This window comes from Nesoenas mayeri (genome assembly GCF_963082525.1).
Source record: "Nesoenas mayeri genome assembly, contig: SCAFFOLD_102, whole genome shotgun sequence".
In the NCBI taxonomy this organism is placed as follows: Eukaryota; Metazoa; Chordata; class Aves; order Columbiformes; family Columbidae; genus Nesoenas; species Nesoenas mayeri.
In genome coordinates this window covers 1-67732 of record NW_027659954.1, presented here as the reverse complement: position 1 = coordinate 67732, position 67732 = coordinate 1, and the positions used below count along the sequence as shown (strand labels likewise).

The 67732-nt window shown below is 61.6% G+C and overlaps 7 protein-coding genes across 11 annotated transcripts in view; 4 read left to right on the top strand and 3 right to left on the bottom strand.

Annotated features, from left to right (window-relative positions):
- The window catches only part of RELA (RELA proto-oncogene, NF-kB subunit), a gene marked incomplete at both ends in the record, with an annotated part of 11311 nt that extends 6720 nt beyond the window's left edge, over positions 1 to 4591 (bottom strand). The window contains 5 exon segments of the mRNA XM_080364682.1: positions 117 to 208; positions 1173 to 1321; positions 2750 to 2910; positions 3378 to 3422; positions 4582 to 4591. Of these exon segments, the coding sequence (XP_080220808.1) occupies positions 117 to 208; positions 1173 to 1321; positions 2750 to 2910; positions 3378 to 3422; positions 4582 to 4591 (457 nt within the window).
- A 249-nt stretch (positions 4592 to 4840) lies between these two features.
- On the top strand, positions 4841 to 19753 carry KAT5 (lysine acetyltransferase 5). 2 transcript variants are annotated; one of them, XM_080364687.1, is made up of 14 exons: positions 4841 to 4876; positions 4965 to 5031; positions 5705 to 5773; positions 7169 to 7299; positions 8984 to 9139; positions 10653 to 10733; positions 10935 to 11009; positions 11712 to 11960; positions 13679 to 13768; positions 15040 to 15180; positions 16088 to 16181; positions 17401 to 17560; positions 18528 to 18609; positions 19507 to 19753. In XM_080364687.1, exons 1-14 carry the CDS (start codon positions 4865 to 4867, stop codon positions 19639 to 19641), a joined length of 1542 nt encoding a protein of 513 aa, XP_080220813.1. In that variant the 5' UTR covers positions 4841 to 4864; the 3' UTR covers positions 19642 to 19753. The 2 variants fall into 2 exon arrangements, with proteins under 2 accessions (XP_080220813.1, XP_080220814.1); XM_080364688.1 differs by lacking the exon at positions 8984 to 9139.
- A 561-nt stretch (positions 19754 to 20314) lies between these two features.
- On the bottom strand, positions 20315 to 22696 carry RNASEH2C (ribonuclease H2 subunit C). 4 transcript variants are annotated; one of them, XM_080364690.1, is made up of 5 exons: positions 22606 to 22696; positions 21810 to 21874; positions 21111 to 21211; positions 20819 to 20938; positions 20315 to 20456 (listed from the first exon to the last, which is right to left on the bottom strand). In XM_080364690.1, exons 1-5 carry the CDS (start codon positions 22677 to 22679, stop codon positions 20412 to 20414), a joined length of 405 nt encoding a protein of 134 aa, XP_080220816.1. In that variant the 5' UTR covers positions 22680 to 22696; the 3' UTR covers positions 20315 to 20411. The 4 variants fall into 4 exon arrangements, 2 of the variants coding, with proteins under 2 accessions (XP_080220816.1, XP_080220815.1); XM_080364689.1 differs by having other exon boundaries at positions 22495 to 22687; XR_013923567.1 differs by lacking the exons at positions 20819 to 20938; positions 21111 to 21211 and having other exon boundaries at positions 22495 to 22687.
- A 3163-nt stretch (positions 22697 to 25859) lies between these two features.
- OVOL1 (ovo like transcriptional repressor 1) lies at positions 25860 to 33832 on the top strand (the record flags this gene model as incomplete). The annotated part of the gene is made up of 3 exons (XM_080364681.1): positions 25860 to 26002; positions 30109 to 30285; positions 33555 to 33832. Exons 1-3 carry the CDS (start codon positions 25861 to 25863, stop codon positions 33830 to 33832), a joined length of 597 nt encoding a protein of 198 aa, XP_080220807.1. The 5' UTR covers position 25860.
- Positions 33833 to 41505: 7673 nt separating this feature from the next.
- On the bottom strand, positions 41506 to 45592 carry EIF1AD (eukaryotic translation initiation factor 1A domain containing). The gene is made up of 6 exons (XM_080364691.1): positions 45544 to 45592; positions 45342 to 45435; positions 44077 to 44185; positions 43351 to 43459; positions 43174 to 43218; positions 41506 to 41802 (listed from the first exon to the last, which is right to left on the bottom strand). The coding sequence occupies exons 2-6, from the start codon at positions 45426 to 45428 to the stop codon at positions 41586 to 41588; spliced, it is 567 nt and encodes a 188-aa protein (XP_080220817.1). The 5' UTR covers positions 45429 to 45435; positions 45544 to 45592; the 3' UTR covers positions 41506 to 41585.
- Positions 45593 to 46077: 485 nt separating this feature from the next.
- Positions 46078 to 61350, top strand: SF3B2 (splicing factor 3b subunit 2). The gene is made up of 20 exons (XM_080364680.1): positions 46078 to 46221; positions 46870 to 46916; positions 48058 to 48114; positions 48651 to 48704; positions 49409 to 49699; positions 50023 to 50128; positions 50387 to 50471; positions 50977 to 51172; positions 51698 to 51835; positions 52572 to 52652; positions 53231 to 53458; positions 54638 to 54787; positions 55358 to 55447; positions 55870 to 55977; positions 56502 to 56609; positions 57131 to 57273; positions 58436 to 58537; positions 59107 to 59206; positions 59916 to 60101; positions 61129 to 61350. Exons 1-20 carry the CDS (start codon positions 46080 to 46082, stop codon positions 61198 to 61200), a joined length of 2484 nt encoding a protein of 827 aa, XP_080220806.1. The 5' UTR covers positions 46078 to 46079; the 3' UTR covers positions 61201 to 61350.
- Positions 61351 to 62258: 908 nt separating this feature from the next.
- Positions 62259 to 66974, top strand: LOC308052620 (phosphofurin acidic cluster sorting protein 1-like; the record flags this gene model as incomplete). Its single annotated transcript, XM_080364678.1, has 4 exons — positions 62259 to 62443; positions 64427 to 64514; positions 66654 to 66743; positions 66836 to 66974. Coding segments are annotated over 4 exons (502 nt in total), but the record flags the coding sequence as incomplete, so codon positions are not given.
- Positions 66975 to 67732: the final 758 nt, after the last annotated feature.

The window sequence follows — 67732 nt, the reverse complement described above, 5'->3', positions numbered from 1 at the left end:
TGTCCCCCCAGTCCCTCTCAGTTCCACCCCAGTTCTCCCCAATGTCCCCCCCAGTGCTCCCAGTGTCCCCTCCAGTCCCCCCCAGTGCTCCCAGTGCCTCCCAGTGCTCCCAGTACCGTTGAAGGGGTTGTCACTGGTGCGCATCCGCTCCGCCACGGCCGCCTCCAGTTCCCGCTTCTTCACGCACTGGATCCCCAAATTCTGGAAACTGCACCCAAAACCGGGCTGGGGTCAGCTGGGGGGACCCCGGAGTTCGGGAGGGACCCAGGAGATCGGGAGGGGACCCAGGCGTCCGGGAGGGACCCAGGAGTTCAAGGTGGGACCCAGGAGTTCATTAGGGACTCAGGAGTTCATTAGGGACCCAGGCTTCCGGGAGGGACCCAGGAGATCGGGAGGGGACCCAGGAGTTCGGGAGGGGATCCAAATAAAGGAGCCAAATAAGGGACCCAGGCATCCGAGAGGGACCCAGGAGTTCAGGAGGGGACCCAGGAGTTCGGGAGGGGACCCAGGCGTCCGGGAGGGACCCAGGAGTTCAAGGTGGGACCCAGGAGTTCATTAGGGACTCAGGAGTTCATTAGGGACCCAGGCTTCCGGGAGGGACCCAGGAGATCGGGAGGGGACCCAGGAGTTCGGGAGGGGATCCAAATAAAGGAGCCAAATAAGGGACCCAGGCATCCGAGAGGGACCCAGGAGTTCAGGAGAGGACCCAGGAGTTCGGGAGGGACCCAGGCATCCGAGGGGGACCCAGGAGTTCAGGAGGGGACCCAGGAGTTCGGGAGGGACCCAGGAGTTCGGGAGGGACCCAGGAGTTCATGAGGGACCCAGGAGTTCAAGAAGGGACCCAGGAGTTCAAGAAGGGACCCAGGAGATCGGGAAGGGACCCAGGAGTCCGGGAGCGACCCAGGAGTCCGGGAAGGGACCCAGGAGTTCATTAGGATGTAGGCGTCCGGGGAGGACCCAGGCGTCCGGGGGGAGACCCAGGCGTCCGGGGGGGGACCCAGGAGTTCATTAGGGACCCAGGAGTTTGGGGAGGTCATAGGAGATTGGGACAGGACCCAGGAGTTCGGGGGGGGACCCAGGCGTCTGGGAAGGACCCAGGCGTCCGGGAGAGGACCCAGGCATCCAGGGGGGGACCCAGGCGTCCGGGGGGAGGGACCCAGGCGTCCGGGCACCTGTGCACGCTGCGCGCGGGGTCCAGGGGCCCCTCGAAGGCGCCGTCGCGGCAGCCGCGTCCCACCAGCTCGTGGGGGTGGGGCCGGTGGGGGGGGTCCTTGGTCACCAGCGACACCCGCACGCGCCCCGGGCCCCGGTAGTTGTGCACCTGCGGGGACACCCGGTTAGACTGGGTTATACTGGGTTATACTGGGTTATACTGGTTTGGACTGGTTTGGGTTGGTTTGGATTGGGAGGGGGGTGGGGAAGCCGGGGGGTGGGTTCCTGGAGCTGGGGGGGGGTCTACAAGGGCTATAAATGCCTCCCAGTTCATACTGGCTTATACTGGTTTATAATGCTCTATAATGGTTTGTAATGATTCATAATGGTTTATAACGGTCTATACTGGTTTGGACTGGTTTGGACTGGGAGGGGGGTGGAGAAGCCGGGGGGTGGGTTCCTGGAGCTGGGGGGGGTGGGGGTCTAGAAGGGCTATAAATGCCTCTCAGTTTGTACTGGTGTATACTGGTTTATAATGGTTTATACTGGTTTAAATTGGTTTATGATGGTTTATGATGGTTTGTAATGGTTTATAATGGTTTGGACTGGGAGCGGGGTGGGGAAGCCGGGGGGTGGGTTCCTGGGGCGGGGGGGGTAGGGGGGGGTCTACAAGGGCTATAAATGCCTCCTAGTTCATACTGGTTTATACTGGTTTATACTGGTTTTTATACTGGTTCATAACGGTTTATAATGGTTTGGACTGGTTTATACTGGGAGAGGGGTGGGGAAGCCGGGGGGTGGGTTCCTGGAGCTGGGGGGGGGTCTACAAGGGCTATAAATCCCTCCCAGGTCATACTGGTTTATAATGGTTTATATTGGTTTGGACTGGTTTATAATGGTTTGTACTAGTTTATAACTGTTTATACTGGTTTATAATGGTTTGGATTGGGAGGGGGATGGGGAAGCCGGGGGGTGGGTTCCTGGGGCGGGGGGGGTAGGGGGGGGTCTACAAGGGCTATAAATCCCTCCCAGTTCATACTGGTCTGTACTGGTCTATACTCATCTATAGTGATCTATACTGGTTTATACTGGTCCATACTGGTCTATACTGGTTTATACTGGTGTATACTGGTACTCACGCGGATGGTGGGGTGCGTGCAGCTGCTGTCGCTGCTGTGCTCCCCGGGGATTGGGGGGGTGGAGATGGGTTCTATATGGCTCTATACTGTTCCATATTGATCCGTACTGGTTTATACTGGTCCATACTGGTCTATACTGGTACTCACGCGGATGGTGGGGTGCATGCGGCTGCTGTCGCTGCTGTGCTCCCTGGGGATGGGGGGGGTGGGGATGGGTTCCTGGGTTCCATAGGGGTCTGTACTGCTCTATACTGGCCCATACTGGTCCATACTGGTTTATACTGGTCTATACTGGTACTCACGCGGATGGTGGGGTGCGTGCGGCTGCTGTCGCTGCTGTGCTCCCCGGGGATGGAGGGGGGTGGGGATGGGTTCCTGGGTTCCATAGGGGTCTGTACTGCTCTATACTGGCCCATACTGGTCCATACTGGTTTATACTGGTCTATACTGGTACTCACGCGGATGGTGGGGTGCGTGCGGCTGCTGTCGCTGCTGTGCTCCCCGGGGATGCTCCCGGCCGATCTCCCTTCGCACTTGTAGCGGAACCGAAGCCCCCGAGCCCGCGGCTGCTCCAGGATCTCGACCCACGGGGACGCGGACGGGGACGGCGACGGGGACCCTGCGGGGACCCAGGCGTCCGGGGGGGACCCAGGAGTTCGGGAGGGACGAGGAGTTTGGGAGGGACTCAGGAGATCAGGAGGGACCAGGAGTTTGGGAGGGACCCAGGCGTCCGGGAGGGACCCAGGAGTTCATTAGGGACCCAGGCGTCTGGGATGGACCCAGGAGTGCATTAGGGGACCCAGGCGTCCGGGAGGGACCCAGGAGTCTGGGAGGAGGGACCCAGGCATCCGGGAGGGGGGACCCAGGCATCCGGGAGGGGGGACCTAGAAGTCTGGGAGGGAACAAGGAGTTCGGGAGGGAGGACCCAGGCGTCCGGGAGGGGGGACCCAGGCGTCCGGGAGGGGGGACCCACCCCCAGAAAGGGACCCAGGAGTTTGGGGACCCCTCCACTCCCCCCCACCATAAAGGGACCCAGGCGTCCGGGGGTGTGTGTGTGTGTCCCCGGACGCCTGGGTCCCCACTCACCCCAGTCCTGCTGCAGCAGAAAGGGCAGAAGCTCTGGGGGGGTCACTGGCGGGGGGGGGACAAGGGGGTTGTCACGTGACCCCCCCAACCCTTCAGCTCCTCCCCCCGACACACCCCCATGTTAACCCTGGAACCTACTGATGCCCCTTAACCCCCATGTTAACCCTGGAACCTACTGACGCCCCTTTGTGTTAACCCTGGAACCTACTGATGTCCCTTAACACCCCGTGTTAACCCTGGAACCTACTGATGTCCCTTAACCCCCATGTTAACACTGGAACCTACTGACACCCCTTAACCCCCCGTGTTAACCCTGGAACCTACTGACGCCCCTGTGTGTTAACCCTGGAACCTACTGACGCCCCTGAACCCCCCGTGTTAACCCTGGAACCTACTGACGCCCCTTAACCCTCCGTGTTAACCCTGGAACCTACTGATGCCCCTTAACCCGCCGCGTTACCCTGGAACCTACTGACGCCCCTTAACCCCCCGTGTTAACCCTAGAACCTACTGACACCCCTTTGCGTTAACCCTGGAACCTAATGACGCCCCTTAACCCGCCGCGTTAACCCTGGAACCTACTGACGCCCCTTTGTGTTAACCCTGGAACCTACTGACACCCCTTAACCCCCATGTTAACCCTGGAACCTACTGACGCCCCTTTATGTTAACCCTGGAACCTACTGACGCCCCTTAACCCCCCATGTTAACCCTGGAAACTACTGACACCCCTTTGTGTTAACCCTGGAACCTACTGACACCCCTTAACCCCCCATGTTAACCCTGGAACCTACTGACACCCCTTTATGTTAACCCTGGAACCTACTGACGCCCCTTAAGCCCCGTATTAACCCTGGAACCTACTGACGCCCCTTTGTGTTAACCCTGGAACCTACTGACGCCCCTTAACCCCCCGTGTTAACCCTGGAACCTACTGACGCCCCTGAACCCCCCGTGTTAACCCTGGAACCTACTGACACCCCTTAACCCCCATGTTAACCCTGGAACCTACTGACACCCCTTTGTGTTAACCCTGGAACCTACAGACACCCCTTAACCCCCCGTGTTAACCCTGAAACCTACTGACGCCCCTTAACCCCCCGTGTTAACCCTGGAACCTACTGACGCCCCCTCCCCCCCGTCCCCGTGACGTCACGCGGGGTCCGAGCGGGAGCCCCGGAGCGGGGGGAGGGGCGGGACTCACCGTCCTCCATGGCGGGGGGGGGGGGGAGGGGGGGGCGGTGACCCCGGTGACCCCGGGGTGGGGGGGGGGGGTCCCGGTGACCCCGGGGGGGGCGACACGATCCCGCGCCGCTTTTTCGCGGAAGCGCCTCCGCCGATCCCACGTGACCGCCGGGAAGGCCCCGCCCCCTCGAGGGGAGGGGCGGGGAGCAGGGGAGGCGTGGCTTCGCCGCCTAGAAACCGGAAAAGGCGGGGTGGTGCGCACCGGAAGTGTGGCGCGCATCCCGGAAGAGAAGGCTGGGAAGATGGCGGAGGTGGTGAGTGGGGGGGAGTCCGGGGGGTTTTGGGGGGTCCCCATTGTCCCCACTGTCCCCGTGTCCATGACCGTGTCCCCGCGTCCCGCAGGGGGAGGTGTCCGAGGGCTGCCGCCTGCCCGTGCTGCGCCGTAACCAAGACAACGAGGATGAGTGGCGTGAGTGGGGCGGGGCCAGGGGGCCAGGGGGCGTGGCCTGGGGAGAGGGCGCGGGAAGGGAGGGGGCGTGGCCTGAGCAAAGGGGGCGTGGCCTGGGCAAAGGGGGCGTGGCCTGCGCGCATGGGCGGCAACTGGGTGATTAAGGGGAGGGGGCGTGGCTTAGGGGAGGGGGCGGGGATTGGAAGGGGCGTGGCCTGCGCGCAGGGGCGGGGCGGGAGGAAAGGGAGGGGGCGTGGTCAGTGCGCAGGGCGGGAAGCGGGGCGGGGCCTGAGTGCGGGGGGCGGGGCTTGGTCTGGCTGGGCGGGGCCTGTGGGGAGGGGCGGGGCGGGCGTAAAGGGAGGGGGAGTGGTCTGTGCGGGGCGGGGTTTGTCACGGGAGGGCGGGGCCTGAGCGTGGGGGGCGGGGCTTGTGCTGGCTGGGCGGGGCCTGTGGGGAGGGGCGGGGCCTGCGGGGGACGTTTGGGGACATTGGGGGGGGTTGGGGACATCGTGGGGGGGTTTGGGGACATCGTGGGGTTTGAGGACAGGGGGGGTGTGGCCATTGTCGGGGTCTGGTGGCATTTGGGGGGTTTGGGGGTGACTTTGGGGCCCTGGGTGGGTTGATGGGGACACGGGGGGGTTGGGGACATGGGGGTGTCCCCACGGGGGGGGTGGTGACACCGGTGTCCCCCCAGCGCTGGCCGAGATCCTGAGCGTGAAGGACATCAGCGGCAGGAAGCTGTTCTACGTGCACTACATCGACTGTGAGCGGGGGGACAATGGGGACATGGGGGGACAATGGGGGCACAGGGGACACTATGGACACTGGGGGACAATTGGGGCATAGGGGACACGGGGGACACAGGGGACACTATGGACACTGGGGGACAATGGGGGCATGGGGGACAATGGGGACACGGGGGACACAGGGGACTTTATGGACACAGGGGGACAATGGAGGCATAGGGGACAATGGGGACAATGGGGGCATAGGGGACAATGGGGACATGGGGGACAATAAGGACACCGAGGACATGGGGGACATTATGGACACTGGGGGACAATGGGGACACGGGGGACACAGGGGACACTATGGACACTGGGGACGTGGGGGGACATGGGGGACAATGGGGACATGGAGGGACACTATGGACAATGGGGACACGGGGGACAATGTGGGACATGGGGACACTGAGGGACACAGGGGACACTATGGACACTGGGGGACAATGGGGGCATAGAAGACATGGGGGACATGGGGACACTGAGGGACACCGAGGACATGGAGGACACAGGGGACAATGGGGACATGGGGGACACTATGGACACTGGGGGACAATGGGGGACATGGGGACACTGAGGGACACCGAGGACATGGGGGACACTATGGACACTGGCGGACAATGGGGGCATTGGGGACACGGGGGACACTATGGACACTGGGGGACAATGGGGGGACATGGGGACACTGGGGGACACTATGGACACTGGGGGACAAAGAGGACACCAAGGACATGGGGGACATGTGGGACAATGGGGACACAGGGAACACTATGGACACTGGGGGACAATGGGGGCATAGGGGACAATGGGGACACGGGAGGACAAGGGGACACTATGGACACTGGGGGACAATGGGGACATGGGGGGACACTATGGACAATGGGGACAATGGGGGCATAGGGGACAATGGGGACACGGGGGACAATGAGGACACCGAGGACATGGGGGACACTATGGACACTGGGAGACAATGGGGACACGGGGGACACAGGGGACATTATGGACACTGGGGACATGGGGGGGCATCGGGGACACCAAGGACATGGGGGACACGGGGGGACATGGGGACACTGAGGAACATTGAGGACATGGGGGACATGGGGGGACAATGGGGACATAGGGGGACAATGGGCTTCATGGGGGGACACAGGGGTGTCATTGTCACCCGTTGTCACCCGTTGTCACCCGTTGTCACCCGTTGTCCCCAGTCAACAAGCGGCTGGACGAGTGGGTGATGCAGGAGCTGGGAGGGGACACGGGGGACATGGGGGGACACAGGGGACAATGGGCTTCATGGGGGGACACGGGGGTGTTATGGGCTGACCCAGGGGTGTCATTGGCACCCATTGTCACCCGTTGTCACCCGTTGTCCCCAGTCAACAAGCGGCTGGACGAGTGGGTGACGCAGGAGCGGCTGGACCTGCAGCGGGTGCAGGGGCCGCGCAGGGAACCCCGAACCCCCGGCAAGAACGGGGGGTCCCGGCCCGGCTCCCCCGACAGGGACACGGTAACGGGACACGGGGACAATGGGGGGACAATGGGGGGACATGGGGATTGGGGGACAATGGGGGCACATGGGGACTGGGGGACAATGGGGGGACATGGGGACAATGGGGTCCTGGCCCGGCTCCCCCTACAGGGACACGGCAACAGGACATGGGGACAATGGGGGGACATGGGGATTGGGGGACAATGGGGGCACATGGGGACAATGGGGGGACATGGGGATTAGGGGACAATGGGGACAATGGGGGGACATGGGGATTAGGGGACAATGGGGGGACATGGGGACAATGGGGACAATGGGGACAAGAACGGGGGGTCCCGGCCCAGCTCCCCCGACAGGGACACGGTAACGGGACATGGGGACAATGGGGGACATGGGGATTGGGGGACAATGGGGGGACATGGGGACAATTGGGACAGGGGGACAATGGGGGGACATGGGGATTGGGGGACATTGGGGACAATGGGGGGACATGGGGACAATTGGGACAGGGGGACAATGGGGGGACATGGGGATTGGGGGACATTGGGGACAATGGGGGGACATGGGGACAATTGGGACAGGGCGACAATGCGGGGACATGGGGATTGGGGGACAATGGGGGGACATGGGGACAATGGGGGACAATGAGGGGACAAGGGGACAGTGGGGACAACGGGAGGGCTGGGGGACAATGGGAACAAGGGGACAATGGGGACAATGGGGACAACAGGGGGACAAGGGGACATTGGGGACAAGGGGACATTGGGGACAGTGGGAGGGCTGGGGGACAATGGGGGGGCAATGGGAACAAGGGGACAGTGGGGACAATGGGAACAAGGGGACAGTGGGGACAATGTGGGGACAATGTGGGGACAACGAGGACCTTGGGCTATGGGGGCACATGGGGACAACAGGGACATCATGGGGGACATGGGGACAGTTTGGGGACACGGAGGTAAGTGGGGACATTGGGGACACCTTGGTGACAGGGGGTGGCCCTGGGGGCCAGGAGGGGGGGGGACAGACACCCTTGTCACCTTGGGGACACCCCAGAGCCTTGGGGACACCCCGTGTCACCTTAGGGACATCTCACCCTGTTGGGGACATTTGGAGCCCTTGGGGACACCCCCAAACCTTTGGGGACACTCTTGTCACCTTGGGGACTTTGTCCCCATGGCCCCCAGTGTTCCCTTGGGGACACTCTTGTCACCTTGAGGACTCTGTCCCCATGTCCCCCCAGTGTCCCCTTGGGGACTTTGTCCCCATGTCCCCCAGTGTCACCTTGGGGACACTCTTGTCACCTTGAGGACTTTGTCCCCATGTCCCCCAGTGTCCCCTTGGGGACACTGTTGTCCCCATGGCCCCCAGTGTCCCCTTGGGGACTTTGTCCCCATGACCCCCAATGTCCCCTTGGGGACACTCTTGTCCCCATGTCGCCCAGTTGTCCCCTTGGGGACACTCTTGTCACCTTGGGGACTTTGTCCCCATGTCCCCCAGTGTCCCCTTGGGGACTTTGTCCCCATGGCCCCCGATGTCCCCTTGGGGACACTCTTGTCACCTTGGGGACTCTGTCCCCATGTCCCCCAGTGTCCCCTTGGGGACACTCTTGTCACCTTGGGGACTTTGTCCCCATGTCCCCCCAGTGTCCCCGTGTCCCCCCGATGTCCCCAATGTCCCCAATGTCCCCTCCTGTTTGGCGCAGAGGAAGAGCCAGGACGTGGCCACGACTCTGTCACCTCCAGGGCCACCACCGGTGTCACCTCCCGGGCCAGCGCCGGTGTCACCGGGGCCACCGCCGGGGACGGGGACGGGGACGCTGGTGCCGCTTCACGTCACCCTGCGCTGGCACCTGCCCACGGTAACGCCCGGCGCCACAGTGTCCCCAATGTCCCCAAGAGCCCACGAGTGTCCCCAAGGGTCCCCAGGTGTCTCCAATGTCCCCAAGAGTCCCCAAGAGCCCACAAGTGTCCCCAAGGGTCCCCAAAGTGTCTCCAATGTCCCCAGTGTCCCCAAGAGCCCCCAGGTGACCACAAGGGTCCCCAAAGTGTCTCCAATGTCCCCAGTGTCCCCAAGGGTCCCCAAGAGCCCCCAGGTGTCCCCAAGAGCCCACGAGTGTCCCCAAGAGCCCCAAGGTGTCCCCAATGTCCCCAACGTCCCCAGTGTCCCCAAGGGTCCCCAAGAGCCCCCAGGTGTCCCCAAGGGTCCCCAACTGTCCTCAAAGTGTCTCCAATGTCCCCAAGTGTCCCCAATGTCCCCAAAGTGTCTCCAATGTCCCCAGTGTCCGCAAGGGTTCCCAGTGTCCCCAAGAGCCCATGAGTGTCCCCAAGGGTCCCCAGGTGTCCCCAAGTGTCCCCAGAGTGTCTCCAATGTCCCTAAGAGTCCCCAAGAGCCCACAAGTGTCCCCAAGAGTCCCCAGAGTGTCCCCAAGGGTCCCCAAGAGCCCCCAGGTGTCCCCAAGAGCCCACGAGTGTCCCCAAGGGTCCCCAAGAGCCCCCAGGTGTCCCCAAGAGCCCACAAGTGTCCCCAAGGGTCCCCAAAGTGTCTCCAATGTCCCCAGGTGTCCTCAAGGGTTCCCAATGTCCCCAAGGGTCCCCAGTGTCCCCAATGTCCCCAAGAGCCCCCAGGTGACCACAAGGGTCCCCAAAGTGTCTCCAATGTCCCCAATGTCCCCAGTGTCCCCAAGGGTCCCCAAATTGTCTCCAATGTCCCCAAGAGCCCCCAGGTGTCCCCAAGGGTCCCCAAAGTGTCTCCAATGTCTCCAGGGGTCCTCAATGTCCCCAGGTGACCCCAAGTGTCCCCAAAGTGTCTCCAATGTCCCCAAGTGTCCCCAAGTGTCCCCAACGTCCCCAACGTCCCCAGTGTCCCCAAGGGTCCCCAAGAGCCCCAAGGTGTCTCCAAGGGTCCCCAAAGTGTCTCCAATGTCCCCAGGTGTCCCCAAGGGTTCCCAGTGTCCCCAAGAGCCCACAAGTGTCCCCAAGGGTCCCCAGGGTCCCCAAGACCCCCCAGGGGTCCCCAAGAGCCCACAAGTGTCCCCAAGGGTCCCCAGTGTCCCCAAGGGTCCCCAAAGTGTCTCCAATGTCCCCAGGTGTCCCCAAGGGTTCCCAGTGTCCCCAAGAGCCCCCAGATGTCCCCAGTGTCCCCAATGTCCCCAGCATGTCCTTGTCACCTTAATGGGAGGGAACTGGGAGCACTGGGATGAACTGGGGGGGACTGGGATGAACTGGGAGCACTGGGATGAACTGGGGGGGACTGGGAGGAACCGGGAGGAACTGGGAGGAACTGGGAGGAACTGGGAGGGATGGGGGGGCGGAACTGGGGAGGGACTGGTCCTTACTGGTCCTTACTGGTCCTTACTGGTGCCGTCCCCACAGAAGCGCAAGGTGGAGGTCGTGTCACCCGCCACCCCCGTCCCCACCCCCAGCGAGACGTCCCCGGCCGCCCTGTTCCCACAGGTGAGACCAGTACACGCCAGTATAAACCAGTATGTACCAGTATAGACCAGTACACACCAGTACCCAACCAGTACCCAACCAGTAACCCCCCCGGGGGGGTCCCCAATTTTAGGGGATGTCCCCGGGGGTCCCTATGGGGTGTCCCCATGCGGGGGTCCCCATGGAGGGGTCCATTTTGGGGTGCTGACCCCCCTTTCCCAGAACGGCTCCGCGCGCCGGGCGGCCGCCGCACAACCGGGACGGAAACGGAAATCAGCCTGTTTGGGGACAGATGAGGTGACACTGGGGACACTGGGGGGACTGGGGACACTGGGGGAACTGGGGACACTGGGGGGAACTGGGGACACTGGGGGAACTGGGGACACTGGGGGGAACTGGGGACACTGGGGGGATGGGGGGACTGGGGGGACTGGGAGCACTGGGGGGAACTGGGAGAGACTGGGGGGGACTGGAAGGGACTGGGGAGACTGAGGGGACTGGGAGGGACTGGGGGGACTGGGAGCACTGGGGGGGACTGGGAGAGACTGGGGGGACTGGGGACACCAGGGGGACTGGTGAGGAATGGGGACATTGGGGGCACTGGGAGCACTGGGAGGAACTGGGCGGGGACTGGGAAGGCAACTGGGAGCACTGGGGACACTGGGGGGAGTGGGGAGACTGGGGGGACTGGGAGAGACTGGGGGGACTGGAGGGGACAGGAGGGGAATGGGGACACTAGGGGCACTAGGAAGACTGGGAGGGACTGGGGACACTGCGGGGACTGGGAGGGATTGGGGAGACTGGGAGAACTGGGGGAGACTGGGAAGGGGACTGGGAGCACTGGGAGGGACTGGGAGCACTGGGAGCAATGGGAGCACTGGGGGCACTGGGAGCAATGGGAGCACTGGGAGGGACTGGGGTGGGGAAACTGAGGCACAGACCACAAAATCCACCCCGTCCAAGAGCTAAATGACCCAAAATCGCACTGTTTCACCCCAGGACTCTCAGGACTCGTCGGACGGGGCCCCCTCGGCCCCGCGCATGACGGGCAGCCTGGTGTCCGACCGCAGCCACGACGACATCGTGACGCGCATGAAGAACATCGAGTGCATCGAGCTGGGCCGGCACCGCCTCAAGCCCTGGTACTTCTCACCGTACCCGCAGGAGCTGACGGCGCTGCCCGTGCTCTACCTCTGCGAGTTCTGCCTCAAGTACGGGCACAGCCTGCGCTGCCTGCAGAGACACCTGGTGAGGCGCCCCAAAAACGCCAGAAACGGCCCCGAAAACGCGAGAAACGGCCCCGAAAATGGGGAGATAGACCCCAAAAACATCAGAAACGGCCCCGAAAACGTTAGAAACGGCCCCAAAACGTTAGAAACAGCCCCAAGAATGGGGAGATAGGCCCCAAAAACGTCAGAAACGGCCCCAAGAATGGGGAGATAGGACCCAAAAACGTGAGAAACTACCCCGAAAATGAGGAGATAGACCCCAAAAACATGAGAAGCGACCCCAAAAACGTGAGAAACGACCCCAAGAATGGAGAGATAGGGCCCAAAAACACGAGAAACGGCCCCAAAAACGCAAGAAACCGCCCCAAAAACATGAGAAACGACCCCAAATATGCAAGAAACGGCCCCGAAAACACAAGAAACAGCCCCAAAAACGTTAGAAACGGCCCCAAAAACGTTAGAAACGGCCCTAAGAATGGGGAGATAGGCACCGAGAATGGGTTTGTGATTGCACAAGTTTTACATGAAATACGGGCACAGGCTGAGGTGTCTATAGAGACACCTGGTGAGGCGCCCCCGAAACGCCAAAAACGGCCCCGAAAACGCGAGAAACGGCCCCGAAAACGTTAGAAACGGCCCCGATAATGGGGAGATAGACCCCAAAAACATCAGAAACGGCCCCGAAAACGTTAGAAACGGCCCCAAAAACGTCAGAAACAGCCCCAAGAATGGGGAGATAGGTCCCAAAAACATGAGAAACGGCCCCGAAAACGCGAGAAACGGCCCCAAAAACACAAGAAACAGCCCCAAAAACATGAGAAACGACCCCAAGAATGGGGAGATAGGACCCAAGAGTGGGATGATAGGCACTGAGAATGGGGAGATAGACCCCAAAAACGTGAGAAACGGCCCCAAAAACGCGAGAAACGGCCCCAAAAATGCGAGAAACGGCCCCGAAAACGTTAGAAACGGCCCCAAGAATGGGGAGATAGGACTCAAGAATGGGGAGATAGGTCCCAATCAGTTTGTGCTGAGGTGTCTGCGGAGGTTGAGGTGTCTGCGGAGACACCTGGCGAGGCGCCCTGGAAACGCCAAAAACGGCCCCAAAAACGCGAGAAACGGCCCCGAAAACGTTAGAAACGGCCCCAAAAACGTTAGAAACGGCCCCAAGAATGGGGAGATAGGGCCCAAGAATGGGGAGATAGACCCCAATAGGTTTGTGCTGAGGTGTCTGCAGAGACACCTGGTGAGACGCCCCCGGAACGCAAGAAACGGCCCCGAAAACGTGAGAAATGGCCCCGAAAACGTGAGAAACGGCCCCAAAAACGCGAGAAACGGCCCCAAAAACGTTAGAAACGGCCCCAAGAATGGGAAGATAGACCCCAAGAATGAGGAGATAGACCCCAAAAATGTGAGAAACGACCCCAAAAACGCCAAAAACGGCCCCGAAAACGCGAGAAACGGCCCCGAAAATGGGGAGATAGACCCCAAAAACGTCAGAAACGACCCCAAAAACGTCAGAAACGGCCCCGAAAACGTGAGGAACGGCCCCAAAAACGTGAGAAACGACCCCAAGAATGGGGAGATAGGACCCAAGAATGAGCCATTTCCCCCCCATTTTTAACCCTTTTAAACTCAATTTTCCTCCCATTTTTCCCTCCCGTTTCTTACCCATTTTTAACCCTTTTTAACCCATTTTTAACCAATTTCCCCCCATTTTGCCCCATTTTCCCACAGACCAAATGCGATTTGCGCCACCCCCCCGGCAACGAGATTTATCGCAAGGGCACCATCTCCTTCTTCGAGATCGACGGCCGCAAGAACAAGGTGGGACCCAAAAACCCCCCTTTTCACCCCAAAAATTCCCCACAAATTGGGGGAAATTGGGAAAATTTGGGCAAACCTGAAAAATTTGGAAAATTTTGAAGAATTTTGGGGAAATCTTGCAAATTTGGGAGAATTTGGAAAGTTCTGGAACGTTTTGCAAAACTTGGGAAATTTTGAAGAATTTGGGCAAATTTTGGAAATTTTGAAAACTATTTCCCAAAATTTCCAAAATTTCAAAATTTTTCCCAAAATTTCCAAAATTTTCCAAAAAATCCCCAAATTTCCAAAATTTCAATTTTTTCCCAAAATTTCAAAATTTTCCCCAAATTTCCAAAATTTAAAAAAATTTCCAAAAATTTCCAAAAAATTTCCAAAATTTCAAAACTTTTCAAAATTTCAAAAAATTTCCAAAATTTCCCAAACTTTCAAAATTTTCCCAACATTTCAAACATTGGAAATAATTTCCAAAATTTCCCCAAATTTCCAAATTTTCCCAAAACTTCAAAAATTTCCCAAAATTTCCCAAAATTTCCAAAATTTCAAAATTTTCCCAAATTTTCCCGAAATTTCCAAAATTTCCAAAAATTTCCACATTTTTAAATTTTTTTCCAAAATTCCCAAAATGTCCAAAATTTCCCAAAATTTCCAAAACTTCAAAATATTTCAAATTTTTTTCCAAAATTTCCAAAATTTCCCAAAATTTCCAAAATTTCAAATTTTTCCCAAAATTTAAAAAAATTTCAAAAATTTCCCCAAATTTCCAAAATTTTTCCAAAATTTCAAAATTTTCCCAAAATTTCAAAAAATTCCCCAAATTTCCCAAAATTTCTAAAATTTCCAAAATTTCCAAAATTTTTCCAAAAATTTCAAAATTTTCCCAAAACTTCCAAAATTTCCAAAAATTTCCAAAAATTTCAAAATTTTCCCAAAATTTCTAAAATTTTCCAAAATTTCAAAAATTTCAAAAAAATTTCCAGAATTTCCCCAAATTTCCAAAATTTCCCCAAATTTCCCAAATTTTCCAAAATTTCAAAATTTTCCAAAAATTTCCAAAAATTTCCAAAAATTGCACAATTTTCCCAAAATTTCCCAAAATTTCCCGAATTTCCAAAATTTCCAAAAATTTCCAAAAATTTCAAACAATTTCCAAAATTTCCAAAAATTTCCAAAATGTCCCAAATTTTCCCCAAATGTCCCAAACTTTGCCAAGTTTCCCAAGTGTCGCTGTATTGAAATGTCCCAATTGGCCCCGTTTTGTGCCCTTTTGGCAGAGCTACTCTCAGAACCTGTGTCTGCTGGCCAAGTGCTTCCTGGACCACAAGACCCTGTACTACGACACCGACCCCTTTCTGTTCTACGTCATGACCGAGTACGACCCCAAGGGCTTCCACATCGTCGGCTACTTCTCCAAGGTCCTTTGGGGCCAAATTCTGGCCAGTTTGGGGCAAATTCCAGCAGGTTTGGGGCTTTGGGGGTGAATTCTGGTGGGTTTGGGGCCTCTGGGGCACGTTGGGGCTTTGGGGGTTTCATTGAGGGTTTGGGGCTTTGGGGAGTAAAAATGGGGTTGAAATGGGGTAGAAATGGGGGAAACGGGTTAAAAAGGGGGGAAAATGGGGGTAAAAAGGGGGGAAATGGGTTAATAAAGGGGGAAATGGGGGGAAATGGGGGGAAATGGGTTAATAAAGGGGGGAAATGGGGGGGAAATGGGGGGAAATGGGTTAATAAAGGGGGAAAATGGGGGGGAAATGGGGGAAGATGGGTAAGAAAAGGGGTCAAAATGGGTTAAAAAAGGGGGAAAATGGGGGGAAAATGGGGGGAAAATGGGGGAAATTAGTAAGAAAAGGGGTTAAAATGGGTTAGAAATGGGGGGAAATGGGTTAAAAAAAGGGGAAATGGGTTAAAATGGGGGAAAATGGGGGAAAATGGGTAAGAAAAGGGGTCAAAAAGGGTTAAAAATGGGGGGAAATAGGGGGAAAATGGGTAAGAAAAGGGGTCAAAATGGGTTAAAAAGGGGGAAATGGGTTAAAAGGGGGGGAAATGGGTAAGAAATGGGGTCAAAATGGGTTAAAAATGGGGGTTTTGGGGACCCCCCCCAAATTTTGGGGACCACCCCCTGAATTTTGGGGTCCCCTCCTATTTTGGACCCCCCCCCAAGACATGGTATCACCCGATGATCTCAATGGGGCTTTGGTGCTTCATTGAGGGATTTGGGGGCAATTTGGGGGTTTTTAGGGGGTTTTTTTGGAGTCGGGGGGTTTTTGGGGACCCCCAAGCCAAATTTTGGGGTGTCCCCCCCCAATAACGTGTCCCCCCCCCCAGGAAAAGGAGTCGACGGAGGATTACAACGTGGCGTGTATCCTGACGCTCCCCCCGTACCAGCGCCGGGGCTACGGGAAACTCCTCATTGAATTCAGTGCGTGAACCCCCAAAAACCCCCTGAAACCCCCCAAAATTTACCCCTGAACCCCAAAAACACCCCCTACCCCCCCCCTCATCCATCCATCCCCCAAAAAGGGGGAAAAAGGGGGGAAAAGGGGGGGTGGGGTGACCCCAAAACAGCACAGAATGACCCCAAAAATCAACCTGGGCGGGTAAAGACCCCCCCCCCAAAATACACCGGGGGACCCCAAAATGCCTCAAATTGACCCCAAAATGCACTGGGGGGGTGGGGGGGACCCCATGTTAAAACTGGGGGGTCAAAAGGTCCCCGGGGAAGGGAACCCCCCTGATACCCCCAAATAATCCCCCAAAGGGAACCCCATTGGTCCCGCCCCCCTCGCTGGCCACGCCCCCCAATGGCTCCACCCCCATTGGCCCTGCCCCCAGTTGGCTCCACCCCCATTGGCCCCGCCCCCTATAGGTCTCCACCTCCTTTCCTCCAATCCCCCATTGGCTCCTCCTCCTCTGGCTCCACCCCCCATTGGCTCCACCCCCATTGGCCCCGCCCCCTTGTCTCCGCCCCACATTGACTCCACCCCACCTTCCCCCTCCCCCGCATTGGCCCTGCCCACCTCTGGCTCCACCCTCTTGTCTCCACCCCCCCCTTTGACCCCGCCCCCCCGGCCCTGCCACAGTTTGGCCCCGCCCCATTGGCTCTTCCCCACGCTGACCCCGCCCCCTTAGCCTCGCTCTGACTCCGCCCCTACTAGCCCCGGCCCTCGCTGGCCCCGCCCCTAGTGGCTCCACCCTCCCCACCTACTCCACCCCATTGGACCCAGCCCTCTTGGCTCCAGCCCTGCTGACCACGCCCCCCCGGCCCTCGTTAGCTCCGCCCCTCGCTGACCCCGCCCCCTTGGCCTCGCTCTGACCCCGCCCCTACTAGCCCCGCCCCTCGCTGACCCTTCCCCTGGTGGCTCCACCCCCTCGCCCCCCCACTGACCCTGCCCCTGTTTGACCCCGCCCCCCTGGCCCTGCCCCTGCTGACCCCGCCCCCTTGGCCTCGCTCTGGCCCCGCCCCTACTAGCCCCGCCCCTCACTGACCCTTCCCCTGGTGGCTCCACCCCCCCCCCCACTGACCCTGCCCCAGTTTGACCCCGCCCCACTTAGCTCCACCTCCCGCTGACCCTGCCCCCTATGGCCCCGCCTCCTATGGCTCCGCCCCCTTCTGACCCCGCCCCCTGGCCCCGCCCCAGGCTACGAGCTGTCCAAGGTGGAGGGCAAGACGGGGACCCCCGAGAAGCCGCTGTCGGACCTGGGGCTCCTGAGCTACCGCAGCTACTGGTCCCAAACCATCCTGGAGATCCTCATGGGGCTCAAGGCCGAGGGGGGGGAACGGCCCCAGATCACCATCAAGTAAGCCACGCCCCCCTGAGACACGCCCACCCAATGGGACACGCCCCCTGGACCACCCCCCCCCCCCCAGGGTCCCCTGGGTCCCCCCCCAAACTCCTGGGTCCCTCCCAAGGGGTGTTCTATGAGCGGCATGCAGCTCTTGGCCCCGCCCACCTTGTCATAAGCTCCACCCACAAGTCTGAGGCTCCATCCCCTTGCAGGAGGCTCCGCCCTCTTCCTATTCTCCACACCCCCCCCACTACCAGTCCCCCCCCAAATCCTCCATTGGTGGTTCAATGAGCGCAATGCTGCTCTTGGCCCCGCCCACCTTGGTGGAAGCTCCACCCACAAGCCTGAGGATCCACCCCCTTGCAGGAGGCTCCGCCCCCTCCCTATTCTCCACCCACACCCCCCACCGGTCTCCCCCAATATCCCCCATTGGTTGTTCAATGAGCACAATGCTGCTCTTGGCCCCGCCCACCTTGGCATAAGCTCCACCCACAAGCCTGAGGCTCCACCCCCTTGCAGGAGGCTCCGCCCCCCCCCATTCTCCACCCACACCCCCACCGGTCTCCCCCAAAATCCCCCATTGGTTGTTCAATGAGCGCGATGCTGCTCTTGGCCCCGCCCACTCCCATGAAGCTCCACCCCCTTCCACGAAGCTCCACCCACTCACTAAACACCACCCTTTACTTTCCCCATATTAGGTAAACACTTCTTAGCCCCGCCCCCTTCAGGCCCCGCCCACTCCCCAGTCAAAGGCTCCACCCCCTCTTTAACCAATAGCCTTAGGCCCCGCCCAGCCAGCGTTAAGCCCCGCCCCTTCTCCCCGAGGCCACACCCCCTCCCTTCACCCTTGGAGCTGCAGGGGGAAGTTGGGGCGGGGTCGGAGGGGTGTGGGCGGGGCTAAGGGGTGTGGGCGGGGCTAATGGGTGGGTGGGCGTGGTCAAGGTGGCCCCGCCCCCCAGTGCAGCCCCTCCCCCACCAGTGAGATCAGCGAGATAACGAGTATCAAGAAGGAGGACGTGATATCGACCCTGCAGTACCTCAACCTCATCAACTACTACAAGGTGCCGCACGCCGGGGTCCCTCCCGAACTCCTGGGTCCCCTCCTGAACTCCTGGGTCCCCCCCGCACTCCTGGGTCCCCTCCTGAACTCCTGGGTCCCCTCTTGAACTCCTGGGTCCCCTCTTGAACTCCTGGGTCCCTCCCAACCTCTTGGATTTTCCCCCAAAATTACTGGGTCCCTCCCGAACTCCTGGGTCCCTCCCGAACTCCTGGGTCCCCCTCGGAACTCCTGGGTCCCCCCTGGAACTCTTAGGTCCCCCCCGAACTCCTGGGTCCCCTCCCAACCTCTTGGATTTCCCCCCAAATTACTGGGTCCCTCCTGAACTCTGGGGTCCCCTCCCAAAGTCCTGGGTCCCCCCGAACTCCTCGGTCCCCTCCCAACCTCTTGGATTTCCCCCTGAATTCCTGTGTCCCTCTCGAACTCCTGGGTCCCCCCCCGAACTCCTGGGTCCCTCCCAAACTCTGGGTCCCCTCCCGACCTCCTGGGTTCCCCTCCGACCTCCCGGGTCCCTCCCGAACTCCTGGGTCCCCCCGAACTCCTGGGTCCCTCCCTGAACTCCTGGGTCCCTCCCAACCTCTTGGATTTCCCCCCCAAACTCCTGGGTCCCTCCTGAACTCCTGGGTCCCTCCTGAACTCCTGGGCCCCCCTGAACTTCTGGGTCCCCCCCCGAACTCCTGGGTCCCCCCCAACCTCTTGGATTTTCCCCCAAAATTCCTGGGTCTCCCCCGAACTCCTGGGTCCCTCCTGAACTCCTGGGTCCCTCCCAACCTCTTGGATTTCCCCCTGAATTCCTGGGTCCCACCCAAACTCTGTGTCCCCCCCCGACCTCCTGGGTCCCTACCCGACCTCCTGGGTCCCCCCCCGAGCTCCTGGGTCCCCCGGACGCCGGGGTCCGCAGGGGCAGTACATCCTGACGCTGTCGGAGGACATCGTGGAGGGCCACGAGCGCGCCATGCTCAAGCGCGTCCTGCGCATCGACGCCAAGTGTCTGCACTTCACCCCCAAGGACTGGAGCAAGCGGGGCAAGTGGTGAGGCCACGCCCACCCCGGCCACGCCCACCCATGCCACGCCCACCCTGGCCACGTACACCGGCCACACCCCCTCGTTACCCCATTGATAATTAATTAAACACTTGTCACTTGTTTCTGGTCTCCAGCTGCTGTTATAGAAAGGGGTGGGGGAATGGGGGCTTTTTTGGCTCCGCCCCCAAGGGGGCGGGGCTTTTGCTGGCTCCACCCTAAGGGGGCAGAGCCTTTGATGTGTCCACATCCATAGGGGGGCGGGGCCTTTGCTGGCTCCACCCCTTTGGGGCGGGGCCTTTGCTGCCTCCACACCCAAAGGGGGGGGGGGCTTTTTCTGGCTCCACCCCTTGGGGGCGGAGCTTTTGCTGATTCCACCCCCAAAGGGGCAGAGCCTTTGCTGGCTCCACCCCCCTTGGGTGGAGCCTTTGATGTGTCCACATCTATAGGGGGGTGGAGCCTTTGATGTGTCCACGTCCATTGGGGGGCGGGGCTTTGCATGGAGGGCGTGGTCTGTCCCAGCCCCACCCCCTCAGCTGATGCAGCGTCAGTGCCAAATGGAGGGAACAGGGAAATGAGGCCACGCCCACCTCGTGGCCACGCCCATCATGGCCACGCCCATGGTGGCCACGCCCACTCAGGCCACACCCCTCTAATTACCCCACCTTTTATAATTAAACTTCATCACCTTTTTTATCACCTTTATATAAAAAAACTGTGGGAGTGGAGCTTGTGTTGGCTCCGCCCCCAAAGGGGTGGGGCTTCCTTTGTGGGTGTGGTCTCTCAAGGCTCCGCCTCCTCGTCATCATCTGTCACCGGGGCGTGAATCTGGGGGGAGGGGAGAGAGAGTGAGGGGGGACCCAGGCGTCCAGGACCCCCAAATGTCCCCCCCAAAGTGGACCCAGGCATCCGGGAACCCCAAGTGAGCACCCTGGAACCCTCCACCAAAGTGGACCCAGGCGTCCGGGACCCCTAAATGTCCCCCCCAAAGTGGACCCAGGCATCCGGGCCCCCCAAGTTTCCCCCGCCAAGAGGGGGACCCAGGCATCTGGGACCCCTAAATGTCCCCCCCAAAGTGGACCCAGGCATCCGGGACCCCTAAATGTCCCCCCCAGAATGGACCCAGGCATCCGGGACCCCTAAACGCCCCCCACCAAAGTGGACCCAGGCGTCTGGGTCCCCCAACTCACCCCCGCGGCCACCGGGCCCCACTGCAGCGCCAGCGCCAGCCCCACATTGGGGGAGGGGACGGTGTCCGCCCCCCAATCGGTGACACAGTCGAACGTCCCCGTCACCGTGACCCACGGATCCTGTGGGGGGGTGGGGGTCAGGCCACGCCCCCCCGCTCCGCCCCATAGTGGGGGGGGAGGGGCCTCACCTGGGGGTCGCCCCATGGCTCCGCCCCATAGCAGGGGGGGAGGAGCCTCACTTGGGGGTCACTCCTTGGCTCCGCCCCATAGCGGGGAGGGGGAGGGGCCTCACCTGGGGGTCGCCCCCCGCCCGCAGCACCAGCCCCCGGAATCCGTGGGGCAGCGGCAGCTCCCGGCCCCCCAAGCGCCGCCCCCGGAACGAGGCCCAGAGATCTGGGGGGGGGAGGAGGAGAAAAGATGGGGTCAGTGACCCACAGATGCCCCATAGGGACCCACAACTGCCCCATAGAGACCCCCCAGCCCCACATTGACCCCCCCTCAAGCTGCCCCCCAAACGCTTCCAGCCCCACATGGACCCTCTAAACACCCCCAGCCCCATATTTCCCCCCCAGCCCCACATCATTAACCCCCCAGATCCACATTAACCCCATAACCGCCCCCCCAGCCCCATATTGGCCCCTCAACCCACCCCCCAATTCCCTTCCAATCCCCCCGAGCGCCTGGGTTCCTCCCCGAACTCCTGGGTCCCTCCCGGACGCCTGGGTCCCTCTTCAATGCCTGGGTCCCCCCCACACTCCTGGGTCCCCCCCCCGAACTCCTGAGTCCCTCCCGAACTCCTGGGTCCCTCCCCGAACTCCTGGGTCCCTCCCCGAACTCCTGGGTCCCTCCCCGAACTCCTGGGTCCCCCCTGAACTCCTGGGTCCCTCCCCGAACTCCTGGGTCCCTCCCAGACGCCTGGGTCCCTCCCGAATTCCTGGGTCCTCCCGGACGCCTGGGACCCCCCGAACTCCTGGGTCCCCCATGAACTCACCCCCATTCTCCTCCACTGGTTCCCCCATGAACTTGTCCACAGGCGCAGCCCCATTGAACTCGATCCTGCAGGCGGGAGCCTCGTTAACTCCCTTAATTAACCCCATTAATTAACCCCGTTGTTCCATTCCCACCAACATGGCAGCGGCTGCCCCATGAACGTTCACCCCATTAATTACCCCCATTAATTAACCCCATTAATTAACCTCATTGCTTCCATCCCATTCCTACTGACACAGCAGCAGTTACCCCATGACCATTAACCCCATTAACTAACCCCATTAATTAACTCCATTAATTAACCCCATTGTTCCCGTCCTCACCTACACAGCAGTGACTGCCTCATGAACATCGACCCCATTAACCCCATTATTAATTAACCCCATTAATTAACCCCGTTATTCCCGTTTCTCACCGACCATGAACACTTATTAACCCCCTCATTAACCCCTTATTAACCCCATTAATTAACCCCATTAATTAACCCCCTTGTTCCCGTTCTCACCAGCACGGACCCGCTGCCCCAATAACGCTCATTAACCCCATTATTAAGCCAATTAACCCCATTAATTAACCCCATTGTTCCCATTCTCACCAGCACGGACCCGCTGCCTCATGAACACTCATTAGCCCCATTATTAAGCCAATTAACCCCCTTAATTAACGCCGTTATCCCCGTTTCTCACCGGCACGGAGCCGCTGCCTCACGAACACTCATTAAGGCGGCTCTGAAGCCCATTGGGGCGGTAATTAAGGCCATTAACGCGGTTAATTAGCGCGGCCGCCCCGTTTCTCACCGACACGGCAGCAGCTGCAGCCGCAAACGCGGGAGCTGCGGAGCCCCCGAGCGGAGCCGCGTCCCGCCCGCCATCTTGGCCACGCCGGAAGTGACGCATGCACGTCGGCGGAAAGGGGCGGGGAGACGGGGTGGGGATGGGCGGGGTGGTGAGGGGGGGCGGGGACTGGAGGGACCATAGAGATCGAAGAGAAACCATAGAGACTAAAGAGAACGTATAGACACCCCATAGGCACAATGTACCCCATTAATGTCCCCAATGTCCCCATATCCCCCCACATCCCCATGTCCCCCCATGTCCCCCCATGTCCCCCCATGTCCCCATGTCCCCCCATATCCCACATATCCCTCATATCCCCCCATATCCCCCATGTCCCCATATCCCCCCATGTCCCCAATGTCCCCATGTCCCCCCATATCCCCCCATCAATGTTCCCCCATTAATGTCCCCATGTCCCCATATCCCCCCATGTCCCCATATCCCCCATGTCCCCCATATCCCCCCATCAATGTCCCCCCATTAATGTCCCCATATCCCCTCATGTGTCCCCATATCCCCCCATATCCCCTATGTCTCCATATCCCCCAATGTCCCCCATGTCTCCATGTCCCTCTATGTCCCCCATGTCCCCCATATCCCCCCATTAATGTCCCCATGTCCCCCATATCCCCCTATATCCCCCCATGTCCCCATATCCCCATCTCCCCCCATATCCCCATGTCCCCCCATGTCCCCATGTCCCCCATATCCCCCCATTAATGTCCCCATATCCCCCAATGTCCCCCATGTCCCCATGTCCCCATATCCCCCCATATCCCCTCATGTCCCCCATGTCCCCCCACATCCCCATGTCCCCATATCCCCCCATGAATGTCCCCCCATTAATGTCCCCATGTCCCCCATGTCCCCATATCCCCCCATATCCCCCCATGTCCCCATGTCCCCCCATATCCCCCCATGTCCTCATATCCCCCATATCCCCCCATGTCCCCCCATGTCCCCCTGTCCCCCCCCACATCCCCGGGGGTGGGGGCGTGTCCCCGTTATTTCCCAACCGGCCCCGCCCCCTCCCAGCGCGTCCCAGTTCAACCCAGTGCGACCAGTTCCGCCGGTCCCGGCGCCGCCCCCGCCCGGGAGGGGACACGGAGACACCGGCACCGGAGCGCGGCACGCCTGGGTCCCTCCCGGACGCCTGGGTCCCTCCCGGACGCCTGGGTCCCTCCTGGACGCCTGGGTCCCCTACCGAACACCTGGGTCCCTCCCGGACGCCTGGGTCCCCTCCCGGACTCCTGGGTCCCTCCCGAAGCCCTGGGTCCCTCCCGAAGCCCTGGGTCCCTTCCCGAACTCCTGGGTCCCTCCCAAACGCCTGGGTCCCTCCTGAACGCCTGGGTCCCCTCCCGAACTCCTGGGTCCCTCAGGAACGCCTGGGTCCCCTCCCGAACTCCTGGGTCCCTCAGGAACTCCTGGGTCCCTCCCGAACTCCTGGGTCCCCTCCTGAACTCTTGCATCCCACCCCGAACTCCTGGGTCCCTCCCGAACTCCTGGGTCCCCTCCCGAACTCCTGGGTCCCTCCTGAACTCCTGGGTCCCTCCTGAACTCCTGGGTCCCCTCCCGAACTCCTGGGTGCCCTCCCGGACTCCTGGGTCCCCAGGACCCGCCGCTTTGGGGCCAAATCCGGCACTTTTGGGGCCAAATTGAGTGAAAATCCGGGATTTTTGGGGCCAATTTCACCCAAAATCTGGGATTTGGGGAATAAAATTCACCCACGATCTGGGATTTTGGCACCAAAATTGAGCGAAGATTCGGGATTTGGGACCAAAATTGGTCGAAGATTTGGGATTCGGGACCAAAATTGGTTGAAGATTCGGGATTCGGGACCAAAATTCACAGAAGATTTGGGATTTGGGACCAAAATTCATCGAAGATTCAGGATTTGGGACCAAAATTCATTGAAGATTCAGGATTTGGGACCAAAATTGGTCGAAGATTCGGGATTTGGGACCAAAATTCATCGAAGACTCGGGATTTGGGACCAAAATTGGTCGAAGATCCAGGATTTAGGACCAAAATTGAGCAAAGATCTGGGATTTGGGACCAAAATTCATCAAAGATCCAGGATTTGGGACCAAAATTGATCAGGAATACGGGATCTGGTACCAAAACCAACGGAGGATCCGGATCCGACCCCAGAATTGATCAGGAATCCAGGATCCGGCACTAAAACCAACAAGGATCCGGATCCAGCCCAGAATTGATCAGGAATCCGGGATCTGGCACTAAAAGCAATGGGGATCCGGATCCGACTCCAGAATTGATCAGAAATCTGGGATCCGGAACCAAAACCAACGGAGGATCCGGATCCGACCCCAGAATTGATCAGGAATCTGGGATCCGGAACCAAAACCGACTGAGGATCCGGATCCGACTCCAGAATTGATCAGGAGTCCAGGATCCGGCACCAAAACCAACGAGGATCCGGATCCGACTCCAGAATTGATCAGGAGTCCGGGATCCGGAACCAAAACCAACGAGGATCCAGATCCAGCCCAGAACTGATCCGGGATCCGGCACCAAAACCAACGAGGATCCGGATCCGACTCCAGAATTGATCAGGAATTCGGGATCCGGAACCAAAGCCAACGGAGGATCCAGATCCGACTCCAGAATTGATCAGGAATCCGGGATCCGGCACCAAAACCAACGAGGATCCGGAACCAAAACCAACAGAGGATCTGGAACCAAACCCAACAAAGGATCCGGATCCGACTCCAGAATTGATCAGGAATCCGGGATCCGGCACCAAAACCAACGGAGGATCCGGATCCAAAACCAACAGAGGATCCGGATCCAGCCCAGAACTGATCCGGGATCCGGCACCAAAACCAACAGAGGATCCAGATCCAACTCCAGAATTGATCAGGAATCTGGGATCTGGAACCAAAACCAACGGAGGATCCGGATCCAGCCCAGAACTGATCCGGGATCCGGCACCAAAACCAGCGAGGATCCAGATCCAGCCCAGAATTGATCCGGGATCCGGCACCAAAACCAACGAGGATCCGGATCCAGCCCAGAACTGATCCGGGATCCGGCACCAAAACCAACAGAGGATCCGGATCCAGCCCAGAACTGATCAGGAATCCGGGATCCGGGTGCGGAGCTGAGGCCGGATCTGGGGGGGTTGAGCAGGGGGCCGCTGGGGATCGATCGGCTCAGCGGATCGGGATCGACTGATCGATCGATCGATCGCTCGCCATGCCGCGCGCGTTCCTGGTGAAGAAGCCGAGCGTGGCCTCGGCCAAGCGCAACTGGAGCGAATTGCCCGACGAGCAGCGCGCAGACATCTATGTGCCCAGTATGTGGGGACCCAGGCGTCCGGGGGGACCCAGGCGTCCGGGGGGACATGGGAAATCGGGGGGATGAAGGAGTTGGGGGGAACCAGGAGTTCTGGGGGACCCAGGAGTTCGGGGGGAACAGGAGTTTGGGGGAACGAAGGAGTTGGGGGGACCCAGGAGTTGGGGGTGGACCCAGGAGTTCGGGGGACCCAGGAGTTCGGGGGGACCCAGGCATCCGGGGGGAACAGGTGTTTGGGGTGATGAAGGAGTTGGGGGGACCCAGGAGTTCGGGAGGGACCCAGGAGTTCGGGGGGACCCGGGAGTTGGTGGGACCCAGGAGTTTGGGGGGACCCAGGAGTTCAGAGGGGACCCAGGAGTTCGGGGGGACCCAGGCATCCGGGGAGAACAGGTGCTTGGGGGGATGAAGGAGTTTGGGGGACCCAGGCGTCCGGGGGGAAATGGGAGATCGGGGGGATGAAAGAGTTGGGGGGACCCAGGAGTTCGGGAGGGACCCAGGAGTTGGGGGGACCCAGGAGTTCGGGAGGGGACCCAGGAGTTCGGGAGGGACCCAGGTGTGCAGGGGGACCCAGGAGTTCGGGGGGACCCAGGAGTTTGGGGGACCCAGGAGTTCAGGGGGGACCCAGGAGTTCGGGGGGATGCAGGAGTTCGGGGGGACCCAGGTGTCCAGGGGGACCCAGGCGTTCGGGGGGACCCTGTTTTACTTCTCTCCCCCCGCCACCCACCCCCCCACCCCTCCCCCGGGGGGGACCCAGGCGTCCGGGTGGTGATTAAACCCCCTTAATGACAGAGTTGGGGTTCAGCCCCGCCCGGGTGGGGCAGGAGACACGCGGCCACCGCCCGGCGGGCCCCCCGGACGCCTGGGTCCCTCCCGGACGCCTGGGTCCCCTCCCGGACGCCTGGGTCCCTCCCGAGCCCCTGGGTCCCTTCCCGGACGCCTGGGTCCCTTCCCGGACTCCTGGGTCCCATCCCGAATTTCTGGGTCCCTTCTAGGGTCACAGGGGTCAACACCCCGGACACCTGGGTCCCCTCCCGAACTCCTGGGTCCCCCCCGAACTCCTGGGTCCCTCCTGAACTCCTGAGTCCCTCCTGAACACCTGGGTCCCTCCCGAACTCCTGGGTCCCCCTCCCGAACTCCTGGGTCCCTCCCGAACACCTGGGTCCCCCCCCGAACTCCTGGGTCCCTCCTGAACTCCTGGGTCCCTCCCGAACTCCAGGGTCCCTCCCGAACTCCTGGGTCCCCTCCCGAACTCCTGGGTCCCCCCTGAACTCCTGGCTCCTTCCCGAACTCCAGGATCCCTCCCAAACTCCTGGCTTCCTCCCGAACTCCTGGGTCCCTTTTAGGGTCACAGGGGGGTTAACAAGCTCCCGGACGCCTGGGTCCCTTTTTGAACACTTGGGGATTCCCAGCCACCTGGGTCCCCTATGGGGTGGTTCCCCCGGACTCCTGGGTCCCTGGGTGGGGGTGGGGGGGGGTTCCCGGACGCCTGGGTCCCCTCCAGGGCTGGGCGCGCGCTGGCGTCCCCCCCCGGGGCCCCACGCGGCGCCACCCGCCGGAAACCCCTAATTTTGGGGCGTCGCGGCCGGAGCCGCTCGACCGGTTGGGGGGGGGGGGGGAGGGGAGGGGCCCCCCCAGTTTCTCCCCGGGGGGGGAGGGGGGTTGGGGTTGGGGGGGTGGGGGGGGAGGGGTCATTTTTGGGGGTGTCAGGTTTGGGGGTGGTGGAATTAGGGGGGGGTCCCTATTGGGGGGGGATATATGGGGGGAGGTATATGGGGGGTCACTTGGGGGGGTCAGATTGGGGGGTCCCTATTGGGGGGTGACAATGGGGGGGTCATTTGGGGGGTCAGATTGGGGGGGTCTCTATTGGGGGCAATGGAGGGGGATACATGGGGGGGGTCACTTGGGGGTCAGATTGGGCGGGGTCGAATTGGGGTGACAATGGGGGTGACACTACGGGGTGACAATGGGGTGACAATGGGGGGGTGACATTGGGGGGTGACAATGGGGTGACACTGGGTGGGGTGACAATGCGGGTGACAATGGGGGGGTGACAATGGGGTGACACTGGGTGGGGTGACAATGCGGTGACAATGGGGGGGTGACAATGGGGTGACAATGGGGGGGTGACAATGAGGTGACAATGGGGGGGTGACAATGGGGTGACACTGGGTGGGGTGACAATGTGGTGACAATGGGGGTGACACTGGGGGGGTGACAATGGGGTGACAATGAGGGGGCGACAATGGGGGTGACACTGGGTGGGGTGACAATGGGGGTGACAATGGGGGGGTGACATTGAGGGGTGACAATGGGGTGACAATGGGGGGGTGACACTGGGGGTGACAATGGGGTGACAATGGGTGGGGTGACAATGAGGTGATACTGGGAGGGGTGACAATGAGGGGGTGACAATATGGGTGACACTGGGTGGGGTGACAATAGGGGGGTGACAATATGGGTGACACTGGGTGGGGTGACAATGGGGGGGTGACAATATGGGTGACACTGGGAGGGGTGACAATGGGGGGGTGACAATATGGGTGACACTGGGTGGGGTGACAATAGGGGGGGGTGACAATATGGGTGACACTGGGTGGGGTGACATTGGGGGTGACAAAGGGTTGACAATGGGGTGACAATGGGGGGGGTGACAATGGGGGGGGGTGACAATGGGGGTTTGGGGGTGCAGGGCCCCCCCCAACTCTTGTGTCCCCCCCCCCAGTCTGCCTGGGGGGGTGTCCCCTGCACAGGGACCCCGAACCGGCCGTGGGGGCGTCCCCCGCGTCCCCCCCACCCCCCCGCGCCCCCTTCCTGCACCCCAAGGGCCAGGTAAGGGGGGGACCCCAAAAACGGGGGGGGGGGGGGTGTCCCCAAAATGGGGGGGTCCAAGTGAGTCAATGTCCCCAAAATGGGGGGGGTCCCCAAAAATGGGGGGGATCTCATGATAGGGAGGTGTCCCCAAATGGGGGATCCCCATGAGTGGGGGGTCCCCAATGGAGTGTCCCCATAAATGGGGGTGTCCCCAAATGGGAGTGTCCCCAAATGGGGGTGTCACATGAAGGGACACATTGCAGGGGGGGCATTGGGTGGGGTCACTTTGGGGGTCAGATTGGGGGGGTCGAATTTGAGGGGGTCCCTATTGGGAGGTGACAATGGGGTGACAATGGGGGGACACATGGGGGGGGTCACTTGGGGGGGCCAGATTGGGGCGGTCCCTATTGGGGGGTGACAAGGGGAGTGTCCCCAAATGGGGGGTCCCCATGAGTGGGATGTCCCCCAATGGGATGTCCCCAAATGGGGTGTCCCCAATGGGGGGGTCCCCAAATGGGGATGTCCCATGACGGGATGTCCCCAATGGGGGTGTCCCCAATGGGGGGGTCCCATGACGGGATGTCCCCAATGGGATGTCCCCAATGGGGTGTCCCCAAATGGGATGTCCCCAAACTGGGGGGTCCCAAACTGGGGTGTTCCCATAAATTGGGATTTCCCCAATGGGGTGTCCCCAATGGGGTGTCCCCAATGGGGGTGTCCCCATATCTGGGTGTCCCCAATGGGGTGTCCCCAAATGGGGGTGTCCCCCAATGGGATGTCTCCAATGGGATGTCCCCAATGGGGGGTCCCCAAATGGGGGTGCCCCATATCTGGGTGTCCCCAATGGGGATGTCCCCAATGGGGTGTCCCCAAATGGGGTGTTCCCAATGGGGTGTCCCATGACGGGATGTCCCCAAATGGGGTGTCCCCCAATGGGGTGTCCCCAATGGGGTGTCCCATGACGGGATGTCCCCAATGGGGGTGTCCCCAAATGGGATGTCCCCAATGGGATGTCCCCAATGGGGTGTCCCATATCTGGGTGTCCCCAATGGGGTGTCACATGACGGGATGTCCCCAATGGGGGTGTCACATGATGTGACGTCCCCAATGAGTTGTCCCCAATGGGGGTGTCCCCACCACCATGTGCCTCCCCCTCACCCCCTCCCCCTCTCCCATAGGTCCCACCGGGCGCCCTTTGCTCCCCCCTCCCCCCCTCCACCCCCATTTCCGGGGGGGTTCCCCCCCCGCCCCCCCAAAGCAGCAGCGGGGGGGGGATGGCGGGGGCGGCGGGGGGGGCGGGGACTGTCCCCCTCCCCCCTCCCCCTCCCCCCCCCGGAGGGGGCGTGGCCTCGGGCCCGTTCCGCTGCCCCGTGTGCCAGAAGAGCTTCGGGTTCCAGCGGATGCTGACTCGGCACCTCAAGTGCCACAGCGACGTGAAGCGGCACCGCTGCCCCTTCTGCGCCAAGGGCTTCAACGACACCTTCGACCTCAAGAGGCACGTGCGCACCCACACGGGTGAGGAGGGGGAGGGGCTGGGGGTGGGGGAGGGGCGATTTGGGGGGGAGGAGTTGGGGGAGGGGCGGTGGAATGGGACCCTTCCCCACCAAAGGCTTCAATGGCACCTTTGAGCTCAAGGGGCAAATGTGGAGCCAGATGGGTGAGGAGGGGGAGGGGGGGGTGGGGGAGGGGTGGGGGGAGACGGGATGGGAGGGGGGGAGGGTCCCCTTCCCCACCAAGGATGAGGAGGAGATGAAGATGAGGATGAGGTGAGGATGGGGGTGGGGACAAGAATGGGATGGGATGGGATGGGATGACGATGATGATGACAATGAAGATGGGGATGGGATGTTGATGATGATGATGATGATGATGAAGTTGACAATAATGATGATGATAATGATGATGTTGATGATGATGATAATGATGATAATGATGACATTGATGCTGATGATGTTGATGATGATGACGACGTTGATGTTGATGATGATGACATTGATAATGTTGATGTTGATGATGACGTTGATGGCAACGATGTCGATGATGATGATGACGACGTTGATGATGATGACATTGATGATGATGATGTTGATGATGATGATAATGACATTGATGATGATGTTGATGTTGATGATGATGTTGATGATGATGATGTTGATGTTGATGATGTTGATGTTGATGATGTTGATGATGATGACACTGATGATGATGACGTTGATGATGATGATGACATCGATGTTGATGATGATGTTGATGATGATGATGACGTTGACGTTGATGATGATGATGATGATGATGATGACATTGATGATGATGATGATGATGATGATGACATTGATGTTGATGATGATGTTGATGATGATGATGTTGACGTTGATGATGATGATGATGTTGATGATGATGATGATGACGATGATGATGTTGATGATGATGACGATGATGATGTTGATGATGATGATGATGATTTTGACATTGATGATGATGATGATGATTTTGACATTGATGTTGATGATGATGATGATGATGATGATGTTGATGATGACATCGATGATGATGACGTTGGTGATGTTGATGATGATGTTGCTGTTGATGATGATGTTGATGATGAAGTTGATGATGATGATGATGATGACGTTGATGATGATGTTGATGATGTTGATGATGTTGATGACGTTGATGACGTTGACGTTGCTGTTGATGCTGATGTTGATGACGTTGATGATGATGACTTTGATGATGATGACGTTGATGACATTGATGATGATGATAACATTGATGACGATGACCAAAGTCCCTTCCCAGCTGCCCACCCCTACAAGCGCCTCCTATGAACCAAGTCCTTGTGGACGCTGATGCCACCATTGATGATGATGACGTTGATGATGATAGTGATGTTAATGATGATTTTGACATTGATGATGATGACGTTGATGATGATGATGTTGATGTTGATGATGTTGATGATGATGATGTTGCTGTTGATGATGATGATGATGTTGCTGTTGATGATGATGATGATGTTGATGATGTTGATGTTGATGATGATGATGATGATGATGTTGATGTTGATGATGTTGATGTTGATGATGATGATGATGATGTTGATGATCATGTTGATGATCATGTTGATGATGTTGATGTTGATGTTGATGATGTTGATGTTGATGATGATGATGTTGATGATGTTGATGTTGATGATGATGATGATGATGTTGATGATGATGTTGATGATTATGATGTTGATGTTGATGATGATGTTGTGTTGATGATGATGATGATGATGATGATTTTGACATTGATGTTGATGATGAAGTTGATGATGACGTTGATGATGATGACATTGATGATCATTATGATGTTGATGATGACATTGATGCTGATGTTGATGACATTGATGATGATGACGTTGATGACATTGATGACGATGATAACACTGATGACGATGACCAAAGTCCCTTCCCAGCTGCCCACCTCTACAAGCGCCCCCTATGAACCAAGTCCTTGCGGATGCCGATTCCGCCGTTGATGCCGATGCTAACGTCACCATTGACGCCACCATTGACGCCACCATTGACATCACCATTGACACCGCCATTGACACCGCCATTGACACCACCATTGACACCACCATTGACACCACCATTGACATCACCATTGACACCGCCATTGACACCACCATTGACACCACCATTGACGCCGCCATTGACACCGCCATTGACACCACCATTGACGCCACCATTGACGCGACCATTGACACCGCCATTGACACCACCATTGACGCCACCATTGACGCCACCATTGACGCCACCATTGACGCCACCATTGACACCGCCATTGACACCACCATTGACACCACCATTGACGCCACCATTGACACCGCCATTGACACCGCCATTGACACCGCCATTGACACCACCATTGACACCACCATTGACGCCACCATTGACACCACCATTGACGCCACCATTGACACCGCCATTGACACCACCATTGGTGCCACCATTGATGCCACCATTGACCCCACCATTGACCCCACCATTGACCCCACCATTGACCCCACCATTGGCGCCACCATTGACACCACCATTGACGCCACCATTGACGCCACCATTGACCCCACCATTGACACCACCATTGACACCACCATTGACCCCACCATTGACCTCACCATTGACACCTCCATTGACACCGCCATTGACACCACTATTGGCGCCACCATTGACCCCACCATTGACACCGCCATTGACACCGCCATTGACGCAACCATTGACACCGCCATTGACACCACCATTGACACAACCATTGACACCACCATTGACACCGCCATTGACACCGCCATTGACACCGCCATTGACACCACCATTGACACCACCATTGACGCCACCATTGACACCACCATTGACACCACCATTGACCCCACCATTGACACCGCCATTGACACCACCATTGACCCCACCATTGACCCCACCATTGACACCACCATTGACGCCACCATTGACACCGCCATTGACACCACCATTGACCCCACCATTGACACCACCATTGACACCACCATTGACACCACCATTGACGCCACCATTGACACCGCCATTGACACCGCCATTGACACCACCATTGACCCCACCATTGACACTGCCATTGACACCACCATTGACCCCACCATTGACACCACCATTGACGCAACCGTTGACACCTCCATTGACGCAACCGTTGACACCTCCATTGACGCCACCATTGACGATGCCGTTGACGCCGTTAACGATGCCAACCCCCCCCTCTCATTGCAGGCGTGCGTCCCTACAAGTGCAGCCTGTGCGAGAAGGCGTTCACGCAGCGCTGCTCGCTGGAGTCGCACCTGCGCAAGATCCACGGCGTGGCGCAGCGCTACGCCTACAAGGAGCGGCGCGCCAAGCTCTACGTGTGCGAGGAGTGCGGCGGCACGGCCGACAGCCAGGACGCGCACCTGGCGCACCTGCGCCTGCGCCACCCGCTCAGCCCCCTGCTGGCCAAGCTGGAGCGCCGCGCCGGACACGCCCACAAGCACGAGGGAGGGGGCGGGGTCTAAGGGGGGTGGGGTCTAAGGGGGGGTGGGGTCTAAGAGGCGGGGTCTAAGAGCGGTGGGGTTTAAGGGGGGGTGGGGTCTAAGGGGGTTCTAGGGGGTGGGGTCTAAGGGGGTGGGGTCTAGGGGGTGGGGTCTAGGGGGCGGGTGGGTCTAAGGGGGGGTGGGGTCTAAGAGGCGGGGTCTAAGAGCAGTGGAGTCTGGGGGCGGGGTCTAAGGGGAGGTGGGGTCTAAGGGGGCTGGGGTCTAAGGGGGTGGGGTCTAAGGGGGGTGGGGAATTGGGGGGGTGGGGTCTAAGAGGGTGGGGTCTAAGGGGGGGTGGGGTCTATAGGGGGAGCAGGGTCTAAAGGGGCGGAGTCTAAGGGGGTGGGGTCTGAGGGCGGTGGGGTCTGGGGGCGGGGTCTAAGGGGCGGGGTCTAAGGGGGGTGGGGTCTAAGAGGGCGGGGTCTAAGGGGGGCGGGGTCTAAGGGGGGCGGGGTCTAAGGGGGGCATGAAATAGGGGACACTAGTGTCTAGGGGACGGGAAATAGGGGGACACTGGTGCATAGGGGGCGGGGAATGGGGGACACCAGTGTCTAGGGGGTGGGAACCTCTGAGGGACAGGGACATGAACTGGGGGGACGGGAAATAGGGGACACCAGTGTCTAGGGGATGGGGAATGGGGGACAACAATGTCTAGGGGACGGGGAACAGGGGGACACCAGCAGAAGGGGACGGGAAATAGGGGACACCAGTGTCTAGAGGATGGGGAATGGGGGGACAATGGCAGATAGGGGATGGGAAATGGGGGACACCAATGTCTAGGGGACGGGAACCTCTGGGGACATGGGGACATGAACCTGGGGGGACAGAAAGTGGGGGACACCATCGTCTGTGGGACAGGAAATGGGGGACAAGAACAGGAACTTGGGGGGGACAGGAACCTGGGGACACCACCCTGGGGGACAGGAAGTGGGGGGACACACCTACCTGTGGGGGACACGCTCATTTTGGGGGGGGGGATGGAGGGGGGTCCCCCCTGTATTGTGGGTTCTGGATCCGCTGCTGCGCGAATTAAACATGAGCCACCACCAGGGGGTGTCTGTGGAAGCCCCGCCCACCTCGCGATGGACACGCCCCCTCTGTCCCAGCCCCGCCCCCTCGGGATGGACACGCCCCCTCGGCCCCAGGCCACGCCCCCTCAGGATGGACACGCCCCCTCGGCTCAGCCACGCCCTCTTCCTCCACACATGACCCTTAGTCCAGTCTCTTTATTGCCCGTCTCGGGGGGCGGGGCCGGGGGGCGGGGCCTCCGTTCGCGATGGGTCCCCTCCCCCCACGGGTGTTGGGGGGTGGGGGGGGGGGGGGGGGGGTCAGGGTGCCCAGGGTGGGGGTGGGGACACCCGGACGCCTGGGTCCCTCAAACGTGGGGGCTCGGGGGTGGGAAAGGCACTCGGACGCCTGGGTCCCCTGAAAGACAGATGGGGGGGGAGGGTAGCAGCACCCGGACGCCTGGGTCCTCTGAGGTCAGTTTGGGGTCACCCGGATGCCTGAGTCCCCTGAAATAGGGTGGGGTTGTTCTGGGTCCCGCCCGAACGCCTGGGTCCCACCCGAACGCCTGGGTCCCTGGGTGTGACCCTGCAGCGTTGCCGCCCTTGGCCTGAGTGCTTGGGGGTGGGGCAGCTCCAGCCGGACGCCTGGGTCCCCTCCCGAGTTTCTGGCTCCTACCCGAACTCCTGGGTCCCTCGCGAACTCCTGGGTCCCTCCCGAACTCCTGGGTCCCTCCCTGAACTCCTGGGTCCCTCCCTGAACTCCTGGGTCCCCCCCGAACTCCTGGGTCCCCCCCGAACTCCTGGGTCCCTCCCGAACTCCTGGGTCCCTCCTGAACTCCTGGGTTGCTCCCAACTCCCGAGTCCCCTCTCAAACCCCTCCCTCCCTCCCTCCCGAACTCCTGGGTCCCTCCCGCACTCCTGGGTCCTCCTCCAAACTCCTCCCTCCCCCCCGAACTCCTGGGTCCCTCCCGCACTCCTGGGTCCTCTCCCAAACCCCTCCCTCCCTCCCTCCCGCGTCCCTCCCGAACTCCTGGGTCCCTCCCGAACTCCTGGGTCCTCCCCCAAACCCTTCCCTCCCTCCCTCCCGAACTCCTGGGTCCCTCCCAACTCCCGAGTCCCCTCTCAAACCCCTCCCTCCCGAACTCCTGGGTCCCTCCCTCCCTCCCGGGTCCTCCCCCGAACTCCTGGGTCCCTCCCGCACTCCGGGGTCCCTCCCGCACTCAGCTCATCCCGATGCTGCCGCTGCTCCTGGTTGTGTTGGCCGCTCTGGGTGGGGGAGGGTCTGTGTCCCCTCCCCCCAGCCCTTGTCCCTTCGGCTTCCGGTGGGTGCGGGGCGCGGGGGGGGGCTGGGGGGGCTGCGGGGACCGCGACGAGTGCGCGACCCCCGGGCTGTGCCAGCACATGTGCCTCAACCACCCGGGGGGCTTCGCCTGCCACTGCCACCCCGGCCACGCGCTGCAGCCCGACGGCTGGCGCTGCCGCCCCGCCCCCCGGCGGCCCCGCCCCCGGCCCCGCCCCCGGCCCCGCCCCCCGCCCCGCCCACAACAGGGGGCGCACGAGGGGCCGCACCAGGAACACTGGCGCTTGCACGAGGGGTTGCACGAGGATCCGCACGAGGGACGGCCGCGTTTGCACGAGGATCCGCACCGACAACAGTGGCGTTTGCACGAGGGTTTGCACGAGGATCCGCACGAGGGACGGCCGCGTTTGCACGAGGATCCGCAACAACGACGGTGGCGTTTGCACGAGGGTTTGCACGAGGAGCCGCACCAGGGATGGCGGCGTTTGCACGAGGGGTTGCACGAGGATTTGCACCAAGGACAGCCACAGTTGCACGAGGGTTTGCACGAGGATTCACACCAGGAAAGGCCGCGTTTGCACAAGGATTTGGGCCGGGATTTGCACCAGGAACGGCGGCGTTTGCACGAGGATTTGCACCAGGGACGGTGGCATTTGCACGAGAGGTTGCACGAGGATTTGCACCAAGGACAGCCGCATTTGCACGAGGGTTTGCACGAGGAGCCGCACGAGGGACGGCGGCATTTGCACGAGGATCCGCAACAACAACGGTGGCGTTTGCATGAGGGTTTGCACCAGGGGGCGCACAAGGGACGGCAGCGTTTGCACGAGGATCCGCACCAGGGACAGCGGCATTTGCACAAGGGTTTGCACGAGGGTTTGCACGAGGATCCTCACCAAGGATGGCGGCATTTGCACGAGGATCCGCACCAACAACGGTGGCGCTTGCACGAGGGTTTGCACAAGGGTTTGCACGAGGATCCTCACCAAGGACGGCGGCATTTGCACGAGGGCTTGCACGAGGATCCGCACGAGGGACGACCGCGTTTGCACCAGGAACAGTGGCGTTTGCACGAGGGTTTGCACGAGGAGCTGCATGAGGGACGGCAGCATTTGCACAAGGGGTTGCACGAGGATTTACACGAGGAGCCACACCAGGGACAACGGCGGTTGCACGAGGGTTTGCACGAGGGACGGCCGCGTTTGCACGAGGATCCGCAACAACGACGGTGGCGTTTGCAGGAGAGTTTGCACGAGGAACCGTACCAAGGACGGCTGCATTTGCACGAGGGTTTGCACAACGATTCACACCAAGGACAGCGCCATTTGCACGATGGTTTGCACGAGGATTCAGGCCGCGATTTGCACCAGGAACGGCGGCATTTGCACGAGGGTTTGAACCAGGATTTGCAGACGGATCCGCACCAGGGACGGCAGCATTTGCACAACAATTCGCACCAGCGCTTGCACGAGGGACGGCGGGGTTTGCACCAGGATTTGCACGAGGGTTTGCGCCAGGATTGGCGCCAGGATCCACACCAGGGCTTGCACGAGGGTTTGCACGAGGACTCGGGCCGGGATTCACACCAGAGTTTGCATGAGGACTTGCACGAGGGTTTGCACCAGGATCCACACCAGGGTTTGCACAAGGATTTGCACGAGGACTCAGGCCGGGGTTTGCACGAGGATTTGCACGAGAACTCAGGCCGGGGGTTGCACCAGGGTTTGCACGAGGGTTTGCACCAGGATTGGCACCAGGATCCACACCAGGGCTTGCACGAGGGTTTGCACGAGGACTCAGGCCGGGGTTTGCACGAGGATTCGCACGAGGACTCGCACGGGGATTCGCAGCCGGACCAGCACTGGGACTCATATGAGTATTCGCACGAGTATTTGCACGAGGGTTTGCACGACCCCTATGGGGACCCCTATGGAGACCCCTATGGGGACCCCGCTCCCCTCTATGGGGGGGACCCCGACACCTACGGGGACCCCTATGGATCCTATGGGCCCTACGGACCCCACTATGGGGACCCCTATAGGGACCCCCCCAGTGACCCCTATGGACCTGGGGACCCCCTCAGTGACCCCTATGGATTTGGTGACCCCTCCAATGACCCCTATAGGTCCCAGGACTCCTACAGATTTGGGGACCCCCCCAATGATCCCTATAGATTTGGGGACCCCCCCAATGACCCCTATAGATCCCAGGACCCCTATAGATTTGGGCCCCCCCCCAATGATCCCTATAGATCCCAGGACCCCCCCAGTGACCCCTATAGACTTGGGGACCCCCCCAATGACCCCTATAGATCACAGGACCCCCACAGTGACCCCTATAGATTGGGGGACCCCCAGAACACCCCCAATGATCCCTATAGATCTGGAGACCCCCAAAGTGACTCCTATAGATTTGGGGACCCCCCCAGGGACCCCTATAGATCCCAGGACACTCCCAATAACCCTGATAGATTTGGGCCCCCCCACAACGATCCCTATAGATTTAGGGACCCCCACGGTAACCCCTATAGATCCCAGGGCCCCCCAAGTGACCCCTATAGATTTGGGGACCCCCTCTATGACCCCCATAGATTTGGGGACTCCCAGGGCCCCCCCAGGCCCCATAGGGACCCCCAAGCCCCCCCAGTTTCACCCCCAGGTCTCCCAGTTACTCCTCCAGTTACCCCCACAATTACTTCCCCCCAATCCCAGTTGCCCCCAGTTACCCCCCCAGTTGCCCCAGTGACCCCCCCAGTCCTCCCAGTTACATCCCCCATTGTCCCAGTGACCCCCCCAGAGGCCCCCCCAGTTCCCTCCCCTAAATCCCAGTTGCCCCCAGTTACCCCCCTAGTCCTCCCAGTGACTCCCCTAGTTATCCCAGTGACCCCCCCAGTTCCATCCCCAGTTCTCCCAGTGACCCCCCCAGTTCTCCCAGTGACCCCCCCAGTTCCATCCCCAGTTCTCCCAGTGACCCCCCCAGTTCTCCCAGTGACCCGCCCAGTTCCATCCCCAGTTATCCCAGTGACCCCCCCAGTTATCCCAGCGACCCCCCCAGTTCCATCCCCAGTTATCCCAGTGACCCCCCCAGTCCTCCCAGTGACCCCCCCAGTTCCATCCCCAGTTATCCCAGTGACCCCCCCAGTCCTCCCAGTGACCCCCCCAGTTCCATCCCCAGTTCTCCCAGTGACCCCCCCAGTTCCCTCCCCTAAATCCCAGTTGACCCCAGTTCCCCCAGTTGCATCTCCAGTTATCCCAGTGACCCCCCCAGTTACACCAGTGACCCCCCCAGTCATCCCAGTGACCCCCCCAGTTCCCCCCCCAGTCCTCCCAGTGACCCCCCCAGTTCCATCCCCAGTTATCCCAGTTGCCCCCCCAGTTCCCTCCCCTAAATCCCAGTTAACCCCACTTCCCCCCCCAGTTCTCCCAGTGACCCCCCCAGTTCCCCCCCCAGTTCCCCCAGTTGCCCCCAGGGCCCCTCCCAGTCCCCGGACGCCTGGGTCCCTGCGGGCAGGGCTGCTGCTGGCGCTGCCGGTGGCACTGGGAGCTTTACTGGTGATACTGGGAGCACTGGGGGGGCTGAGGAGGGTCCCCCCCCCGAGCCCCCGCGGGTGAGCCTGAACTGGGAGGAACTGGGGGTTCAAACTGGGAGGGACCCCCCCAAACTGGGACAATAAAACGCTCTGACCCTTCCTCCCTTCCCGGACGCCTGGGTCCCTTTTTGGGGGGTGCTCCTGGACGCCTGGGTCCCTTTTTGGGGGGGTGGGGGGTGTGCTCCCGGACGCCTGGGTCCCTGTTTGGGGGGGGGTTTCCCCAGAATGCCTGGGTCCCTTTTTGGGGGGGGTGGGTGCTCCCGGACGCCTGGGTCCCTTTTTTGGGGAGGGGGGTGGGTGCACCCGGATGCCTGGGTCCCTTTTTTGGGGTGGAGGAGAAGTGGGGGGGATGTTCCCGGACGCCTGGGTCCCCTGTGGGGGGGTGTGGCGGGTGTTCCCGGACGCCTGGGTCCCCTCCCTTCCCCTCCCCCCCTCCAGCTGTTGGGTGGATCCAGATGTGGGGGGGGGGGTTGGAGGGGGGGGGTGAGTCAGCAGCGCCCGGACGCCTGGGTCCCTTTTGGAGGGCGGGGGAGGGGGGAACACTGTCACTGAGTGTCCCCCAGTGTCCCCAATGGGCACAGAATGGGGAACAGTGTCCCCAAGTGTCCCCAATGGGTGCAGGAATGGGGGGGACAGTGTCCCCCAGTGTCCCCAATAAGCACAGGATGGGGGGACAGTGTCCCCAAGTGTCCCCAATGGGCACAGAATGGGGGGGACAGTGTCCCCAAGTGTCCCCAAGGGGCTCAGGAAGGGGGGGACAGTGTCCCAAATGGGCACAGAATGGGGGGGACAGTGTCCCCAAGTGTCCCCAATAGGCACAAGAATGGGGGGGGACAGTGTCCCCAATGGGCTCAGGAATCGGGGGGACAGTGTCCCCAAGTGTCCCCAGTAGGCACAGGAATGGGGGGGACAGTGTCCCCAAGTGTCCCCAATGGGCATAGGATGGGGGGACAGTGTCCCCAATGGGCACAGGATGGGGGGACAGTGTCCCCCAATGTCCCCAATGGGCACAGGATGGGGGGAGAGTGTCCCCAAGTGTCCCCAATGGGCGCAGGATGGGGGGGACAGTGTCCCCCAATGTCCCCAATGGGCACAGGAATGGGGGGACAGTGTCCCCCAGTGTCCCCAATGGGCACAGGATGGGGGGGACAGTGTCCCTCAATGTCCCCAATGGGCACAGGATGGGGGGACAGCGTCCCCAATGGGCACAGGAATGGGGGGACAGTGTCCCCCAATGTCCCCAATAGGCACCGGAATGGGGGGGACAGTGTCCCCAATGGGCACAGGAATGGGGGGACAGTGTCCCCCAATGTCCCCAATAGGCACAGGAATGGGGGGGACAGTGTCCCCAATGGGCACAGGATGGGGGGACAGTGTCCCCCAGTGACCCCAATGGGCACAGGATGGGGGGACAGTGTCCCCAATGGGCACAAGAATGAGGGGACAGTGCCCCCAATGGGCTCAGGAATGGGGGGACAGTGTCCCCAAGTGTCCCCAATGGGCGCAGGAATGGGGGGACAGTGTCCCCAAATGCCACCAAGTGTCCCCAATGGGCACAACAATGGGGAGGACAGTGTCCCCAGTAGGCACAGGATGGGGGGACAGTGTCCCCCAATGTCCCCAATGGGCACAGAATGGGGGGACAGTGTCCCCAATAGGCACAGGAATGGGGGGACAGTGTCCCCAATGGGCGCAGGATGGGGGTGTCACAGTGTCCCCAAGTGTCCCCACAAGGCCACAGAAGCCACCGCGTGTCCCCAAAGCCACCGGGAGCCCTTTATTGGGGACGCGTCCCCATCATTGTCCCCATGTCCCCATGTCCGTGTCCCCGTGTCCGTGTCACCGCGTGTCCCTCGGGGCCGTGTCCCCCGTGTCCTTATTGTCACGCGTGTCCTCGGTGTCACCTGCGTCCTCGGTGTCCCCCGTGTCCCTGTCGGTGTCACTGGTGTCACTGGTGTCCCCATCGGTGTCACTGGTGTCCCCATTGATGTCCCCATGGTTGGTGTTGACGAACAGCCCATCGGTCCCATTGTCACCGTCGTTGTCCCCGGGGGGGCTGCATTGGGGACAATGTTGGGGGGGGACATGTGGGGGTCACAAGGACACATGGGGGGGGACACCCCAGTTATCCTCCTAATTATTGACCCCTAATTATTCCCCCCCATTTATTACCCCCCCACACTTATTGTTCCCATTGATCCCCCCCCATTTATTGACCCTCATTTACTGCATTAATTGACCCCAATTTACCCCCCCCAATAATTGACCTCAATTCACCCCCCCAATAATTGACCCCCATTTACCCCATTAATTGACCCCTATTAATTGATCCTCATTTATCCCCCCCCATTATCCCCCCCATTGATCCCCGTTAATTGACCCCCATTTATCCACCCCCACTTTATCCTCCCCATTAATCCCCCCATTAATTGACCTCCATTAACCCCCCCATTATTGACCCCATTTATTCCCCCATTTATTGACCTCTATTAATTCCCCCCATTAATTGACCCTCATTAACTGATCCCTATTGACCCCCCATTTATTCCCCCCCATTAGCTCTCCCATTAATTGACCCCCACTCCCCCCCCATTAATTGACCCCCATTCCCCCCCATTTATTCCCCCCCATTTATTGACCCCTATTAATTCCCCCCATTAATTGACCCCCATTTATCCCTCTCCATTAGCCCCCCCATTTGTTCCCCCCCATTAATTGACCCCCCATTAACTCCCTCCATTTACCCCCCCAATAACCCCCCCATTTATTGACCCTCATTTACTCCCCCACTAATTGACCCCCATTTATCCCCCCCCATTTATTCCCCCCATTAATTGACCCCCATTTATTCCCCTCATTTATTGACCCCCCATTAACTCCCTCCATTTACCCCCCAATACACCCCCCCATTAACCCCCCCATTTATTCTCCCCCATTAACCCCCCCATTTATTCCCCCCCATTAACTGACCACCATTAACCCCCCCCACTAATTGACCCCCATTTATCCCCTATTAACTCCTTCCATTTACTCCCCCAATATACCCCCCCATTAACCCCCCCATTTATTGACCCCCATTTACTCCCCCACTAATTGACCCCCATTTACTCCCCCCCCATTTATTCCCCCCATTTATTAACCCCCATTAACTCCCTCTATTTACCCCCCAATACACCCCCCCCTTAATCCCCTCATTTATTCCCCCTCATTAATCCCCCCATTAATTGATCCCCATTAACCCCCCCATTTATTGACCCCCATTTATCCCCCCCCCATTTATTCCCCCAATTAACTGACCTCCATTTATTCCCCTCATTTATTGACCCCCCATTTAGCCCCCCAATATACCCCCCCATTAACCCCCCCATTTATTCCCCCCCATTAACCCCCCCAATTTACTGCCCCCCATTCCCCCCCATTGACTCACCGGGGGGGCCCTTTGTCTCTGCCGGGGGGGTCAAACGCCTCAGGCCTGTGTATGTGGGGACCCCCAGTCACCCCAAATTGGGGGGGGGGGGGGTCCCGGGGGGGCTGATTTGCCCCCGGGGGGGGTGTTTTTGGGGGGGGGGGGGCCCAGGGGGGCTGTTTTGGGGGGGTCTCTCACCACAGGCCCTGGCGCTGCAGGGAGCGCACGTGGGGGGGCAGCAGCACCAGGGACATCTCGGCCTTGACCTTGACCCCCTCGGGGATGGGGTCGACCAGCAGGAAGTCACCTGGGGGGGGGGGGGGGATAAAGGTCATTGGGGGTCATGGGAGGGGTCATCTGAGGTCATTGGGGGGGGTCGGAGGGGGCATCTGGGGTCATTGGGGGGGTCACGTGGGAGGGGACAGGGGGGTCATAGGGGGGTCACCTGGGGTCATATGGGTCAGTGGGGTCATAAGGGGGGTCAGGGGGGTCATCTGGGGTCAGTGGGGGGGTCAGGGGGTCATTGGGGGGGTCATAGGAGGGGTCATCTGGGGTGTCACCTGGGGACATGGGGGGGTCAGTGGGCAGGGGGTCAGGAGGTCATAGGGTGGGTCACCTGGGGTCATTGGGGGGGTCAGGGGGTCACCTGGGGTCATGGGGCGGGGGGGTGTCAGAGGGTCACAGGAGGGGTCACAGGGGGGTCACCTGGGGTCATGGGGGGGTCAGTGGGGGGGGGTCAGGGGGTCTCAGGGGTCACTGGAGCGGACAGGGATGACAAGGTGGGTGACACGGGGTCATTGTCACTGTCACTGTCACCTCCATTGATCCAGACGTGTTCTGAATGGGGGGGGGAGGGGATGGGGGGACAAGGGGAGTGACGTGGGGACACGGAGGTGTCAGTGTCATTGTCACCGTCACCGTCACCTCTCTTGATCCAGACGTGTTTGCGGAAGCGGGGGGGCATGCTGACCAGGAACCGCGTCCCCTCCGGCGTCTCCACCTCGTGCAGGTTGTTCCCCGGGGTCCCCAAAACCTGCGGGAGGGGACATTGGGGGGACATCAAGGGACGTTGGGGACATCGGGGACATTGGGGACATGGGGGGGCAGAGACATGAGGGGAAATCAACGTCACAGACACCCCAATGTCCCCGTGTCCCCCACACGTCCCCATGTGCCGCATCCCCCAATGTCCCCCCATCATCCCCGTGTCCCACATCCCCCAATGTCCCCATGTCCCCCCAATATCCCCCTTGTCCCCGGATCCCCCCAAATATCCCCCTGTCCCCCCAGTGTCCACATGTCCCCTCATTATCCCCATATCCCCCCAAATATCCCCACGTCCCCCCAGTGTCCCCATGTCCCCCCATATCCCCCTCTGTCTCCCCTATATCCCCATTGTCCCCCAATATCCCCCTTGTCCCCAGATCCCCCCAAATATCCTCATGTCCCCCCAATGTCCCATGTCCCCTCTGTCTCCCCTACATCCCCATTGTCCCCCAATATCCCCCTTGTCCCCAGATCCCCCCAAATATCCCCATGTCCCCCTGTCCCCCCAATATCTCCATGTCCCCTTCGCCCTCCCATGTCCCTCTTGTCCCCATATCCCCTCCCAATGTCTCCCTGTCCCCCGCAATGTCCCCATCTCCCCATATCCCCATATCCCCCCAATGACCCCCATGTCCCTCAACGTCCCCATATCCCCCCCATGTCCCCATATCCCCCCCATGTCCCCCCCTAATGTCCCCGTCTCCCCGTATCCCCCCAATGTCCCCATATCCCTCAATGTCCCCCATATCCTCCCATATCCCCCAATGACCCCATATCCCCATATCCCCCAATGTCCCCATATCCCCTAATGTCCCCATATCCCCCCATGTCCCCATATCCCCATATCCCCCAATGTCCCCATATCCCCCCAATGTCCCCATATCCCCCAATGTCCCCCATGTCCCCCCCAATGTCCCCATATCCCCCCGATGTCCCCCATGTCCCTCAATGTCCTCATATCCCCCCTTGTCCCCATATCCCCCCCATGTCCCCATATCCCCCCCATGTCCCCATATCCCCCCCATATCCCCCCATGTCCCCCATATCCCCCCAATGTCTCCATGTCCCCCATCCCCCCAATATCCCCATATCCCCCCCAGGTCCCCCATGTCCCCCTGCCCCCCCGTGTCCGCCTGTCGCACCCTGACGATGGTCTGTCTGTCCGCGGGCCGCACGCGCTCCTCCAGCAGCTCGCGCACCACGTGCTTCCGCTTGGTGGCGCGCGACATCGCGGGGCTGGTAGAGGGGGGAGGGGGGGCAATGAGGGACCCAGGCGTCCGGGGACACCCCCCCCCCCCAATCAAACCCGGGGGGGGGGACCCAGGCGTTCGAGCCGCCGCTCACCTCGCTCCGGTACTTCCGAGTTGCGTCACTTCCGGAGGAAAGGCGGTGGGGGGGTGGGGCGTGGGGGGAGGACACGCCCCCAAGGGCAGGGAAAGGGGCGGGACCTATGAGGAGAACACGCCCACAGAGGGCGGGGACTAATAGTAGAACACGCCCCTCTGGAGGCGGGACCGCCCATTGGGGCGGGGTGAGATGGAGGGGCGGGGCTTCCCCGTGGCAGAGGGCGCCGAGTGGGCGTGGCTATGCAAATTAGGTATCGGGTCCCAGAGCTAAATATGCAAATTAACGAGGCAAAAAAGGGGGCGGTGCCGAGTGCCGATTGGCCGCCGCTGATTGGCCTTTCACGGGGCGCAGTCCCCGCCTCTCCTTCTGGTGAAGCGGGCGTTGATTGGCTGCTCGCCCTCCCCTCGCTGATTGGACGGTCGGGAGTACAATCCCCGCCTCCCGGCTGAGGAACCCAGGGCGTTGATTGGCGGCTCGCTGGTTGTCCCGGTCTCTGATTGGTCGGCGGGCTCCCGCGCGGTGGCAGGGGCAAGATGGCGGAGCGAGCGGAGGCGGTGGCGGCCGGAGCGGGGCCGGGAACGGGCCCGGCGGGGCCGGGGGAGCTGTCCCCGTACTCGGGCTGGGCCCCGGCCGAGCTGCAGGCAACACTGGCCGGGATCGGAGCCCCCGCGCAGGGTGGGGGACGCGGGGAGGCGGGAGCGGGAACGCGGGGCCTGGGGGGGGGGGGATGTGAGGGAATGGGGTGGTTGGGGGGGGGAATGTGAGGGAACCGAGGGGTTCTGAGGGAATTTGGGGGACATGGGGGGTTCTGGGGGACCCTGAGGAGACTTTAGGGGTCATGGGGGGTCCTGGGGGGAATTTGAGTGACATTGGGGGTTCTGGGGGAATTTGAGGGACATGGGGGGTTCTGGGGGACCCTGAGGGGAATTTGGGGGGTCTGGGGGGAATTTGGGGGACATGGGGGGTTCTGGGGGACCCTGAGGGGAATTTGGGGGGTCTGGGGAGAATTTGGGGGACATGGGGGGTTCTGGGGGACCCTGAGGGGAATTTGGGGGTCATGGGGGGAATTTGGGGGGACTTTGGGAGACATTGAGGGTCTGGGGGACCCTGAGGGGAATTTGGGGGTCATAGGGGGATTTGGGGGGGAATTTGGGGGATATGGGGGGATTCTGGGGGAATTTGAGTGACATTGGGGGTCCTGGGGGGAGTTTGGGGGACATGGGGGGGTCTGAGGGAGTTTGGGGGATTCAGGTGGTAATTGGGGGGTTTTGGGGGGGTTGGATCAGAATTTGGGGCTCCCTGACCCCCCCATTTCCCCCCCAGGGTCTCGGGAGGAGCTGCTGGAGCGGCTGCAGAACTACACGCTGCAGGTGGGGGGGACGGTGTCCCCAATGTCACCGCTCTTGTCACTTGGGGGGGCTCAGTGTCCCCAGACCCCCCCTTAGGGGTGTCCCCAAATCCCCTGGGGGGTCTCCAATGTTGCCCCCTTGGGGTGTCTCAGTGTCCCCAGGAGGGTCCCCAATGTCCCCAAAGCCCCTGGGAGTGTCCCCAGTGTCCCCCCTTTTGGGCTCCTTGGGATGTCCCCAAGTGCCAGTGTCCCCAGGGGGGTCCCCAATGTCCCCAAAGCCCCTGGGGGTGTCCCCAGTGTCCCCCCTCTTGGGCTCCTTGGGGTGTCCCCAAGTCCCAGTGTCCCCAGGAGGGTCCCCAATGTCCCCAAAGCCCCTGGGGGTGTCCCCAGTGTCCCCCTTCTTGGGCTCCTTGGGGTGTCCCCAAGTGCCAGTGTCCCCAGGAGGGTCCCCAATGTCCCCAAAGCCCCTGGGGGTGTCCCCAGTGCCCTCCCTCTTGGGCTCCTTGGGGTGTCCCCAAGTGCCAGTGTCCCCAGGGGGGTCCCCAATGTCCCCAAAGCCCCTGGGGGTGTCCCCAGTGCCCTCCCTCTTGGGCTCCTTGGGGTGTCCCCAAGTGCCAGTGTCCCCAGGAGGGTCCCCAATGTCCCCAAAGCACCTGGGGGTGTCCCCAGTGTCCCCCCTCTTGGGCTCCTTGGGGTGTCCCCAAGTGCCAGTGTCCCCAGGGGGGTCCCCAATGTCCCCAAAGCTCCTGGAGGTGTCCCCAGTCTCCCCCTTCTTGGTCTCCTTGGGGTCATCCCCAAGTCCCAGTGTCCCCAGGGGGGGTCCCCAATGTCCCCAAAGCCCCTGGGGATGTCCTGAGTGTCCCCTCCTTGGGCCCCTTTGTGTGTGTCCCCACATCCCAATGTCCTCAAAGCCCCTGGGGGGGTCTCCAATGTCCCCCTCTTGGTCTCCTTGGGGTGTCCTCAAGTCCCAGTGTCCCCAGGGGGGTCCCCAATGTCCCCAGAGCCCCTTGGGGGGAGTCCCCAATGTCCCGTGTCCCCCCCCTTGGTGTCCTTGGGGTGTCCCCAAGTCCCAGTGTCCCCAAAGCCCCTGGGGGGTTTCAGTGTCCCCCCAAGTCCCCAGTGTCCCCAGGGGGGTCCCCAATGTCACTTTGTCACCCCCCCAGACCGGGATCGTGTTGAGTCGCCCTGTGCTGCGCCCTGAGGACGGGGACAAGGGACAGGTGGGAGGTTTGGGGGCTGGGGGGGGTCCCAATTTTGGGGTGGGGGGCTCATTGGGTGCTATGAGGGGGTCCCGGTTTTAGGGGAGGGAGGGTCACTGGGTGCTCTTTGGGGGTCCCAGTTTTACGGGGGGTCACTGGGTGCTCTGGGGGGGGCCCTGAGCCCCGAAACCCCCCAGGTCCCCCTACAGCACCCAGTGGGTCCCCCCCCACCCTGCTGGGTCCGAGCTATGGGGTGGGGGTGGGGGTTGGGGTGGGGGGGTTGGAGGATCAAATCGGGGAGATTAAGAGGTTCTGGGGGAGGGTCCACAGAGGTCTATTTGGGGGGGGGATCTGGGGGGCACCCGAGAGTCTATTTGAGGGGGTCTGTGGGGGCACCCATGGGTGGGGGATCACCCAGGGGGATTCAATTTGGGGGGATCATGGGGTTCTTGTGGGGTTGGGGGGCACCCATGGGTGCTGGTGGGGCTCTGTGGGTGCTGGGGGGCACCCATGGGTGCTGGGGGGTGCTCAGTGTCCTTGTATCCCCCCCGTCTCAGGCACCATTTGGGGACAAGAGCAAAGAGCAGGAGCTGCTGGAGCAGCAGAAACGGGTGAGGGGACATGGGGACAATGGCGTTGTCACCCCCCCATCTCTGTCACCCCCCCTGTCATTGTCCCCTCCGTGTCACCCACATTCCCCCCTACATTTCCAGTGTCCCCATGTCTGTCTCCGTGTCTTTCTGTGACCCCAGTGTCTTTATGTCTTTCCATATCCCAGATGTCCCCAATGTCCTTGTGTCTCTATGTCACCCATATCACTGGTCCCCTCGTGTCCCCCAACGTCCCCTCGTGTCCCCCAACGTCCCCCAATGTCCCCCTGTCCCCATGTCTCTCCCTGTGTCCTTCTGTGACCCCCAACGTCCCCCTATGTTCCTCTGTTCTCATGTCTGTCCCTGTGTCCTTCTGTGACCCCAGTGTTTCTGTGTGTTTCCATATCCCAGATGTCCCCAATGTCGTTGTGTCTCTATGTCACCCATATCACTGGTGTCCCCTCGTGTCCCCCAACGTCCCCTCGTGTCCCCCAATGTCCCCCAGTCCCCATGTCTGTCCCCGTGTTCTTCTCTGACCCCCAATGTCCCCCTGTGTGCCCCTGTCCCCATGTCTGTCCCCGTGTCCTTCTGTGACCCCAGTGTCCCCATGTCTTTCTATATCCCAGATGTTCCCAATGTCGTTGTGTTTCTATGTCACCCATATCACTGGTCCCCTCGTGTCCCCCAATGTCCACCTGTCCCCTGATGTCCCCGTGTCCCTCCAGGCGGCCGTTCTGCTGGAGCAGGAGCGCCAACAGGAACTGGCCAAACTGGCCCCCCCGCTGGCCCGCCCCCCCCCCGAGGGAGCACCCATGGGTGCCCGTGCCGCCCTGCCCCCCCGCGGTGAGTCACCTCCACCCCCCCCCATGCCCTTTGTTGCCCCCCTGGTGACATTTGTCTCTAACTGTCGCCTTGCGTCTTCCCCCACAGGCAGCACCCCCATGGGTGCCCCCCCACCCATGGGTGCCCCCCGGCCCCGCGGGCCCCCACCACCCCCCGGCGAGGAGAACAGAGAGGTGGGTGCTGCCGGACGCCTGGGTCCCTTTTGTGGGGGGGGTCCCAAACCCCTGGGTTCTCTTTTGGGGGGGGTCTCCCAGATGCTTGCATCCCATTGTGGGGGAGTTAGGTGACCCCCGGATGCCTGGGTCCCTCCTGGACGCCTGGGTCCCTTTTGTGGGGGGGGGTCCCAAACCCCTGGGTTCTCTTTTGGGGGGGGTCTTCCAGATGGTTGCATCCTTTTGTGGGGGAGTTAGGTGACCCCCGGACGCCTGGGTCCACCCCCGGACGCCTGGGTCCCTCCCGGACGCCTGGGTCCCTCCCTTACCCCCTGTCCCCGCAGGGTGAGGAGGGGGGGGGCGGCCCCCGCATCCCTCAGGCCCTGGAGAAGATTCTGCAGCTCAAGGAGAGTCGGCAAGAGGAGCTGGTCAGCGGCCCCCCCGCCCCCGGTGAGCACAGCACCCATGGGTGCTCCTGGGGTGGGGGGGCAGCACCCCGACACCCCCCCCCCAAGTCCCTTGTCCCCAAAGCTGGTCATCTTGATCCCCTCCCGGACTCCTGGGTCCCCTCCCAGACTCCTGGGTCCCCTCCCGGACTCCTGGGTCCCTCCCGAACTCCTGGGTCCCACCCCACCTCCACTGACCCATGGGTGCTCCTGGAGGGGGGTCAGCACCCTGACCCCCCCGATGTCCCCAATGTCCCCACAGCCGATGACGAGATGGAGACGGAGCCGCGAGTGACCGAGAGTGAAGACGAGACGGGGGGGGCCAAGAAAGAGGTGGGGACACCAGTGTCACCTCCCCCCCAGTGTCACCTTAGGGTGTCCCCAATGTGTCCCCAACCCTCCCCAATGTCACCCAAGGTTCGAGGGCGTCTTATTGTCTCCCCAATATCTCTATAATGTCTCTTTGTTCCCCCCCCGCCAGTGTTACCTCACAGGGTCCCCAAACTGTCCCCAAGACCCCCCCAATGTCACATCATGTCCCCAAACTGTCCCCAAGACCCCCCCAGTGTCACCCCAATGCATCCCCAAGTCGGGGGGGGGTCTGTCTGTCCCCCTAATGTCCCCATAACATCCCCTTGTCCCCCCCCAGTGTCACCTTAGGGTGTCCCCAAAGTGTCCCCACTGTCACCCGTGGGTGGGGGTCCCATTGTCCCCATAATGTCCCCATAACGTCCCCTTGTGCCCCCCCCAGTGTCACCTTAGGGTGTCCCCAAAGTGTCCCCACTGTCACCCATGGGTGGGGGTCCCATTGTCCCCATAACGTCCCCATAACGTCCCTTGTCCCCCCCCCAGCGAACCCGCAAGCGCCGCAACCGCAAGAAGAAGAAGAAGCCGCAGCGGGGGAGGGGCCGCCCCTCCCCCCCCCCCCACCCCGACCCCCACCCAGGGGGACCCCGACCCCGCCCCGGAGATCGAATACATCACCGAGGAGCCCCAAATTTTCGACCCCAATTTTGTCTTTTTTAAGAGGATTTTCGAGGCTTTTAAGGTAAATTAAGGGGGGAAGGGGCACCCATGGGTGGGGGAGGTTTACCCATAGGTGCTGTTGGGGGGTTGCACCCCCAAAAACGGTCTCGAAGTGTCACCCCCAGCTCACAAATTGTCCATTTTAAGGTGATTTTGGTCATATTTGGGTTGGTGGCACTTGGGGTGGGGGGCACCCATGGGTGCTGGGGAGGGGGGGGATGACAACACCCTGGGGTGACCCCAAGTGTCACCCCCCCAGGTGACAAATTGTCCATTTTTGGGGCAATTTGGAGTGAATTTATTTAAGGTGATGCCCATGGGGAGGGGGGGCACCCATGGGTGGGGGGGGGCACCCATGGGTGCTGGGGATGGGAGTAACAACACCCTGGGGTGACCCCAAGTGTCACCCGTGGGTCTCAAATTGTCCATTTTAAGGCAATTTGGGTCACTTTGGGGGTGATATTCGGGGTGGTGGCACCCAAGGGGTAGCACCCATGGGTGGGGGGGGATGGCAACACCCATGGGTGTCACCCCCCCCCCCCCCCAGTTGACAGACGAGGTGAAGAAGGACAAGGAGAAGGAGCCGGACAAAGGGGACAGACCCGAAAGTGCCACCGTCCCCAAGAAGAAGGGACAGGACGAGGGACAACGGGGCAGCGGGGAGGAGAGTGACGAGGACGAGCAGGTGACAATGGGGACACTGGGGGGACATGGGGACACTGGGGGGACACTGGGGATGTGGGGGGACATTGATGGACACTGGGGGGACATGGGGACACTGGGGGACATGGGGACATTTGGGGGACATGGGGATGTGGGGGGACATTGATGGACACTGGGGGGACATGGGGACACTGGGGGGACATGGGGACATTTGGGGGACATGGGGATGTGGGGGGACATTGATGGACACTGGGGGGACATGGGGACACTGGGGGGACATGGGGACATTTGGGGGACATGGGGATGTGGGGGGACATTGATGGACACTAGGGGGACATGGGGACATTTGGGGGACACTGGGGATGTGGGGGGACATTGATGGGCAGTGGGGACATGGGGACACTGGGGGGACAAGGGGACAATAGAGACATGGGGGAGCATCATGGGGACACTGGGGGACAGGAGGACTCTGGGCATACCAGGGGGACATCGGGGGACGTCATGGGGACATTGGGGACACCGGGGGCATCATGGGGATGTGGGGGGACACTGGGGACGTCATGGGGACATCATGGGGATACTGGGACATCGTGGGGACATAAGAGATGGGGGACAATGGGGATATGGGGCTATTGGGGGACACTGGGGACATCACGGGGACACTGGGGACATTGGGGGTCACTGGGGATATGGGGACACAGGGGACAGGGGGGTGGCATCCCCGTGTCCCCCCTGGTGTCACCACATTGTCCCCACAGGAGAAGAAGCCCGAGGTCCCCAAACTGTCCAAGAAGAAGCTGCGGCGCATGAACCGCTTCACGGTGGCCGAGCTCAAGCAGGTGACACCGCGGGGACATCACGGGGACGTGTCCCTGTCGCCATCACTGTCCCTCTGTCTTCTGAGAGTGTGGGTGGGGACATCGGTGTCACCCTGGGGACCCCAAGGTTCCCCTTAAGACCCAACTGGGGCCACCAGTGTCCCCTTGTGGTGGCCCAAACCCAACAAGAAACCTTCTTGGGGACACCAGTGTCACCTTGTGGTGACCCAGACCCAACCATGAACCTCCTTGGGGCCACCAGTGTCCCCTTGTGGTGGCCCAAACCCAACCATGAACCTCCTTGGGGCCACCAGTGTCCCCTTGTGGTGGCCCAAACCCAACCATGAACCTCCTTGGGGCCACCAGCGTCCCCTTCTGGTGGCCTGAACCCAACTATGAACCTCCTTGGGGCCACCAGTGTCACCTTGCGTTGGCCTTTACCCAACAAAGAACCTTCTTTGGGCCACCAGTGTCACCTTGTGGTGGCCTAAACCCAACCATGAACCTCCTTGGGGCCACCAGCGTCCCCTTCTGGTGGCCCAACCCCAAAGCTCCCCGCGGCCACCTCGTCACCTCCCCTGTCCCTCTTGTCCCCGCAGCTGGTGGCCCGTCCGGACGTGGTGGAGATGCACGACGTGACGGCTCAGGACCCCAAGTTGCTGGTGCACCTCAAGGCCACCAGGAACAGCGTCCCCGTGCCGCGCCACTGGTGCTTCAAGCGCAAGTACCTGCAGGGCAAGCGCGGCATCGAGAAACCGCCCTTCGAGCTGCCCGACTTCATCAAGAGAACCGGCATCCAGGAGATGCGCGAGGCCCTGCAGGAGAAGGTGGCCGTGGGCGCCGCGTCACCGCCGGGGGGACGCTGGGGACGGGAGCGGGGGGTCGGTTGGGGCCTTGGGGACATCGTGGTTGGGTATTGGGGTCTTTAGGAACATTGTGGTTGGTCATCAAGGGGTTTGGGAAAGTTGTGGTTGGTCATCAAGGGCTTTGGGAACGTTGTGGTTGGACATCGAGGGCTTTGGGGACATCGTGGTTGGACATCAAGGGCTTTGGGGTCGTCATGGTTGGACATCGAGGGCTTTGGGGACATCGTGGTTGGACATCGAGGGTTTGGGGACATCGTAGTTGGACATCGAGGGTTTGGGGACATTGTGGCTGGACATTAAGGGCTTTGGGGTCATTGTGATTGGACATCGAGGGTTTGGGGACATTGTGGTTGGGTATCGGGGTCTTTGGGGACATCGTGGTTGGACATCGAGGGCTTTGGGGACATCGTGGTTGGACATCGAGGGCTTTGGGGACATTATGGTTGGACATGAAGGGCTTTGGGGTCGTCGTGGTTGGACATCGAGGGCTTTGGGGACATCGTGGTTGGTCATCAGTGGTTTTGGGGACATGATGGTTGGTCATCGAGGGCTTTGGGGACATTGTGGTTGGACATTTGGGGCCTTGGGGACATTGTGGTTGTGTATCGGGGTCTTTGGGGTCATCATGGTTGGTCATCAAGGGCTTTGGGGTCATCATAGTTGGACAAAAAGGCTTTGGGGACATTGTGGTTGGTCATCAGGGACTTTGAGGTTGTTGTGATTGGTCATCAAGGGCCTTGGGGACACCATGGTTGAACGTTTGGGGTCTTGGGGACATTGTGGTTGGGTATCGAGGTCTTTGGGGTCATTGTGATTGGTTATCAAGGGGTTTGGGGACATTGTGGTTGGGGCTTTGGGGACATTGTGGTTGGGGCTTTGGGGACATTGTGGTTGGTTGTCAAGGGCTTTGGGGACATTGTGGTTGGAGCTTTGGGGACATTGTGGTTGGTCATCAAGGGCTTTGGGGACATTGTAGTTGGAGCTTTGGGGACATTGTGGTTGGTCATCAAGGGCTTTGGGGACACCGTGGTTGGGTATCAATGGCTTTGGGGACACTGGGGCTGTCCCGTGGGGTCATGATGTCCCACGTGGTGTCCGATTTGTCCCCATCGTGTCCCCCCCGATGTCCCCGACCCCCAGGAGGAGCAGAAGACCCTCAAGTCCAAGATGCGGGAGAAGGTCCGGCCCAAGTTGGGCAAGATCGACATCGATTACCAGAAGCTGCACGACGCCTTCTTCAAATGGCAGAGCAAACCCCGCCTCACCATCCACGGGGACCTCTACTACGAGGTGGGTGCCCCCCACCCATGGGTGCCACCCCCCCCACCCATGGGTGCCCCCCCAGACCTTTGGGTGCACCCCAAGAACCTCCTGAGATCCCTCAACCCAAGGTCATGATGGGAAAGTGTCACCTTGGGGTGTCCCATCCCACCCTCGCCACCCAGTTAAGAAGCTGACATGACCGTTGGGTGTACCCCACCCTTGGGTGCCCCCCCAGCACTCATGGGTGCCCCCAAGAACCTCCTGAGATCCCTCAACCCAAAGTCATGATGGGAAAATGTCACCTTGGGGTGTCCCATCCCCAGCACCCAACTGGGACCCTGCGCCCTTCTGGGTGTCCCCCCCCTCCCTTGGGTGCCCCCCAGCACCCATGGGTGCCCCCTAGACCTGTGGGTGCCCCCTAAGAACCTCCTGAGATCCCTCAACCCAAAGTCATGATGGGAAAGCGTCACCTTGGGGTGTCTCATCCCCAGCACCCACTGGGACCCTGTGCCCTTCTGGGTGTCCCCTCCACCCTTGGGTGCCCCCCCAGCACCCATGGGTGCCCCAGGTGACCCCCCCCCCGTCCCTTGTCCCCAGGGGAAGGAGTTTGAGACGCGGTTGAAGGAGAAGAAACCGGGAGACCTGTCGGACGAGCTGCGGATCGCCCTGGGGATGCCTGTGGGGCCGGTGGGTGCTGGGGGGCACCCATGGGTGCTGGGGGGGGGGGGTATGGGGGTGTCACATCGCCCTGGGGATGCCCATGGGGCCGGTGGGTGCTGGGGGGCACCCATGGGTGCTGGGGGGGAATATGGGGGTGTCATACAGCCATGGGGTGGGTGGGTGCTGGGGGCACCCATGGGTGCCATGGGGTACATGGGGGTGTCACATCACCCTGAGGATGTTGGTGGGTGCTGGGAGCACCCATGGGTGCTGTCCCCCCCCCAAGAATGCACACAAGGTGCCCCCCCCATGGCTGATGGGGGAGGGCACCCCTGGGTTTTTGGGGAGGTCTCTGGGAGGTTATGGGTGCTGTGTAGAGCACCTTTGGGTGTTGGGGGTGGTTATGGGTGCTGGGGGGGGACACCCATGGGTGCTGTCCCCCCCCCCAGAATGCGCACAAGGTGCCCCCCCCGTGGCTGATCGCCATGCAGCGCTATGGGCCCCCCCCCTCCTACCCCAACCTCAAGATCCCGGGGCTCAACTCGCCCATCCCGGAGGTGAGGAGCACCCATGGGTGCTGGGGGCTCTGGGGAGTCACCCATGGGTGCTGGGGGTTGATGGGGATGTAGGGGGTTATGGGTGCCGGGGGGCTTTGGGGATATTTGGGGGAGTCAGGGTGCTGGGGGCACCCATGGGTGCTGGGGGGCGGGGGGTTGATGGGGACATAGGGGGTTATGGGTGCTGGGGGGGCTTTGGGGATATTTTGGGTATTTGGGGGAGTCAGGGTGCTGGGGGCACCCATGGGTGCTGGGGATGCCATGGAGGGTGGGGGGTTATGGGGGTTTGGGTGCTGGGGGCACCTATGGGTGCTGGGGGGTGGAGGTGATGGATGCTGGGGGTGGGGGTGATGGGGGGAGCGATGGGTGCTGGGGGGTGGGGTGGGGGTTTATGGGTGTTGGGGGGGGGCTTTGGGGATATTTGTGGGTGTTTGTGGGGTCAGAGTGCTGGGGCGCACCCATGGGTGCTGGGGTGGATTGGGGGGGGGTGAGTGCCCCTCCCCCACCCCCGCCCCTCCCCCCAGGGCTGCTCGTTCGGGTACCACGCGGGGGGGTGGGGAAAACCCCCCGTGGACGAGACGGGGAAACCGCTCTACGGAGACGTGTTCGGCACCAACGCCGCCGAGTTCCAGGTACCCCCCAGCACCCATGGGTGCCCCCCAGCACCCTTGGGTGCTCCCTAGCACCCTCACTCCTCCCACAGCACCCTGACCCTCCCCAGCACCCATGGGTGCCCCCCAGCACCCTGTCCCTCCCACAGCACCCACTGGCCCCATGGCGATATGACACTTCCATATGTCCCTCCCCAGCACCCACGGGTGCCCCCCAGCACCCTGACCCTCCCACAGCACCCATGGGTGCCACACAGCCCCCACTGGCCCCTTGGTGATATGACACTTCCATGTGTCCCTCCCTAGCACCCATGGGTGCCCCACAGCACCCTGACCCCTCCCTAGCACCCATGGGTGCCCCCCAGCACCCTGACCCCCCCCAGACCAAGAAGGAGGAGCAGGAGATCACCCAACACCCATATCACCTACATCTCCCTCTTGGGCACCCATATCCCCCCACCCACTACCTATAGACCTCCCCAGAGCCCCCCCAGCACCCATGGGTGCCCCCAGCACCCTGACCCCCACCCTGTGTCACCCAGACCAAGGAGGAGGAGGAGGAGATCGACCGGACGCCCTGGGGGGAGCTGGAGCCATCGGACGAGGAGTCGTCGGAGGAGGAAGAGGAGGAGGAGAGCGACGAAGAGAAACCCGACGAGACCGGCTTCATCACCCCGGCCGACAGGTGGGTGCTCCAGCACCCATGGGTGCTCCCCGGCACCCTGACCCCCACCCAGACCCCAAAAATACTGCCCAGACCCCCCTGTGTCCCTCATCGCCCTCATAAGGTTCTGGGTGCTGGTGGGGACCCCAACATGGGGCTTCATCACCCCCAATGACACGTTGGGTGCCCCAGCACCCATGGGTGCTCCCCGGCACCCTGACCCCCACCCAGACCCCAGAACTACCCCTCAGACCCCCCTGTGTCCCCCATCCCCTTCCTGGGGTTCTGGGTGCTGGTGGGGACCCCAACATGGGGCTTCATCACCCCCAATGACACGTTGGGTGCCCCAGCACCCATGGGTGCTCCCCACCACCCTGACCCCCACCCAGACCCCAAAAATACTCCCCAGACCCCCCTGTGTCCCCCATCGCCCTCATGGGGTTCTGGGTGCTGGTGGGGACCCCAACATGGGGCTTCATCACCCCCAATGACACGTTGGGTGCCCCAGCACCCATGGGTGCTCCCCACCACCCTGACCCCCACCCAACACCTCCTGAACCCCCCCCGACCCCCCTGTGTCCCCCATCTCCCTCATGGCGTTCTGGGTGCTGGTGGGGACCCCAACGTGGGGTTTCATCACCCTATCACCCCCAGCACCCATGGGTGCCCCCATCACCCTGTCCCCCCCAGCACCCATGGGTGCTCCCCAGCACCCTGACCCCCACCCTGCCCCCTCAGCGGTCTGATCACCCCGGGGGGGTTCTCATCGGTGCCCATGGGGATGGAGACCCCTGGAAGTGGGGGTTCCCCCCTTCTCAGCACCCATGGGTGCCCCCCCAGCACCCATGGGTGCCCCAGCACCCTGACCCCCACCCTGCCCCCCCAGCGGTCTGATCACCCCGGGGGGGTTCTCATCGGTGCCCATGGGGATGGAGACCCCTGGAAATGGGGGGTTCCCCCCTTCTCAGCACCCATGGGTGCCCCCCCAGCACCCATGGGTGCCCCAGCACCCTGACCCCCACCCTGCCCCCGCAGCGGTCTGATCACCCCGGGGGGGTTCTCATCGGTGCCCATGGGGATGGAGACCCCTGGAAATGGGGGTTCCCCCCTTCTCAGCACCCATGGGTGCCCCCCCAGCACCCATGGGTGCCCCAGCACCCTGACCCCCACCCTGCCCCCGCAGCGGTCTGATCACCCCGGGAGGGTTCTCGTCGGTGCCCGCGGGGATGGAGACCCCCGAACTCATCGAGCTGAGGAAGAAGAAGATCGAGGAGGCCATGGATGGGTGGGTGGGGGCACCCATGGGTGCTGGGGGGGGGGGTTGGGGTGGGTGCTGAGGGGCACCCATGGGTGCTGGGGTGGGTTCTGGTTTCGACATTTGAGGTGTTTGGGGTGGTTTGTGTGCTGCAGTGGATTCTGGGTTCTAGGGGGGAGGACATTTGGGGTCTTTGAGGGTGCTGAGGGGCACCCATGGGTGCTGGGGGGGAGGGCTGTGGGTGCTGAGGGGCTTTTGGGGTGCTTTGTTGGGGGGGGGATTGATGGTTCCAGGGCGGCACCCATGGGTGCTGGAGGGGCTGTGGGTGCTGGGGGTGTTTTGAGTGCTGGGGGGGGAGTGTGGGTGCCGGGTGGGTGCTGGGGGGCACCCATGGGTGCTGGGGTGGGTTCTGGTTTCTGGGGGGGACATTTGGGGTCTTTGGGGTGGTGTGGGTACCGGGTGGGTGCTGGGGGCACCCATGGGTGCTAGGGTGGGTTCTGGTTTCTGGGGGGGACATTTGGGGTCTTTGGGGTGGTGTGGGTACCGGGTGGGTGCTGGGGGCACCCATGGGTGCTGAGGGTCCCCTGTGCCCCCTGCAGCAGCGAGACCCCTCAGCTGTTCACCGTGGTCCCCGAGAAGCGAACGGCCACTGTGGGCGGGGCCATGATGGGCTCCACCCACATCTACGACATGTCAGCGGTGGGTCCCCCCCCCTCCAGCACCCATGGGTGCTCCGGAACCCCCCCCCCACCCCTGTTTGTCACCCCTATCGCCCCCCACCCCTGTTTGTCACCCTCCAAATCCCCCTGAGTCCCCCTCCACCCCTGTGTGTCCCCAGCAGCACCCATGGGGTGGCCACACTATAGGGTGACCCAGCAGCACCCATGGGTGCCCCTGTCCCCTCTCGCACGTTTTGGGGCGCAAGGGGCCGGTCCCCAAGGTGCAGGGGTGGAGGTGTCCCAAGAGTTTGGGTGTCCCTGTCCCCAGGGTTTGGGTGACTCTGTCATTGGGTGATGTGACCCAGCAGCACCCATGGGTGCCTCCACCAGCACCCATGGGTGCCCCTGTTCCCTGTCACAGGTTTTGGGGCGCAAGGGGCCGGTCCCCGAGGCGCAGGGGGTGGAGGTGGTGCTGGGGTTGGGGTGACTCTGTCCCCAAGGTTTGGGTGTCCGTGTCCCCAGGGTTTGGGTGTCCCACCCATGGGGTGTCTCCACCAGCACCCATGGGTGCCCCTGTTGTCTGTCGCAGGTTTTGGGGCGCAAGGGGCCGGTCCCCGAGGCGCAGGGGGTGGAGGTGGCGCTGGGTTGGGGTGTCCCTGTAATGAGATGTCCCTGTCCCCAGGGTTTGGGTGTCCCACCCATGGCGTGTTTCCAGCAGCACCCATGGGTGCCCCTGTTGTCTGTCGCAGGTTTTGGGGCGCAAGGGGCCGGTCCCCGAGGCGCAGGGGGTGGAGGTGGCGCTGGCCCCCGAGGAGCTGGAGCTGGACCCGTCGGCCATGACGCAGAAGTACGAGGAGCACGTGCGCGAGCAGCAGGCGCAGGTGGAGAAGGAGGACTTCAGCGACATGGTGGCCGAGCACGCCGCCAAGCAGAAGGTGGGGACGTCACCCCTGTCACCTCTGTCACCCTGGGTGTCCCCCGGGTGTCCCCCGGGTGTCCCCTGCCCGCCACATGTGGCCCTGGTGTCACCCATCCATCCCCATGCATCCCCATCCATCTCCATCTATCCTATCAGTCCCTGCTCATCCCCATCGTGTCTCCATCGTGTCCCCATCGTGTCCCATCTGTCCCTGCTCATCCCCACCCAGCCCATCGTGTCCCCATCTGTCCCCCGGGTGTCCCCCGGGTGTCCCCTGCCCGCCACATGTGGCCCTGGTGTCACCCATCCATCCCCATCCATCCCCATCCATCCCCATCCATCCCCATCCATCCCCATCCATCCCCATCCATCCCCATCCATCCCCATCCATCCCCATCCATCCCCATCCATCCCATCTGTCCCTGCTCCTCCCCACCCATCCCATCGTGTCCCCATCGTGTCCCCATCGTGTCCCCATCGTGTCCCCATCGTGTCCCATCTGTCTCTGGTCGTCCCCATCGTGTCCCCATCGTGTCCCCATCGTGTCCCATCTGTCTCTGGTCGTCCCCATCGTGTCCCCATCGTGTCCCCATCGTGTCCCCATCGTGTCCCCATCGTGTCCCATCTGTCCCTGCTCATCCCCATTGTGTCCCCATCGTGTCCCCATCGTGTCCCATCTGTCCCTGCTCATCCCCATCGTGTCCCCATCGTGTCCCCATCGTGTCCCCATCGTGTCTCATCCATCCCATCTGTCCCTGCTCCTCCCCACCCATCTCATTGTGTCCCCTGAATGTCCCCTGTCTCCAACACTGTCCCTTGTCCCCGAGTGTCCCCCGAGTGTCCCCCGAGTGTCCCCCGAGTGTCCCTGAGTGTCCCCTGTCCCTGACACTGTCCCGTGTCCCCTGAGTGTCCCCTGAGTGTCCCTGAGTGTCCCTTGTCCCCCGAGTGTCCCCCGAGTGTCCCCTGAGTGTCCCCTGTCCCCGACACTGTCCCTTGTCCCCCGAGTGTCCCCAAGTGTCCCTGAGTGTCCCGTGTCCCCGCAGCAGAAGAAGCGCAAGGCTCAGCCCCAGGACGCCCGGGGGGGCGGCAAGAAATACAAGGAGTTCAAGTTCTAGCGCGGGGTCAAGGTCAAGGTCGCCGATTGTCACCCGTCCCCTCGTGTCCCCTCCTGTCCCCTCCCCCTCCCCGCCGCACCCGGGGCCGCGGGTTGGGGACATCGCGGTGTCACCCTCCCTGTCCCCCTTGTTTTGTAAATAAAAGCTGGTGTCCCCACCACCCCCTCCCCCCCCCGGCTCTGCTCTGTGTCCTCAAGTGTCCCCAAGTGTCCCCATGGCCCAGCAGTGATGCTGGATCGGTGTCCCCATGTCCCCAGGTGTCCCCAGGATGTGTCCCAAGGGTGAGGCTGGATTGATGTCACCCTGTCCCCAAGGTCCCCATGTCCCAGGACATGTCCCCACTGTCCTAGTGTCCCCATGTCCCCAAGGTCCCCATGTCCCAAGATGTGTCCCCAAGGTCCCCATGTCCCAGGACGTGTCCCCAGGGTCGCCATGTCCTGGTGTCCCCATGTCCCCAAGATCCCCATGTCCCAGAATGTGTCCCCAGGGTCCCCATGTCCTGGTGTCCCCAAGGTCCCCATGTCCCAGGATGTGTCCCCATGTCCCAGGACGTGTCCTCAGGGTCCCCATGTCCCAGGATGTGTCCCCAGGGTCCCCAATGCCCTGGTGTCCCCATGTCCCCAGGGTCCCCAATGTCCTGGTGTCCCCATCCACGTCCCCGTGTCCCCTCGTCCCCCGCTCCCGTTATTCCCGCCAGCGCCGCTCTCCCGGCCCCTCCCCATGTGGGCGTGGCCAATTCCTCCCCCACCCAATCATCGCCCGCGAAGCAGCTGGTGGGCGTGTCCCCCGCAGGCGGGTGGGCGCGGCCACGCCCCGCGCGGGGGCGTAGTGGGCGGAGCTTCCCCTTCCGCAGCGCTGCCGCGGGGGTGGGCGCGGCCAAGGGGGCGCAACCACCAACCAATGAGAACTCAAGCAGCGGTTCGCCGCATCCAATGAGGCAGCGGGGGCGGAGCCGTTCGCCAAGGGGCTCAACCAGCAACCAATGAGGACTCAAGCAGCGGGGCGCGCCAGCCAATGAGGCGGCGGGGGCGTGGCCGGCCGCCCCGGTAGCGGCGGCGATGGCGGAACGCGGAGCCCCCCGCGTTCCCTCCGCTCCGGGCCCCCCGGGCCCCCCAACCCCGGCCGGGCCCCCCGGGGTGTCCCCCCCGCTCCCCGGAGCCCCCGGGCCCCCCGGCCGCCCGGTGCAGATGAACCTGTACGCGACATGGGAGGTGGACCGGAGCTCGCCCAGCTGCGTGCCCAGGTGAGCGGGACCCCCCCGAGACCCCCCCGGGACCCCCCCCCGGGACTCCCCCCAGGACCCCCTCCCGGGATCACCGGGACCCCCCCCCCCGGGAACGCTGCGGGGGAATTGGGGGGGGGGGCACCGGGGACATCCCCCCCCCCGCCCCGTATCGTGGTGACACCCCCGTGTTCTGCCCCCCCCTCAACTGCCCCAAGGATCCCCCCGTTCCCATGGTGACCCCCGGGCACCCCCCAATTGGTGCCCCCCCCCCCATGGTGACCCCCCCCCCGCCACGGTGCCCCCAGCACGGTGCACCCCCATTGATCCCCACACGGTGCCCCCCCCATAGTGCCCCCCTATGACCCCCCCCGGTGACCCCCCCCCCCGATGACCATCATCCGGTGACCCCCCCCCATGGTGCCCCCCCCATAGTGCCCCCATGACCCCCTTAGTGCCCCCTCCCATAACCCCCCTATGACCCCGCCCATGGTGCCCCCACCCATAACCCCCGGTGACCCCCCGACTCGGTGACCCCCCCCCCCGGTGACCCCCCCCATGGTGCCCCCCCCATAACCCCCCTATGACCCCCCCCATGGTGCCCCCCCATGGTGCCCCCCATGACCCCCTTAGTGCCCCCTCCCATAACCCCCCGGTGCCCCCCCCCATGGTGCCCCCCCCCCATAGTGCCCCATATGACCCCCTTAGTGCCCCCTCCCATAACCCCCCTATAACTCCCCCTTAGTGGCCCCCAGGATCCCTCTCCCATGACACCCCCCCCCGGTGACCCCCCCCCGGTGACCCCTCCGTGCCTCCTCCCATAACCCCCTATGACCCCCCCATAGTGCCCCCCCCAGGACCCCCCCCTCCCATGATGCCCCCCTGGTGACTCCCCCTCGATGACCCCCCCCTGGTGACCCCACCTCGTGCCCCCGGTGACCCCCTCCCTGGTGACGACCCCCCCGGTGACCCCCCCATGCCTCTTCCCATAACCCCCCTATGACCCCCCCATAGTGCCCCCCCAGGACCCCCCCTCCCCCCGGTGACCCCCCCAACCGGTGACCCCCCGTGCCCCCTCCCATAACCCCCCTATGACCCATGACTCCCCCCCATGACGCCCCCCCGGTGACCCCCCCCGTCCCGTCCCCCCCGGTGAACCCCCCCGATGACCCCCACCCCGATCACGACCCCCCCGATGACCCCCACCCCGATGACGACCCCCCCCGGTGACCCCCCCGTGCCCCCTCCCATAACCCCCCTATGACCCCCCCCATGACTCCCCCCCATGACGCCCCCATGGTGACCCCCCCCAACCCGGTGACCCCCCCCGATGACCCCCATGCCCCCTCCCATAACCCCCCTATGACCCCCCCATAGTGCCCCCCCAGGACACCCCCCCCCCCCCGGTGACCGCACCCCGGTGACCCCCCCCGGTGACCCCCCTGTGCCCCCTCCCATAACCCCCCTATGACCCCCCCATGACGCCCCCCTAGTGACCCCCCCCATCCCCCCCCAACCCGGTGACCCCCCCCGATGACCCCCGTGCCCCCTCCCATAACCCCCCTATGACCCCCCCATGCCCCCCCCCTATGACGCCCCCCCGGTGACCCCCCCATAAATCCCCGGTGACCCCCCCCTGGTGACCATCCCCTGGTGATCCCCCCCCCATGGTACCCCCCCCCATAGTGCCCCCCATGACCCCCCCCATGACCCCCTTAGTGCCCCCTCCCATAACCCCCCTATGACCCCCCCCATGACCCCCTTAGTGCCCCCTCCCATAACCCCCCTATGCCCCCCCCCATGGTGCCCCCCCCATAGTGCCCCCTATGACCCCCCCCATGACCCCCTTAGTGCCCCCTCCCATAACCCCCCTATGCCCCCCCCATGGTGCCCCCTCCCATGGTGCCCCTCCCATAACCCCACCATGATCCCCCCGGTGACCCCCCCCCCCCCCGGTGACCCCCCCCCCGGTGCCCCCCCCCATGACCCCCCCGTGCCCCCCAGGCTGTTCACGCTGCGGCTGCAGCGGCTGCTGCTGGTGCGGGGGGGGGGGAAGGACCTGGGATCCGTCGTCATCGCCGTGAAACTGCAGGTGGGGGGGGCACGGGGGACACGGGGGGGGGGGACAAGGGACACGGGGGGGGGGGGGACACAAGGGACATGGAGGGGGATATGGGGATGTGGGGGGGGGACATAGTGGGGGGGATATGGGGGGACACAGGGACCCCATGGGGGGGGGCATTTGGGGGGAGGGGTATGGGGGGGGACACAGGAGGTGGTGGGGGGGGCACAGGGGACATGGGGGGCTAATTAATTATTCTCCCCCAAACTATTACCACCCCAAGTTATTTATCTCTCTCAATTATTTGTTGTCCCCCCCCCAATGGTTTATTACCCCCCCAAATTATTTATTTCCCTCTAATTATTTATTACCCCCCAAGTTATTTATTACCCCCCCCATTAATTATTTACCCCCCATGTTATTTATCCCCCCCAATTAATTATTTTCCCCCAATTAATCATCTTCCCCCAAATTAATTATTACCCCCCCAAGCTATTTACCCCCCCCAGTGATTTACCCCCCCCAAGTCATTTACCCCCCCCAAATCATTTACCCCCCCAAGTCATTTGCCCCCCCCCAAGTCATTTACCCCCCGCAAGCTATTTAGCCCCCCCTAAGTGATTTACCCCCCCAAGTGATTTAACTCCCCCCAAGTCATTTACTCCCCCAAGTCATTTGCCCCCCCCAAGCCATTTACCCCCCCCAAGCCATTTACCCCCTCAAGCTATTTACCCCCCCAAGCCATTTACCCCCCCCAAGCTATTTACCCCCCCAAACTATTTGCCCCCCCCAAGACATTTGCCCCCTCCAAGTCATTTGCCCCCCCCAAGTCATTTACCCCCCCAAGTCATTTACCCCCCCAAGCTATTTACCTCCCCCAAGCCATTTACCCCCCCCAAGCTATTTACCCCCCCAAGCCATTTACCCCCCCAAGCTATTTACCCCCCAAGCCATTTACCCCCCCAAGCTATTTACCCCCCCCAAACTATTTGCCCCCCCAAGACATTTGCCCCCCCCAAGCCATTTACCCCCCCCAAGCTATTTATCCCCCCCAAGCTATTTACCCCCCCAAACTATTTACTCCCCCCAAGTCATTTGCCCCCCCCAAGTCATTTACCCCCCCAAGCTATTTACCCCCCCAAGCTATTTACCCCCCCAAGCTATTTACCTCCCCCAAACTATTTACCCCCCAAGCTATTTACCCCCCCAAGCCATTTACCCCCCCCAAGCTATTTACCCCCCCAAGCTATTTGCCCCCCCCAAGCCATTTACCCCCCCAAGCTATTTACCCCCCCAAGCTATTTACCCCCCCCAAACTATTTGCCCCCCCCAAGTCATTTGCCCCCTCCAAGTCATTTACCCCCCCAAGTCATTTACCCCCCCAAGTCATTTGCCCCCCCAAGTCATTTACCCCCCCAAGCTATTTACCCCCCCAAGCTATTTACCCCCCCAAGCTATTTACCCCCCCAAGCTATTTACCTCCCCCAAACTATTTACCCCCCCCAAGCTATTTGCCCCCCCCAAGCCATTTACCCCCCCCAAGCTATTTATCCCCCCCAAGCTATTTACCCCCCCAAACTATTTACTCCCCCAAGTCATTTGCCCCCCCCAAGTCATTTACCCCCCCAAGCTATTTACCCCCCCCAAGCTATTTACCCCCCAAGCTATTTACCCCCCCAAGCTATTTACCTCCCCCAAACTATTTACCCCCCCAAGCTATTTGCCCCCCCAAGCCATTTACCCCCCCCAAGCTATTTACCCCCCCAAGCTATTTGCCCCCCCCAAGCCATTTACCCCCCCAAGCTATTTACCCCCCCAAGCTATTTACCCCCCCAAGCCATTTACCCCCCCAAGCTATTTACCTCCCCCAAACTATTTACTCCCCCCAAGTCATTTGCCCCCCCCAAGCCATTTACCCCCCCCAAGCCATTTACCCCCCCAAGCTATTTACCCCCCCAAACTATTTACCCCCTCCAAGCTATTTACCCCTGCCAAGCTATTTACCCCCCCCAAGCTATTTACCCCTCCTAAGTCATTTACCCCCCCAAGTCATTTACCCCTCCTAAGTCATTTACCCCCCCAAGTCATTTACCCCCCCAAGTCATTTACCCCCCCAAGTCATTTGCCCCCCCCTAAGTCATTTACCCCCCCCAATAACTCCCCCCCCAGGGCTCCAAGCGCGTCCTGCGCTCCAACGAGATCGCGCTGCCCCCCTGCGCCGCCCCCGAGGCCGAGCTGCACCTCACCTTCTCCCTGCAGGTACCGGCACCCATGGGTGCCCCCCACCCAGACCCCCCCCCCAGCACCCATTGGGGTGTGTGCCCCCCCATTAACCCTTTGCCCCCCCCCAGTACCCCCATTTCCTGAAGCGCGACGCCAACCGGCTGCAGGTGATGCTGCAGCGGCGCAAGCGCTACAAGAGCCGCGCCATGCTGGGCTACAAGACGCTGGCCGTGGGGCTCATCAACATGGCCGAGGTGGCACCCATGGGTGCGGGGGGGTCCCGGGGGGGCGGGGGAGGCACCCTGGGGGGCGCTGGGGTTCGTTAATGGGGGTTAAAGTGGGTGCTGGGGGATTGGGGTGACTTGGCGTTTGGGGGTCAGGGTGTTCTATTGGGGGTTTGGGGGGGTCCCATGGGTGCTGGGGGGTCAGGGTGGGGGTCAGGGTGCTGGGGGGGTGGGGTGGGGGGTGGGGGGAGCACCCCAGGGGGCGCTGGGGTTCGTTAATGGGGGTTAAAGTGGGTGCTGGGGGGATTGGGGTGACTTGGCGTTTGGGGGTCAGGGTGTTCTATTGGGGGTTTGGGGGGGTCCCATGGGTGCTGGGGGGTCAGGGTGGGGGTCAGGGTGCTGGGGGGGTGGGGTGGGGGGTGGGGGGAGCACCCCAGGGGGCGCTGGGGTTCGTTAATGGGGGTTAAAGTGGGTGCTGGGGGGATTGGGGTGACTTGGCGTTTGGGGGTCAGGGTGTTCTATTGGGGGTTTGGGGGGGTCCCATGGGTGCTGGGGGTCAGGGTGGGGGTCAGGGTGCTGGGGGGGTGGGGTGGGGGGTGGGGGGAGCACCCCAGGGGCGCTGGGGTTCGTTAATGGGGTTAAAGTGAGTGCTGGGGGGATTGGGGTGACTTGGCGTTTGGGGGTCAGGATGTTCTATGGGGGTCCTATGGGGGTTTGGGGGCTCCCATGGGTGCTGGGGGGGGCACGGGGCGGGAGGGGGCGGGGAGGGCACCCCAGGGGTCATTAAGAGTCATTAGGACT

What these genes read in the sequence shown, in the direction of transcription:
- EIF1AD (XM_080364691.1), bottom strand. Translation starts at nt 45,428, where the DNA reads ATGTCGCGCGCCACCAAGCGGAAGCACGTGGTGCGCGAGCTGCTGGAG. An exon ending in ACACGTCTGGATCAAGAGAG is followed by an intron (nt 43,460 to 44,076) that starts GTGACGGTGACG and finishes CCCCCCCCCCAG; the next exon opens with GTGACTTCCTGCTGGTCGAC. An exon ending in AGAGACAAAGGGCCCCCCCG is followed by an intron (nt 41,803 to 43,173) that starts GTGAGTCAATGG and finishes TCCCCAATGCAG; the next exon opens with CCCCCCCGGGGACAACGACG.
- SF3B2 (XM_080364680.1), top strand. Translation starts at nt 46,080, where the DNA reads ATGGCGGAGCGAGCGGAGGCGGTGGCGGCCGGAGCGGGGCCGGGAACG. An exon ending in CCGGCGAGGAGAACAGAGAG is followed by an intron (nt 49,700 to 50,022) that starts GTGGGTGCTGCC and finishes CTGTCCCCGCAG; the next exon opens with GGTGAGGAGGGGGGGGGCGG. An exon ending in CGGTGGCCGAGCTCAAGCAG is followed by an intron (nt 52,653 to 53,230) that starts GTGACACCGCGG and finishes TTGTCCCCGCAG; the next exon opens with CTGGTGGCCCGTCCGGACGT.
- RNASEH2C (XM_080364690.1), bottom strand. Translation starts at nt 22,679, where the DNA reads ATGGCGGGCGGGACGCGGCTCCGCTCGGGGGCTCCGCAGCTCCCGCGT. An exon ending in CTGCAGCTGCTGCCGTGTCG is followed by an intron (nt 21,875 to 22,605) that starts GTGAGAAACGGG and finishes TCCCGCCTGCAG; the next exon opens with GATCGAGTTCAATGGGGCTG. An exon ending in GGGGCCCGGTGGCCGCGGGG is followed by an intron (nt 20,457 to 20,818) that starts GTGAGTTGGGGG and finishes CCCTCCCCCCAG; the next exon opens with ATTCACGCCCCGGTGACAGA.
- KAT5 (XM_080364687.1), top strand. An exon ending in AGACAACGAGGATGAGTGGC is followed by an intron (nt 5,032 to 5,704) that starts GTGAGTGGGGCG and finishes GTGTCCCCCCAG; the next exon opens with CGCTGGCCGAGATCCTGAGC. An exon ending in TGCGCTGGCACCTGCCCACG is followed by an intron (nt 9,140 to 10,652) that starts GTAACGCCCGGC and finishes CCGTCCCCACAG; the next exon opens with AAGCGCAAGGTGGAGGTCGT.